This window comes from Triturus cristatus, chromosome 2_1 (assembly GCF_964204655.1).
Source record: "Triturus cristatus chromosome 2_1, aTriCri1.1, whole genome shotgun sequence".
NCBI lineage: Eukaryota > Metazoa > Chordata > Amphibia > Caudata > Salamandridae > Triturus > Triturus cristatus.
Genome location: NC_140581.1, coordinates 161,412,384 through 161,484,472, shown reverse-complemented (window position 1 = coordinate 161,484,472; position 72,089 = coordinate 161,412,384). Strand labels below are relative to the sequence as shown.

Below are 72,089 nucleotides of genomic sequence, written 5' to 3'. Positions count from 1 at the left end.
CCTCATTTGGAAACTCAAGAGCAGGAACATCGTTGTGGTGTCACCAGGGCTTTAAGTGGAAGTTTTTTCAATGTAATAAGCAAGCCATAGTTGCTGCTTAGTTATGTTATGCAATTGACATACATTGACAGAGCCAGTATTCCAGACTTGTTGTGTTGTAAGTATCATGTTACTTGTTGTATCACATATCTGGGTGCAATGGCAGAAACAGAAACATGCAAGTCGGGTAGCACAACATGCTGCACACAGATTTTTTGCTAACTTTTTGAGCCACGCCCTTAATTACAGAGGCCACGCACCTTTGTGAGACCCCCCAGTTTTTTCTTCCCACTTAAAGCCCTGGGTTCATACATTGCTCGTTAGCAATGTGACATGGCTAAAGGGCCAATTTCATATGTACAGATATTGTATTTCCGAAAACATGCCCTCTGGTACTAACTTGTTGCACATCCAATTCAGTTCATTTGGGACTTTTCTATGTGTATCTGACTACTATGCCACAACTTCATGATGTGTGTTGTGCTTTTTGTACTTACCTCCTGTGGTTTGTGAGGGTTGACAGAGTTTCCATGCATGTGTTGTGTTGAGCCAAGTCTTTCTGCTTTGAGGCAATGAGACTTGCACATTGGCTTTTTGTGGTCGTTTTCTTGTGTTCGGCTTTGCTGTTAAATGTGATTTCATTAATAACACTGTGAATTGTGTTACCTCTCGATGATATTAGCTGTGTGTGCACTGCCTAAAACATATGGGGGTTTCCAGAGTTGGCTACCAAGTGCGGGATGTGGGGATCATTTGGCTCCATGCTGTTTGTGAAGGGAGACAGAGGGTCTTGTGGGAGTTGTGGTCTTGCTGTCAGGTCTCAACAGCCCCTCCCTAATAAGATGGCTAGCTACCTGTTAGGAGGCACTCTTGACGGTGTTAGCTACCACATGACTGTGGGGTGGGGAGGGTGAGCCATGCTGTTTGTGAAGGAGGCCAGGGTGCATGAGCTGACCAACTACCTGTGGGGTATAGCTGAGTAAGGAAATGCTGTCCTTGTGATCCCTTCATTTTGCAAGCGTGCATTCCACATGAGTTAGATGTGGGCGGGCGATTGGAGTTCTCTTGTTGTGCACAACATTGCATTGCAGTGTGATGTGATCAGTTTGTTAGTACTTACCAGCCTACAGTCTCCCCTTGAATCCTGTGAGGCTCTCTGGATGTATTATGGCAGGCACCTTCACCTCCCATTCAGTGAAGGTTAGTGGTGGAATGGGAAGGCCGCCACCAGTTTTGTGAGCCGCCGCGTGGTGCCTCTGGGCCCGAAGCTTGAGCCGGCCCTTGGGGTCGAGCCACCACCTCCTGATGTCACGCACAGTGCGTAGAGTGGTCCCTGCGGCATTGACTTTGCTGTGGATCCTTGCCCACATCTGATTCTTGCGCGCAAGTGGGGTGTGTTTGACCAGGTTCCCAAACAAATGTGGTTCTCCCCTGATTGTCTCGTCTTCCATCACTTTCCAATCTGTCGGTGGATTTGGGCATTTTCTTGGGGCGCATGGTGCAAATGGGTGAGGGGCGCAAGGTGCAAGGTGGTGGTGGAGATATGTGAGGTGTGTGAGGTGTGTGGGTGAGAGTGTTGTTGTGTGGAGATAGGCGGCTGTGATGTTGTGCTGTGTGAGTCGATGGTGTCCTGTCTCTCTGTCTCGGCTTGTGGTGTGCAAAGGATGTTGATTACGGAAGGGGTTGGTTTTATAGTGTGGTATGTGGGTGTGTCCACTTGTTTGGTGACCTCCAGATGTCTCTTCCATGCTGCGCATGTCTTTCCTTACCAAGAGCAAGTTGGGGTGTATTATTGTGGTGTGTGTGTGTTGTGATTGAGGGCAGCAGGGAGTACAGGCACACTTCAGGCATTGTTGTGGGGTTGGTTCCGTGCTCGGTCCACCAGCTCCACATTCTCATCGTAATTAGCCGTGCGGTCATAACGCAGCAGGAGTGGCCTTTCCAGGCTGTTGAACAGCTTTCCCCGACCACCGCGGTCGGATTTGCAGCTTATCCGACCATGTTGGATGGTATTTTGTGACACCTGGCCTCAGTGGTCTGATTTGGCATACACTGCATCGTCATTTGACCGACGGACATGCCGTGGGGCATGTGGGAGGATTTTTTCCGACACCATGGCGGACGGAAGCCTTTTCCGTCCGGCATCGTAAAGGGCCCCTTATTGCCTATTGCTAGAAATTACCTGAAGTGCAGTTGGATCATTACAGGCTCTTCCAGCTTCAGCAGCAAATGCCTATCTCTCCTGATACTCCAGCCCCAGTATCCTTGAATCTTCAAATCTTCAGTTGCCTTCTTTCATGGAATCTAGAGTACCAGAAAAGCAAAGAAAGACAACAACATTCTGTTTTTTGGATTAACTGGTAATGATTGAGCGTGCAAAACACACTTACTGCCCTTGGGAGGGCTCTTCCTTCCGTCGCTTCTCATAATGCTTCCAAATAGAGCAGCATTATGTGGTCAGGAGAGAGAGTCTCTGCAGAGTCCTGCAAAGAAAAGCATAAATGTGAAGTAAGCTAATTGAAATTGCTTTCAGTGCATTGAGTAGTAACAGTGCTTCTATTGACTATATAGTTGATGACTAGCCTTTAAAGGTAGAAAACCTACATCACAGTGAAGGTTTTGAAGTTACAAGGAATGACAAGAATTCCTGACTATAGAACCTCAACACTCTGAAGTTTCAGTACCCACACAAGGTATTTAGAAGGGAAAGGGGGGCGATGTTTAACGTGGGAAAGGCAAATTCAGGGTTGCCAGATAATCCTTATCTACCTCTCTTTCCAGGGGTTCCTACTCATCAACCTTCATCATACTGGTTAGCAGGAAAGAGAGAAAGAAGCAGCAATCCCATTCATTGAATCATATGCATATTCTAACACTGTTGTTTAATTCCATGCAGCACACCAGATACTTTGTCACCTAAACGGCCAGAAGCCTTTGCTGACACAGGGAATGGTCACGCATGACATGACCAGGCCAGCAAGAGCCATCACAGAGGAAGTCTTCATTTTGTATCTCTAATCTTCTTCTCCAAACCCGCCCCCCCCCCCAAAGTGGGTTGACAGATTCCTAAGTTTCCTCTAGGTATTTGGTCCAGTTAATCCAGGGGTGGAGTTCGGAGCTAAACTCAGTGGCATTATCACAACTCCACGAGATAGCACACCATAAGGTTAGCGCTTTGAATCCTGACAATGTTGTCCAAACAGCTCTGTGTGAGGTTAATTTGCTTTAGTTTACAGTTTCACCCATCTGAGTGCTCTAGCCCTGAATGAGGTGTGAAAACTGTCCCGAGAGCAGAAACAAAGAGCAGAGTGTGGGGAGATGTTACTATTCCTGTGTCAGAGTGACTATTAGGGCAGAAGAGGTGTCCCCTGTCACAGTCAAATATTAGCTGACCCTTGGGCAGGCCCCTTTCTTTGTTCCCCCAGTCAGGCAGGCTCCATTTCCAATGAGGTGGGAGCAGTCTCAGGGCCTGTTGAACTGACCCCAGCGGAGGGGTTTCTAATTTACCTTTCTAGAGATCGGGGTGGGCACACGTGCTCTGCCCAAGGGTTTTACAATCTTGGATTTAGAAAGAGAGAGGCACTGCAGGATTGTTTGCAGTAGGACACATAGAAGTCCGGCAAAAGTGGGTAGGATTACACCTGGGAATGTTTATCGTCTTGCTAAGGAAGGGTCCACAAGTTACTCCCATACACAGATTAGTGCCAGGAATTTAAATAGCAAACACAAGGAGATGATGGACGGAGCACTTAAATAGGACAGGACTTGGTGTCCCCTTCAGAACACTCTGGACATGTGGAAAAAGATAAAAATGGATGGCACCTGCTGTTTGAGACCTGTGAGGGGACCTGAAGGGCTGCACCTGTGTCCTCTTATACACAGGACAAAGAAGCTGGCTTATAGTGTCAGCCACCTGACCTCCAGTTACGCTATGGGGACACACCAATCAGCCAGAAGCCTTTTCCTGAAAGAGCCCAACTGGCCAATTTAAATATGACCATCCCTGGATTTTGCTGGTGGCTTCTGCTGTAGAGAGTCTTGATTCCCCCATCCAAGTGTTGGTCCTGAGGTCTTGGTGCCCTTGACTGTTTCAAAATGTACTCGTCCTAAAATCCTGAAAAATCTGGGACTTGGAAACTATGTGTCTCCAAAGACCTCTGGGGGATTGGAACAAACGTGCCAAGTGGATCCAATCAAGGTGCATTGTCACTGGGCTGAAGATACAGGTTTTGTTTGCTTAGAACTTTTTTGCAGTGGTAAATCTGTTTCAGCGAAACCTCACGGAGAAGGTATCCAGCTTTAATGATCCTGCACCCTTGCCCCGTCAGAAGAATCCGAGCTCCCAAAAAGTGACTAATGCAGCAAAAGTGTCTGGCCGGCAACAGGACTTACCTGGGCATGCATTTTGAATGTTCCTACTCACAGATTTTCCCACCTAAATCAATGATTTCACCGGGACCTCGTCCAACGCCTATCTGACATCAAGGAGCCCTTCTCAGACACAGCCTCCTAAAGGACTTTGATATCCATTTTCATTACTATGGGCCTAATTACGACTTTTGGCTAAGCAGTGGTGTGGCGGTGCCCACCACTATGCCTCTGCTCCCATGAAGGTCACTGCCACCATACCCGCCAAATTACAACCACTTTTGTGGTCTGGTGGGCAGGCAGCATGGTGGTCTCACTGCAGTGCCTCTTTCAAAAGCGGTGGTGCCTTTGAAAGAGGCACCACAATGGGAATGCCACACAGATTTCTGCATGGCATGTCCATGCCGTGCAGCAACCTGGGTGAATGCACACAGTTGTGCCCCCCTGTTTGCATCCCCAGGCTGAGGGGGCACAGGGTTCCCTGTAGAGCCCTCTATCTTTCAGCACCACCAGCCTTTTCATTAAGGAAAGACCTCCATGAAACCGCTGGCTGTCTTGAAACTTGTAATATGCATGACGGTGCTGCAGAGGCACCACCTGCATATTACAGAGCCCCTTACCACTGCCCAACCATTAGAGAACGGCGGTTCCTGGGCAGGGCTGGAGGTCCAGTTATGGTCCACTCACTCAATTTGTAACTGGGCTGTCAGACCATGGGTGAAGGGGTGGATGGACCACCACTGCTGTGCAACCATGGGTCTAGTGGTCTTCGGACTGCCAGACTCAAAATGTTGGCCCTAAGTTTGAAGTTAAAATCTTCGACTGGGTTAAAACTGGTTGATGTATCCAAAGCTAACTCAATAACAGTTGGCTTCTATACACTCCTGGGTCCCGGTCTAATGGAACCAGCTGACCATTTTGGAGCGTATAGCTTGTTGGTGCTATTTCTATTTAAAACTTTAAAAATGAACATCTCCATTCCCTTGTTGGATTTTTGCTGTTTTGGTGTCATTTTGTTCACTAAATGATTCCGTTTTTACAAATTGGAATAACATTTTTATTTTGTTGTCTTTTAAATGTTTTAACTGTTTTGGTGCTTCTAAATACTTTACTATGTTAAGCCTTTCCACTCTGTGCCATACCTTCCAGGGTTTGAGCGGAGGTTTAAATTACTATAATCTTTATTGGACCTAACAAGATAGTGACAATTTTACTAATGGTTGACTCCCATCCATTCCAACAATAATCCACTCTCTCACATTAATTAGTAGCAAGAACTGGGTTGTGACACGTTGAGTTAGTAAGTTTCATTGTGCGAATAAGTTTGCAAAGTCTTCCACTGTCAGAAACTTAGGGGCAGATTTACAACAAAGTAACGCAGCATGGTGCAGCAAGTCATTTTGCTGCACCGTTCTGCGTTAGTTTGGAAAGCACAGAGATGCGACATATTTACAAGAATATGTTGCATCTCTGTGCTTCCCCTGCGCTGGCGCACAAACTGCAGCCATGCGCCGGCGCTGGCACCCTTGCACTATGGTGCAAGGATGCCTGCGTCGTGGGGAGTTTGTTTTTGTGCAGGAAGGAACACCTTCCTGCACAAAAACAATCACAATAGGCTAGGAGATATGAAAACATTTCTCCTCATTGCGCCTCGCTACGCCACATCTAGGGTGGCGTAGCATTCACATGCATCTCCAGATTTACGATTTCTCGTAAATCTGGAGATGTGTCTTGTTTCATGGGTGTTGCGTGGAAACACCCACAGCAACACCCATGGAACGCCCCTTCAACGCACAGTGCTGCGTGTGAAGGGGCCATATTTACGAGGAGAGGAAAAGTCACGCAGGGTGGCTTTTCCTCTCCTTGTAAATATGGAGGAGCCCCCTGCGCCACCAGTATGTCACGAAAAGTGACGTAGTGGTGGCGCAGGGGGCTTGTAAATCTGCCCCTTAATGTATAATTGTGGGTAAAATCTGTGTTTTTTTTAATGACATAAGATGAGGGCAAGTTATTAGGCGTATCACTCACCTTGATACTTCCACAACAGTAGCTGCTTTAGAGCGTATCACTCACCTTGATACTTCCCCAACAGTAGCTGCTTTAGATGTGAACAACTTATCGGTGTTTATTTGGCTAGTGACTATGGGATAGGAGTTACTGATAGTGGGTGAGGCAAGAAGGACAGTTTAGTGAGCTCTCTCATAGGAGTTTTCTTTCGACCTAGCTGATTTATATTTGCCGAAATTGATTTTTGGCAGTGGTAATGTCCTGCGATAATGGCTAACATTGTATTTTTCTCTGTCCATGATCAACTCCTTGTTTTTATAATTTGACTTCTTAATATCTGCAATTTAGTTTAACAAAATGAACGAAACGAAATCCAGTGTTAGATGGACCATCTGGTGAAAGAGGTCACACTACATTGCAAAACCTTGGCACACATTTTCAAGTAAAGCAACACATGTTTTCTATGTATTGGATGGCCACTTTAAGGGCTGTGGTTTATGTTAAGGGCATGGTTTGTAACTTCCCCATACATTTCTTGAATGATGGGAAGAGCCTTGTCACAATGTTTTGGTAGGTCTAGCCTACTATACAGCTTTTAGCTGTCTGACAGGTGAAAGCTTATAACTAGCTTTAGCCCCACCCATTGCTTACCATCGGTTGCCTTTGTTGTCAATCTTATTTGCCTGTCTTTTATGTGATGGCCTTTCTTTTCCATTATGTGTTTGACACTCATTTATTTCTGATTGTCCCTCCCCAAAGCATAGCCGCTTTACTATTCTTTGAATTGGATGACTTAAATCCTTCCATCCCTCCATCCAGCTCCTCTACTGCTTTTCCACGACTCATTGGCTTTATTTGTTTTTTGGTTCTCTCCTAGCTTTCCCCTAGCACAGCCTCAAGAATCTCAATTGGTCCCTTGAATCGCACACTGATCCCCCATTGACTCCTCAGTTGCCCTGACCTCACGGTTCTTTAAAAAATAATGTATATATATAAATATATATATATATATATATATATATATATATATATATATATTTGTTGAAAGACTAATAGAAAATTGCTTTTGAGCATATGATCTAGCACGCGCGTTAATATATCTTGCACTGGAACACAATGGGAAATGATTTCAGAATCTTGGCTTTCTCAATACAAAAATATTAATGATATGATTTTATAAAGCAAGGGCTGCTGGACATGCATTTTAAGTTTAGCAACAGGCACTTTCATATCTTTTTCATCAAAATGTATTTATGTAGGGTTTAGATACTGTCTCTAAGTCTCAAGGAGTTTCTTTAATTCTTTATATTTACAAGGGTATAACCTGTAAATTAGTAGTACAAATTAATGTATTTTTTAAAATCATATTTGTTGATACAAAAATCTTTTATTATTTTTAAACTTTAATATTTTGCATATGAATGAAAAAAATAGGAATTCTTGCTCAACAGCAAACATAAATTTGACCTCATCTTGCAGATAAAAAAAGGACATCTACTGTTCCCATGTTAACCCCTTCAGTGCCCCGCCCTTTCCCCCTCCTGTGCCGGGCGTTTTATTAGCGGGCGGGGTTCATGAAGAGATAATCTCGTCATGGGCACAGCGCAACCGTGCTCCATGACGAGACTATCTCGTCATGGGCATAGAAGAGGTTAATGAGAAGCACAGCCTTGGTGTGCAGACAGGGCAACAGAAATGAGTGTGCACATCAGTAGTCCAGTTGAGATGCAGAGAAGTGATGTATATTGTTCAAGATTATATTAAGCATCTAATCATTTGAAGAAATGAGAAATTGTGTAAGTTTTTTAATGTGATCAAGCAAAGTGCCATTGGCATAATTGGTACCAAGATCAACAGTTTTCAAGATGACTAAAGGAGACTGACCCACCCTTTATCAAATTAAACAAACACCTGGACATTTTTAAATCAAAGGTATTTCAAAGGGGTGCTATTGTGCTGTTGTCAGCTCATGCTGTTGACTTGAACTACCTTTTAGTTCCCTACCTTAATTTACCTACCTTTTTTAGGTCTCGCCTAGGCAGCGCTTGCACTGTCTCGTTGAGACATGCAGTATACAATATAGCGTGGAAGCTTTGTGGAAGCTCTGTCCACTCTCCGCCCATCATTTTCCTTGGCTTGTGTCTTAACTTCTGCCTTCCGATTGGTTGTAGGCTTGTTAGTCCCTCCTTATGATGGACATGTCTTCATTTGTGTCCTTCCACGGCTACTGGCTCCTTTACTGCACAGACTACTTTCTACCCGTGCCTCCACCCCCTTCCTCCTGCAGTCTGATGCCTTCTTGCGCCCCCCTATTGCATTGCCAATGCTTGTTTTATTTGTCTCTCCCTACCCCATCTGAGATCGCTGTTTATTTATTTATGATTAATACAGCCCACGCCAAAGCTTGAACCCTGTTCTCCAGCTCCAAAGTCGGCAGCGTTATATGTTGAGCCACCTCCTCCCTTCGATTGTCTGCACCGTTTGTTTCAGTTGGTTTCAGATGCTACACTTGACCGTGTTTTTTTATTTTATCTGTCTCGCCCCTCCACGTGTGTTGTGGGTTTTTTATGTGTCTCTCCCCACCCCCCTCTGAGATCACTGTTTATTTATTTATGATTAGATGATACAGCCCAGCTGAGGCTCGAACCCTGCTCTCCAGCTCCAAAGTCGTCAGCTTTGTATGTTAAGCCAGCTCCTCGCTTCAAGACCAGCCCCTTAAAGGGGTTTATCTTTGTTTCCCTCACTGAGTCACCCTCCCACCATGTACCCACCCTTAACCCCTTCCTCCTCTCGCTTTCTCCCCTTATTTGTCTTAACTCGGCATGGTGAGTTCCCGATAAATGAATTCTGTGTTTGTTTGCTGGCCTGCTCGGTGGTGCCTGTTTGATTTTTTGCTCTGGTTTCGTCAAGATTGCTTTACGGTTAGATGGACCAAAGCTTTCAGTAAAGCATTCAAAGGCTGTTAGGATGTTGTCATGTTGTAGTTTGCTATCCTCCCACCGTTTTTTGACTCTGCCAAGAGTTTTACTGGATCACGTGTGTTACATTTTATCCTCCTATGGCTCTATGTAGCGTTTGTACATAAATCAGCAATTGGGTGAGTGAGCGCTGTTCCATGCGCGACAAAGTGTGAACACTTGGGGTTGATGATCGCTGTGATTTTGTATTCCGATCCTAAAGTCTTTTATCAGATGATAAAGTGGTAAAGACGAAAAAGTATAGTCTATGACCAGCAGAATTATTTTTATCTCATTTGTTGGAGTACTTTTGCTTGTTAGTTCCTTAACAATCGTTACGGTTTTAATCGAGGTGTAGGTCGCAAGGCCTCCCTTAAAGTGACCGAAATTTGAGTTTCTAGTTGCTGGGAGGTAATATGTTTTGAAGCCTAGCAGGTGAAGTGGATCTGCCAGCCACGTTTCTTAGAGCAGAAGTCAAATTGTTGAAGGTACATCAGCAGAGCGCAGTCCGCAGTCCGCAGTTTTAGTTCCAAGGCTGTTAATGTTCCAGGAGCTAAATTTTAGGTTAGGAATATTTGTTTCCTGTTCTAGTCCCTGTCAGAGGGGCTCCCTTTTTGTGTTAATGGTTTTTGCTATCCAGGACAAATCCTGTAGTGTGTCAGGTTCTCCTTGGCCCTGGATGTCCCGATTGATGAAACAATTTCTCTGCAAAGTCTCTGCTGAGGTACTACATGTCCCCTTAAGCACGGAGATGACGGGCCCAGAACTTCTCCTTCTGCTTGCTCTGCTATTTTTGAGCTCTCGATGGGGGATGAGTAGTGGATCAGGATACCAGACTGCTTGGTGGAGATGCAGTCGGATACCCAGGTTTCAAGTTGGTGCTTTTCCTTGAGAATTTTCTCCACTATTTCTCCAGTTGCCCAAACTGTCTTGGTTGCTTCTTGCTCCAAGAGATGTTTGAAAGTTTCAAATTCTACTGATTCCAGGTCTTGTGAGCCAATCCCTGCCAGACTGCTAATAGCGGATAGTATTCGCAAAATGTTGCCTCGATTTAGGGTGTCTCCTCGTCCTTTGGATTTATACTCTGGGATAAACAAAACTGCCTTGGACATCTCCATTCGGAGCTTATTTAGGAGGGGTTCGGTGCATATGGATTTCTTGTTTTCCCCTGCGCTTGAGGCTGTCACATTTTGCTGTCCTGCCCTTTCTATGGTTTCCGGGCTTTGCTCTGGAACCGTACACTTTCCGAAGTTGAATGTCCATCTTTTCCGAGTGGTATTCCAGCGCCTTGGTTGAGAGCTGCATGGTATTTAAGAGGGAGGCCCATATTTTGTTTTCTCCTGTTGCTGTGTCCTCCTGGCTCCCCTTCGAGCACTTCCTGAGCCTTGAGGGGTAGCTTCGCCTTGGCCCTCGGCAGAGTATGTAGTGACCACGTTTTCCCGTTCTTCTGTCGTGAGGAAAGATGTGTTAGTGACTACGTAGTTCCGGGGGGTCAGGTTGGTTCCGGAGATCTTCATGTTTGCTCCCTATCATTACTACTCTATCCCCCGGGGGGGCAGGTTCTAGCTGTGGTCCGAGAGGTGATCGGTTTGGTGACTGATCAATTGCGGTGGTGGTGGCGGTGGCAATTTTAGCGCTGGAGTCATGGCTGGGGGAGAGTGATAGAAAGGGAGAGAGGCTGCCTGATGGGTGGGTGGGCGGGAGCGGCAAACAATCCAAGTTGTAATAGCACCTAAATCAGTCCGCTCAGGATCAGGTTCCGCTTCGCTCAAGCTCCAGCTCCAGTCCGGGGAGCGAGTGAGCCAAAAGCGGTGGTTGCTGAGTTAACCCTGCGCAGGCCCAGGCAGCACAGGGTCAAGCGCCACTCATGCTCCGGGAGGGTGTGAACCAGAGGGGTGAAGGCAGCTTTATTAGCCCTGCTGAAGCACCGGAGCAGGTGAGCGATAGTGGCTGGGCGACTGAGTTAACCCGCACAAGCACAGGCACAGGCTCAGCTCAAGCACGAGCCCCAGTTCAATCCTCCCGAGCTCCGAGCCCTGTGCTTCATGGCTTCACGGCTCAGGCTCTGACTTCACGGCTCCTCCTCTTCCTCCATGCAGAGACAGTGGGAACTCATGGAGAACTGCAAATCCAAGCACCTAAGACAGCGATGTGACTGGGGTGAGAACCCCCCTTCTGCAGCTTCATGCAGGTTAATGCTAATTAGCTCAGAGTGGTTTCAGCCAGAGAAAGTATAACTTTTTTAAAGTTTATTTTGCTGTATATTTATCAAACATTCAACTTCTCAATTGAATCGGACTTTTAAGAAATATTAAAAACATTGGTTGCGCCATCTATGTAGTTTATTCCTAACCAAAGATACAGAATTAGCTCATTAATGTACTTCAGCTTTTTCTTCATAGAACCTGTGCTATAACCTATTGTTGTTGTTGGTGCATCTTCCTTATTACTGTTCTGTCCCTTGCTGCTCAGCCATGAGTGATGTCACTTGGAATGTTGAGTGTGTGGGACTGGAGGAGTTGGCAGTTGGAAGAGATGGGCTGAGCAGCAGGGAGGCTGCTCCTGGTGGGGCTTATATAGGGGCTTTACAGGAGTTCTACATGGGCTTTATATAAACATTACATGGACTTTGTGACTTAACCAATAAACCTATAACTTGTTCTACGTGACCTGTCTACGAGACATCTTTCATTATTACACCCAGCTATGTCCCTAACATTAAAAATAGCTTATGGGGCTAGCTAGCCACTATAGGAAAATTAAAACATTACACTCTTCTATGGTTTACTATATATTTTTAATGTATTTATTTATTTAGTGTTTTATAGAGTGCAAACGTGACCTGTTAGAGTATCAGAGCGCTTTGCAAGGCTAAACAAGTTGTTTACAAGATTCAGAACAGACGATCATGAGAACGTTTTTCCGTGAAAAACAGGTTATTGCAATGAGGAGGAATAGGCAATCATGGGTGCACTTAAGGGAGTTACCAGAACGTTAGTGGGAGCAGAGGCAGACGGCACTGCACCAGCCTCTGCCCTTTAAAGTGACAATGAAGTAAGAATGAAGAAAAAGGAGACAGCAACAACCATGATACAAGACATTGTGTAGGCTACATCAATTAAATCCAGACTAGCATAAACTGGTAGAGCAAAAGAAATCCTCAGCACACGTCTACGGTGTAACCAGCCTGACAAAGGACATTTTGATGTGACGCAAGACTTAAAAATAAAGAAAGGAAACAAGCACTTAGAATACTGTGTTGAAATTTGTGCATACATTGGGCAGTTAAAAGGTTTGTTACACCCTAGATGTGTGCTGAGGATTTCTTTTGCGTATTCTATTGGCCTTATCCTCCAATATTATTGTTTCTTGAACCAATATATGTGTTACCTCTCCTGAGTGGCACCAATTCTCCTAGTAGTATACCACTGATCATTGAAATATACACGGGTAGAGTTCAAAAAGAGAGTATATTGCTGGACCGCTGAGCTTTATATGCGCTTAGAGTTTATGAAAGGAATTTGCCCATCAGGAAAGTCTTTGCTTCCTTTTTGAATCTTGACAAGGAAGGTATTCTTCTGACGTTACGTGGCAGCGAGTTCCAGATTCTGGGTGCGGCCCCAGAGAAAGCTCTGTCGTATGCTTTCTTCTTCAGGAAGAGGGGTGGTTTTAGAACAAAAACCCTGGCAGACCTGGAGTGACTGTCTACTCCGGAAACCACGATTTTCTGGGGGAGATACGATGCAGAATTAGAGTGTAACGCTTTGTGTGTGATACAGGACAGTTTGAGTTGTTTTCTGGCTTCGTACGGAAGCCAGTTCAGCACCTTGAGGTGCGGAGAGATGTGGTCGAATTGTTTTGAACTGTCAAGAGTCTTGCTGCTGTGTTGGGACAAGCTTTTACGGGAGCCCTTGAGATCTTGGGTAGGCCGGAGAGGGTTAAGCATCCTTAATCGATCCTAGAGATAAATTGTGCCTGTACTGCCATTTTAAGGTCCAATGTATCTAGGAATGGTTTTAGTTTTCTGAGGTAGCTCAGCTGAAACCATGTATTTTTGGCCATTGTGTTGATGTGGGCTCTTATATTCAAGTTCTTGTCCAGTGTGATTCAAAGCAATTTGGCTTACTCCACTATATTCGGGGTGCAGTTCAGCGCGGTGATCGATTTGAACCGTTCAAGTATGTCAGAGGAACTTTTAGGAGGGGATATTAGTAAGAATTCAGTTTTTCGCACATTCAGTTTGAGCTAGCTGTTAGCAAGCCATTGTACAGTTAGCTTTAGAGCCTCGTTCATTGTTTTGATCTCTTTAAGGGATGAGATTTTGATGTAGATCTGTGTGTCATCTGCATACATGTAGAAAGAGATGTTTGCGAAACGCAGTATTTCAGCTAACGGTTCCGGATAGAGGTTAAAAAGAGTGGGGGAGAGAGTTGAAACTTAGGGGACTCCATTCGTAATTGGAGAAGGAGTGGATAGCTTTCAATTAAGTAAGAATCTTTGGGAGCTGTTATGAAGTAAGGATTTAAACCATTCGAGGACAGTTCCCCCTAATCCTATCCTATTTTCAAGATGTTCTAGTAACTACTCATGGTTAACTGTGTCGAACGCCGATGATAGGTCCAAAAGAATTAAGAGACATGTTTTGCCTTGGTCTAGGGCTTGAAGGGTGTCATCTACTATATGGAGAATAGTAGTTTCAGTGCTGTGATCTGGCCTGAAAACAGATTGGCATACGGCTAGCATGTTGAATTTGGCGATGTGTTGGCTAAGTTGTTGTTACACACATTTCTGGAGAACCTTTGCTGGAAGAGGAATAGTGCATATAGGTCTGAAAGTGTGCGGTTCAACAGGATTCAGAATGGGTTCTTTTAATTTAAGATGTGGATGACTTGACCAGCTTTTAGAAAGTCAGGTATGGACCCTTGAGTTAGAGAAGTGTTGATTATTGTAGTTCAGATGGGTATGATAAATTGGTTGGTTGTGGACAATCAGTTGGAGGGGAGCTTGTTGTTGAAGTGGTTGTTTGGTTTTATAGATGCTAGAATTTTCGAGATGATATTGTCATCGTATGGGTCGAAGATAGACCAGTGAGCTTGGTTTTTGGGTGCTGCCTGGTGGATGTGAGTGGAGACGTTGGTTTGTGTCACCAGAGGAAGAGAACGGGCACTAGCGGCGGAATTCAGCTCGTTTCCCAGGGAGTTCAGTCAGTCAGTCAAAATTACTTTATTCGGTTCATAACAAAAACCATAAAAGTATAAATACACCATGGACCATACATTATAAATAACAGTTAAAATAAGCATATGTGAAAACAATATACATAGCACCTGATACAGATTCATGAATTAATAATTTTTTATACTATAACCACATGATTTTCTTCCTTAATCTCATTGAGACTGACAGAAAATTGGCTATGTTAAATATCTCCCAGGTAGAGCCCAACAACTGGAGATACAATAGAGCAGGTTTGACTTGCCTGAATCCTTTGTTTTTAATAAGGGGGATGATAAACTTTTTGCGAATAGGGGACAGATATTTACAGAAAAAGATAAAATGCGCAGTATCTTTGATGGAGAAACCGTCGCAAGGACAAATCTCCAAATCCCTCTCCTTCAACCACCCCGGAGAATCAGTAAGCAGCAAATGAAATTTATTTAATCTGAACCTGGTCAATAAAAAGCGGTGATTCATGTTATTGACGATGACCAGGTATGGTTCAATGTTGTTGGAAGTGGTTAATAGCTGATGAGCCCTTACTGTAGGTTTAAGCAGCTCTTTTTCTTCCCTTTCTGAAATTACCCGCTGCTTATAATTATCCTTCACCCATTGCGCATCCCCCTTAGTTAAATTGTTTGGATGGTCAAATAGTTCTGGGCGGCCTATTTCTCTGGTTAAGTTCTTAACATAGTTCAACCAGGGAATAGCTTTACCATGCTCAAGCGATGTACAATCCTTAAAAATCTCACAATTCAACTCCAGTTCGGGGTTCAATCAAATAGATATCCATTTTAATAATGGGGCTAAGGCTATGCGGTCCGCTAAGTAGTCTATCCCGCATTTCTGATGAACAATATAACCGGGGGTTGACTGAGGAAGAAATAAGATAGATTTTAAAAACGTATCCTCAACCACCTGTTGCTCCTTAACATTTTTAATTCCCCACAAATCAGCACCATACCTTGCTATAGAAATACATTTAGCAACATAAATGTTCAACATAGCCTGCATAGGCTTCACCACCAGTTTGCGTGCAAAATCCAAAACGGCTAAGGTAGACCTAGCAAAGGCATTACGTTTGGCTGCTAATTGAGGGGCCCAGGTAGACTTGTCATCGAAAATAACCCCCAGGTAAGGAAATCTGGTGACCCGAGATAGAACATGCCCTTCACAATGCATAGTCTTAACTCTTTTAGGTTTCCTGCCCACAATCATGACATGCGATTTGGAGAAATTCATGCTTAAATCAAGTGCTTTCATAAAATTACCAAAAGAATCTAAAAGGCATTGTAACCCCACTGCTGTGCGTGCTAACAGGGCGGCATCATCTGCATATAATAATGCCGGGATGGAATACTTGCCCGCCCTAGGAATGTCCTTGCACGCCCTGGTTAAGACAACGCCCAAATCATTAATATAAAGCGAAAAAAGCAGGGGGGCTAAAATACAGCCCTGCCTAACACCATTTACGATTCCGATCTTGCCCGTGCAGTTACCGAGCCGGTCGAATCTAACAGTTGCGCTGAGATCCCTATGTAGATCAGCTAGGAAATACACTATATTTTCATCGATGCCATACTTGAGGAGCAATTCCCACAGTTTCGACCGATTCACGCGGTCGAAAGCCGAGGACAGGTCCATAAAGGCTAAATAAAGCATCCCTTTTTTGGCAAAAGTGTATTTACCTATTAATAAAAGTAGGTTCAGACTTTGGTCTATAGTGCCACGGCCCTTTCTGAACCCATACTGTAAACATGAGAGAGTGTCAGTATCCTCCAGCCAAGCTGTTAGTTTACCCAAAACCACTCGCCCCAGAACTTTTACTGCTGAATCTATAAGGGAGATGGGGCGGTAACAACTAGGATCCCCCCTACAACCTTTCTTAAAAATGGGTATGATTACAGATTCGGACCAGGTGTCCGGAATACCTGCAACACATATCCTGTTAAAAACATTCATTAAAACTATGGACCAGGTCTCAAGATCTGATTTAAAAAGGTCTGCTGGGACACCATCGGGACCCGGAGCTTTATTGCTCGTCATCTTACCGATTGCCTCAGCCACCTCAACTTCAGTAATCGTTAAAGTATATGAATTTACAGAGAGAAGAGGCATAAACAACTCCCCGTTGTTAACCCCTTCATAGACTGACTTAAAATGAGAGCACCACAACTCTTCCCCGATACCACAATCTAATTGGTCATTACAGGGGTCACGAAAGAAAGGTTTATTAACCACAGACCAAAATTTAGCACTATTTCTGAGGACGTCCACGGAGGATAATTCTACCCACGCATCCTCCCGGATCTTCTTTTTTCTAGTTTCCAAGGCTTTTTTATATTCTTTTCTTAGCAAGGCCACAGTGGCCCTGTTCACTGGTTTACAGTTCAGAGCGGCCTTAAGCTTTCTATTCGCTAATGAACAATTCTTGTCAAACCACCCTAACTCAGTGTTATCCTTAGCCTTGACCGAACATCTAAGGTCAGCTGAGATCTGGGAGCAAATTGCAGAATACACCCTTAAGACCTCCTCATTCCCAGCTTCCATGTCCAGAAACGTAATCATCTCAGGTCCGACCTTTCTTTTAAGATTCGTATGAAAGTCACCTGGAATTACTTTGTTCCATCTGATCCTGCGACAATGGTCTGTGGGACGGATATCAGATTTATCAATTCTGTCCTGGACTGTAGCAGGCTTTATAAAGAGATCCGATATGCTGAGAACCATGGGGTTATGGCCACTATAGTGTGTCCCAATTGCTGTATAACCATGGATCATTTCTCCAAGTGTAGTACTGACAAAAATATAATCAATGACTGAATGTTTGCCATTCCCTTTGAAGGTGGGAATTTCCTCATCCTTCATAGGAGGGAGTAACAAACCATGGTCTGCCAAAATCAACTCAAGAAAATCTCCCTGTGCTGAGTGCTCAAAATGAGCCTCTCCTTGCTCTACCGGGCCTAGAGGGTCTGAGGACAGACATTTATCTATACAGCCATGAATATTAAAGTCACCCATGATTATTATAAAACAATGATGTCTATTGGCCTCCTTGTATTCGACCAGGAAACGGGTTAATGCGGCCAAGTGATCGGTTGTGGTAACTCTATCAAATGAATTATAAAAATTAACAATTAAGATATCATCTCCCCCTCTCTGGGAGATTCGTACTGCCAAACAGTTGTGAGATCCCATGTCTAATTGGGCCTGTGTACCAGAAATACTAACTGAGATTAAAATGGCCGGCCCACCCTTTACCCTCCCCATGATGGATGGTTCAGCTGGCACGAAAAACTCGTATACCCATCAATAGTCAGGGTATTCTCTGTGTCCCAGGTTTCTTGGAGACCTATGATGTCTCCAAACCCAATGAATTCTCTCCATGCTGGGTCATCTACTTTATTTTTCAGGCCGGCTATGTTCCAGGTTACCAGTTTTGTTAATATTGTTAGTGGGCCCGGCGGCCCATGATTGATCCCAGCAATATTGGTGTCGTTATTAACCAGTATTACTGTTTCAGGAGCAGCAACTTGGGTGTCCGGGATAATAAGTTCTTCATGTGTCCCTAGTCACTCATTTTCATCTAGGTTGGAAAAAACATCAAATCTATTGGAGACTGGGACAGCATAATCACTAAAACCCCTTCTCATGGGAGGGACATTAGACACTAATCTAGGGTGAAATGGGGGGTAAAAAAACCCTAAAGGGAGAACATTAACATACTCCTTCTGGATTCTCAATGACCCAGCCTGCCTCAATATATCGTCGACCAGCCTAGGTGATCTAAAACTTATGACGATGCAATCTCCCTCTAAACTTTTGTCTATTTTACCCACCCATAGAACCCTTCTGATCATCATAAAATGACTATCAAGATGTTGTCCCAGAACAGTTTTATTGGACAGGTAGTGGAGAGCCTTATTTTTTAAAGAAGTCCAATGTTCCTTTTTGCCACTTTCTAATTTTGGAACGTTAGCTAAAATTATTGTGTAGGGGCAAGCCTCTGCTGGTAACTGTAACGTGTCTCTCTTATGAAAATGTAATAAAGAACCAGACCTCCCCACTCTGTTCTGTGTACCCATTTCCCCTTGCTGGATTGTTCCTGGGGCTTGTGGCACTGAGGGTTGAGTACTTAGTCCAATGCCCTGATTGATAATCAAAGGTGGAGGTTGTTGGAGTGGGGTTATTATGGAGTCCAATAAGTTATTGACAGAAGCTGTAACTACACTTAGCGGGTCAGCTGCCAGGGTACTTGACCCCGTCTTTGGGGCTTTAAGATTGAGATGAGATTCAATTGTATTAATACGATCCTCTATCCGCTTCAAGGTAGCCATTAAAGGCAAAGTAAGCACTCTAAGACGCTCATCTAGAATCGTAATGAAATTTAACATAGATTTCTCACTGGTATTCTCAATATCTGGGTTAATATGGTCATTTTTTCCCTCCCCCATATCCTCTCTAACAGGATGAGGGAGACTAGCTTACGCTTGGACCAACCCAGCTGCAAAATTGCTAGGTCTTGCTAATTTTGCCTGTTTACGACTGCCCTGAGGGTTATTCTTAGCCTTTCTTTTCCCCGTGACAATTTTACCCCCACAGGTCGTCAAATCGGGTCTAGCCCTCAGCTGTCTAGTGCGTACTGCCACAGGAGAAGGGGCAAGACTATCTAAATGTAAAGAAGCGGGTAAAATCGTAAGGCTATCGTCATTACATGATCCATTGGGAATCACACGGTGGAGCACACCATCCAAAAGAGCATCGCTAGCGTTGGGATCCTCCCCGGGTATCAGGGTGATTGTCTGCCTAAGGGGATCTAAGGACAGTCTTCGTTCAACTTGCGCGATCTCCTTGACTACGGCTGATTCTGCCTGTTTTAAATAGCTATCCAAGGTCCCCATACCTGCTGCCCTTTTACTTGCTTTGGTAATCCCTTTCGACATGTTACTAAAGGGAATATAGGTATATTACCCCCTTATAACAAAATCCAAGAGTTCCCAACAGCGATTGCCACACCCCCGGTCAACCCTAACAATAACACAGCCAATAACAATCTTGCAGATGAAAGAAAATAGTCCCAGCCCAGCCTCAATCGGCCTCTGAGGGCCTAAAAGGGCCCGCCCTTTGCCCGGGCTTAGCCCGGCGCCGCCCGCGCGCGTCCCGCGACGCGGAGGGAGCTTGTCCTCTTTTAGCGCCTCCGGACGCGGATGTCTGTGTAGTTGGGGGCGGGCCCACTGCCAGAAATTCTGGGGGCTGTAGTCCGTGAGCTCCGCTCACCGCGCGCTGCAAGCGCCACCACAGCAGCAACGGCGAAGTCCGCAGGCGAGGCCACAGACGCCCGGCAACCCCGCTCCTCTGCCCACAGGTAAGGTGCACGACAACACAAAGTTAGAGATAAGGCTCCCGCTCCACCGAGGGAGCTTGTCCTCTTTTAGCGCCTCTGGACGCAGAAGTCTGTGTAGTTGGGGGCGGGCCCACTGCCAGGAATTCTGGGGGCTGTAGTCCGTGAGCTCTGCTCACCGTGCGCTGCAAGCGCCACCACAGCAGCAACGGTGAAGTCCGCAGGCGAGGCCACAGACGCCCGGCAACCCCGCTCCTCTTCCCACAGGTAAGGTGCACGACAACACAAAGTTAGAGGAGTTGATTTTGGTTTGCAAAGAAGGAGGAGAACTCCTCACAGTTTATTAAAGATTTTGTTGCTTCTTTAGCGGTTTTTGCCTGTTGGTTTGATTGTTGTTTTATCATTTCAAAGAGCTTACGAGGTCTATTCTTAGCGCTCTCCAGTTCCAATCCAAAGAATTCTTTTTTTGATTTTCGAAGGCTCTTGTTGTGTACATTTCTGGTCTTTCTGAGAAGTTTAAGCTGGGGGAGGAGGGGTGTTGTCTCCAGTTTCTTTCTGTTAACCGAAGAATTCTCCTTTCCTTGTTTAGGGCCCCATTGAACCAGGGATTTTTTAGTTTAAGCGGAGCTAGAGAGTCAATTAAATCAGACATTGTTGAGTTGCAGTGCTCTGTAAGATCGCTAACATTAGATAGCGTGGAGAGAGAGGGGAGATTCTTCTCGCATTGGGCTGCCACCTTCTCATAGTCTAGGCTTTTAGTGTCCCTGAGCCAAATGTTCGGTTTCACTACTTTCACTGATCTTTCCTTATGTACACCCGGTATTAGGAAAGTAATAGCGTGGTGGTCTGACCAGTCGCAAGGCGCAGTTGAGGTTAGCCTGACCACCATTTCTTTTGAGATGATCCAGTCCAGCGTGGAGCCTTTCAAGTGAGTTGGTAGAGTGAAGACTTGGGAGTCCAGGCACTATAACTTTAGGGGTCAAAACGCATACACTTAGGCCTGGGCAGCCATACCCCGGTACATAGAGTTTGGAACACACCAGTATCTGTACAAATAAATGGGGGGTGACAATGTGAAAGGAGGAATTTAAACATATACCATAGAATTCACAGGCAGGAAAAACTTTGTTTTACATTACTTGAGGAGAAAAGTCTATCTTAAGGGTCTGTTTGAGGAAAATGTAAAAATTGTCAACTAATGGGTCCTTAAGGCACTGGTCCTTTCACAGGACTGTGACTCCCTACTAGCACCACACGTCTTGGTACCCCACTGGGTTTCCAAATTTGAAAAGTTTTAGCTAAATATTTTGGTCATGATTATTAATCGAAGCATAATACATTAAATCGACTTACTTCAAATTTGTTATTCAGAAATGTATTATCTCAATAAATTGTTATGCTTGTACTGAAGTGTCCCTTAGTGCATTCAGTACCCATTCCCCAATGCATTTTGAACCTCAAGCGATCCTTCATCATGGGGTGTCCTGTAAACGAAGAAAAGCAAAGCAATTCTTTTTTTTTACACATTCATGTAACCATAAATATGATTTGATCCATCTATTTCATCCTAGTGTTATAGTAATGCAATTATGTACTGACTGAGCACACTGTTATTACATCTCACGATCTTAGATAATAATGCAAAAGTTACTGAAATTAAATAGTTCATAAATGAATCCTCATCAGCACTATAAATCGTGGCTATGTTGAAACACAAAACATTTTGGTAATATCACCATTCATATGTATTGTTCATTTTTGAGTCCTACTGTGATTACCATCCACTGGTAGTAACAAACATGACAAACTTGATTAGCATACACTGGTAGCAACAAACCCAGTGGGGTACCAAGAGGAGTGGTGCTCGTAGGGGGGCATAGTCCTGTGATAGGACCAGTGTTTTATGGACTTTTCAATCTGCACCTAAGATCTGAAGGCGACACCCTATAAGCACACCTTTACAGGTACAAATCTGTTTAACAGTAAAACAAGCAGAGGAGTGAGCTGATACATTATTCAAAACAACTAATGGGTCCTGCCATCATTACCTGGTGGGCTTGCTGTCAGTTTTTGTCTGACCAAGAGACTGGTTCTGCCTCTCCAATAAACCTGACCACCTTGTGGTTAGCTCTACATAGGATAGACTAGCTTCTGCTGGGCAAGCTATGCCTTTACCCAGCCAGTCATTTGATTGTTGGCACGCCAACCTAGAAATGATTCTGTAAGTCACTTTGGCACATTTCAGCTGGGTAAACCAAAAACTAATCTATGGTTCAGCGAGGATTATGTGGGGGCTTTTTGTAGTTCAAACTTTTTTATTCTCTAGAGCAATACCTAGCATCTAAGAATCTGGTTTAGAGTGAGATAGTAATGTAAAAAAAAGTCATATTTTTGGGAAAAAGTGCTACATATCGACGAACATCTGGTAGCAGAATTTCTCCCATTATAATATCCCTAGAATGAAGCAAATTCCCTACCACTGCTCTCTCCCAATAAGGTTGATTGAACTTTCTCAAACTGTGAAAGACATAAGATAACACAACATAGAACTGGAGTCATTTTCTCCGCTCCTCACACAGACAGAGCTTTTGCAGTGTTTCATGAGGTGTGCAAGACTCCTATTCTCTTCAGTTTATGTCACATTCCCTTTTTGACGAGGGTAGCTTTTAAAGATAAACCAGTAAGTTGGTTGGTGATGCCTGCTTGCCAACATGGATCTTCCAACTCACAGTTTTTCTTCAGTGTCATGGAATTCCTGACCTGTAGACATTGATATGCTTTCTATTTTTAATGCATTCTTTTCTGTAAAACTCAGAAAGCATTCTGACCTTTTCAAATGTGTATGTGGGTTTATATCTTTATTTAAGTTTACTTTATTCACTGTGGGTGCCTTTAATCAACTGCTTTATTCCACAGAAGCATCATAACATTTGGTAAGCATGTTTAGAGTGTGTTCATTCATTCTCACGCCGTTCAGAAAAGAAGTGGGTTTTATAAGCTAGCTATCCTGCATTGCTTGGACTTGAGGCATTCAAATGGCCTCTTGGACTTGTTTATTTTATTAGAATATAAATACAGCCAAGGCACTGACCGTGTATGACTTACTTCATTGCTTATCCTAAGTGGAAAAGCAGCTGTTGGAGTGTTTTTGTATTTTTTTAAACCTGAACACTATCAAAGCCTTGACTGTGCTTAGCTGTCTTGTCTATGCAAACAGTTTGCTCATGTTTGAAAATAAAAGACACATGGAAATATGCATGATGAGAGACAGTGCAGAAAGCAACCCAGTATAAAGCAAGATAGGGTTGTGTTGTGGCACAATGCCAGCCCACTCTACAGACAGTTGTCGGGCTCACAACTGAGCTAAACTAATTAGAGCCCAGAGCAAGCTCTCTAGCACCTGAATGCCAGGAGTATACCTTTATGGACTGGAGTATAGCAGCTAGAAGACTAAACAGAACATTGTACATAGCTCTTTAGATTGCGACAGCTCTTATAAAGACAGATTGCCTTACATAAATGCGTTGCCTTTGAAATATTAACAGTCTTGGTATTATAATACTACTGATAAGTGCTACATATTTGTATAATGAAGGTTTGTTCCTTATTGAAGCTTTATTTATTAGTCTGCAGGGTTGTTTCTCATGGGAGTGTATTATGTTCCTCAGTGTTATTGAATCCTATGAGATTGCCATTTAGAGACCATCTCACAGTAACACTCCAGAAAAGAATGACATGCCTTGCAATTATTCTGCTCAGTCTGCATAGCCATGTCAGTGGCCCCTATTGCCACTCCAGATGAATATGTGTTCAGCATTCACTCATTACCTTTGACCATTAGGGTTTTAACACAATCCATCACCATCCTAAAGAAAAATGTGTGCATCAATAGTCCTTACCCTAGTTTGAGAACTCTGTGGTATCTATTTTGACTGCAGTTGCCCTGTTCACAACTTACATATTTATGCATCTTGGTGAAGTGGGTGAACACCACTGGACAGGGGATGCCTCTTTCTCAGCAAGGTGGCTAAGGGTGAGTCAATCTGGATGTTTCTCACCTCGCTATTGCAAAGCTGAAGGCAAGTGTATTGCATATGAGTAGCATATGTAAAATATCTGTTCAATAAGGTTTAAATTCTAGCATGTAACTCCATCTATAAAATTAACTTAAGCAATATTGTAATACAGAATGCTCACATGAGCAATTCTTAAAAAGTGCCTAGGAACAGATTTGGAAGGAATAAATAATAGAGCATCAAGAATGCAATGTAAATTTATATGTGTTGTTTAAATACAAACACAATTTTCAAAAGAAATACATGAAAAATAACAATATAAAGTCACATGCTCTCCATGAATTTCAGATAGTTTCAGGAGCTTCTGGATATGGCACAGAGATATTTTTCGGATGCAGTTTAGGAGTATTTGACTGTCTGCAAAGTATAATTAGTATGGTTTTGAAGCATGTTACATAAATATTTGATTCACTCATGAGAATCCATTGTTTTTTAGGTCTCGCCTATGCTGCGTAGTGGACCTTTTGTAATCGATTTGCTTTTTCGACGAAAAACATGCACGTGCTACATTGCTTTCAATAGCAATGCGTGCACGTTTGGCGATTCCCTTGTGTACAGGCGCGCAGGGTTGAGCGCAAGGTTCACGCGCTTGTGTTCTTTTCTTAAAGAGAGCCTTCATCTCAGCAATTTCAAGTAATATTTTTCTCACCCTCGCAGCTCGCTGCCACTCAGCGGCCCTTCTTTTTCCAATATTCCAGCTATAATATTTCTCCACAGAGTTTGCACAGAATGGTTCGGCATCTTCACTTTTTCAGTTAATAATGGGATCTTCTTCAATACTGTTGTTAAAAGTTGTTGACTGTTGTCTATATATTCAATGCTGATGCAGTAATTTTTTTAATCAGTGATTTCTTTCGTTTTTACGATGGTACTGTTCAGAGAACCAAAACTTGTGTTACAATTGCTTGGAACCGTCATCTCTGGTTCAGTTTTCACTTTAGTTACTGTTGCAAGCGCAGGATGTGGAACCAAGGTGCAGGCAGAGGACTCAGTTGGAGCAGCAGGCCGTTTACATGTTGACCCAGAGTGCAACACTTTGTTTACAGGAATCAACATGGTCTGCACCCCTGAAGTAGCTTTCAATAGCAATGCGTGCACGTTTGTCGATTCCCTTGTGGGAGCGAGCTTTGGATGGTGCCCCTGCTCGCTCCCGCAAGGGAAATGCTCTGAGTCCTCTCGGCTGCACTCCCCCCCACCCCTCCACCCTCAGCGTGTACAGGCGCGCAGGGTTGAGTGCAAGGTGCACGCGCTTGTGATCTTTTGTTAAAGAGAGCCTTCATCGCAGCAATTTCAAGTAATATTTTTCTCACCCTCGCAGCTCGCTGCCACTCAGCGGCCCTTCTTTTTCCAATATTCCAGCTATAATATTTCTCCACAGACTTTGCACAGAATGGTTCGGCATCTTCACTTTTTTCAGTTAATAATGGGATCTTCTTCACTACTGTTGTTAAAAGTTGTTGACTGTTGTCTATATATTCAATGCTGATGCAGTAATTCTTTAAATCAGTGATTTCTTTCGTTTTTACGATGGTACTGTTCAGAGAACCAAAACTTGTGTTACAATTGCTTGGAACCGTCATCTCTGGTTCAGTTTTCACTTTAGTTACTGTTGCAAGCGCAGGATGTGGAACCAAGGTGCAGGTAGAGGACTCAGTTCTAGCAGCAGGCCGTTTACATGTTGACCCAGAGTGCAACACTTTGTTTACAGGAATCAACATGGTCTGCACCCCTGAAGTAGCAGTGGTCCCACCCAGCTGCTTCATCTGGCTGGTGGGGATGATCAGAACAGACTTATGTGGAATTGACAGATTTGACTGGCTCTTCAACAACCCTGGAGTGGATGTTCTGCTGCTCACAATGGGGGCTGCTGATACAAATGAGGAGGCACGCACAGCAGCAGCCATGCAGGGATTACTAGTTGCTGATACCCCACTCTGGACCTCGTTTACTAATACGGGGTGGTGCTCTCCAGATGCCTTCAATGCGAAAGTCACTGCAGATGATGAGCTGGAGTCTGCTGCGTCTACCTTGTGTGGTGCAAATCCATTAGCCGCCGTTGAAGTGGCTGCAGTAATAACACCACCTGTGAGCCTGAGCATAGTGGTCCCAGCTCTAGAGAGCACTTGTGGAGCTACTGTTGATGTCAGGGACCTTTCTGATAGTTTTGTAAGTGCTGTCTGCCCACCGGCATCCTGTGCAAGTATAGTAGTCTTTTGACGGAAACTACTTTTAATGAGGACTGTGGAGGCGTAGTTGATGTCCCAGGTCCCATAACACCCTGAACTACTGCATTCTGGGTCCCTTGCCTTGCAGAGCTCGGAGCTGATGACTGACCAACCAAAAACGTGCCCTGTGGAGTCTGCTTGAGGATGTAAGATGTGTATGAGAGATGCTGTGACAAACCACTGTTGGTGCTTTGGTCACTGGCATTGTTTGTGGTTCGCAGTAAGGCCCCCGGGGTAGGATTCTTGATATTGTTTGTGATGTAGAGTTTGGTACCAGGAGGTAGATTTGCCAGGTTAGAGAGATTTGTGGCTGGTAGCTGCAATGTCGCCATTACTGAACACTCTGATGCAGCTATCTGAGCCCCAGATGATAAAGCAGGAACCTTTGAAACGGTCTGAACAGGCTGGGCCACAATATTACTGCCTCCTTCTCCGCTGCTCACAAGTGCTTTTACAACTCCCTGGGCTACAACAGGCTTCTGTCCAGTGACTTTACCAAATGACAACACAGACTTTGCCACCAATATCTGTCCACCACTTATGGCCATGGCTGGTTTCATTGAAGACTGGATAGCAGAGTTGAGGGGAACACCAATCACCTAGTTTGGTGTACTCGACACCTCACTGGCGTTCACAAGAGGCTTTTGTGGCGACACAGAAATAACATGGCTGCCTTTCACAGTGACATATTGCTGGAGTGCTGGCTGGGGGGATGCACTAGCAACCACGGACTGATAATGAGGCTCTCCGGACTCCTGTTTGATAAGCACCTTTGTGAATGTTCCAAGTCCTTCTGTGACAGACTTTGCACTCTGCAACTTGGTATGGCTTCCGATGGGACCGAGGGGGGCATTGTAGCAAAAAGGGAGTCCTTCTGCCTGATAGACGATCTCAGGAAGCTGCTAACATGGATCTTTGGGCCTGGTGAAGCGGATCCGCGACCAGCCAGAGCAACTCCGAGGTGCTTACTTGTTGGACTTCCTGAAACAATATTGCAGCTCATGGTGATGGGTTGGAAGGACTTTACCGGAGATTCTGAAGCACTGGGGTTCTGACCCTGAGGTATTATTTTACAGCTTGCAGTAATGGGTTGGAAAGCAAAATTGCCATGTGACCCAAATTTGATTTTTGGCGGTGCTGCTTTGGTGGATGAATGCTCCAAAACAGATTGTAGAGAATGAAAAGTGGTGGGAGGCTGTTCGTCTCTACTTCTGATGAAGAAACCTTTCGTCACTGGTACACTCGTAATGGTGAATGTAAAAGTGAATGTGTGTGAGGAAGCTAGTGCTCATGTAAAGCGCTCCAATACCTCCGGGTCGATTTGGAGCTATATAAAAACTCCCACACAAAAAAAAGAAGCCACAGTGCCTCTCTTGGAAAGGCGCTTTAGGAATCCAGGCATCAAACGCGTGAAATGTGCGTATAAGTACCCCGTTCAAATAATTACTTTTTTGGGGGAACACAGTTCGTAACTTAAACATCAGTTTGCTTGAATAGTGTAAAAGATTTGTTTTTGAGAAAGGAATACTTGTTTCCACCCTGTTTTAATTATCTTTAGATATGTAAGGTTTTGTGTAGTTCTGCAGACAACCATTTCTCTTGCTCCATCAGTTGGAGATAATAACAACATCTCGGCAAAATTGTCACCACTTTTATTCCTCAATTCAGTAATAAACAGGTGAAATACAGGACGCTAACTGTTGTGAAGCGCCAGGGGCTGGATTTGTAACCATTTGTAAGATTTTAGGCGATATTTTATGTGGTTGAGCTAGAACCACAACTTTTAATGACATTTGCAAATTATGCAGCATTGTGTGTATATTTTACAAGCGTGGCAAGCCCATTATAAAGATGCAAGCATTGGCATAGCCAATAGGTTTCGCCTTTGGGACCTTATAAGTGTTTAGTTATGCAGCACAATATCCTTGGTGCAACAACATTAACTGCTGCATGGCTAAGCACTTATAAGGTCCCAAAGGCGAGACCTATTGGCTATGCCAATGCTTGTCTAATCTTCATGATACTCCTTTTGATGATTTTGAGGGCTGGGCCCTTTTTGGGCTTCTTATGGAAGGCCTTGTGCTAGCTTTAGTCTTCTTTTTAAGGGGGGGTTGCTTGCTTTAGTATTTCAAACCTAGCAACAAAGCACCAGTCAACAGGGAAGCAGCAGACAGGGAATGGAGACAGGCAAGTGGTATCTGGGCCCTAGGAAGAGGGACAAGCACGGTAGGGAATTGGTGCTTGGGACAAAGTAATGAGGCAACTGTAGGATGGGGAAGTGAAAGTAGGTTACATGACAGTAATGCATCTGGGTAAATCACAGGATGAATTCACTCTGCTGCCAGTGAACAAACACATGTTTTATACTGTTCACTCAACAGAGTGGGTTTCAGGCATAGATGCTTATCAGTTTCATGTCATGAGTGGTCCCTTCAGCCAAACTGTTGTTTTAGTCACCTGCACAATATACCTTAAGCATGGTTGTTTTAATTTATAACATGCTAAGCAGTGTTTTTAGTGGGAAAGGTCCTATCTCTACTGGGCCTTCCTTTCTGTCCTTGACAGTACTCACCAAGCAAGAGAAATCTGGAAGCCTAAAACAAATAAATTCTTAGTGACAGGTTGGGAGGCTGTACCTGTTGTGGGGTTCTAGGGAAGGAAGGAGTGGGATCACTAGGAGGAGGTTGATGAAAAGTAGGAGAATGCGGGCCAGGATGTGGACCACCAGGAGGGCTAGGGTGATGAGAGCCATAGAGACCAGGACAAGTAGAACCAGGCCCAACGCCCTAATCTACAAGGACCATAGTTACCCGTGCCAGAGGAGAACAGTAGCAAATAGACAATGAGGAACAGGACAAGGAAAAACTGGAGTAGGGGTACTGGGACCAGGGTGAGAAGGATCTGGAGGGCCACGAGATTGTGGACAGGGGGATGTGGACCTAGTGGATAACGTCTTGAAGGAAGAGAAGGACTAGGGTAGAAGGAATCAAAAGCCCTGGACCATGTGATATCAATAAAGTTTTGCAAAAGTCATGACAACAGAAAACAAAAATTGCCAAAAGGCTGGCAGTTGATATCAGACCCATTGGCTTTGCAATGCTTGTTTACAGTGAAATACACCTGCACATCAAAAATTGACGCAATGATGCACTATGTGCTGAAACGTAGTACGAAATGTCAGATGTGCATTTTAGTGAATTAAGCAGAAATTCACATAATTTACCTGCAATTTCACATAATTACGTAAAAAAAATTAAGGACATTTTTCACACCTCTAATTAAGGTGTGAGACTTATCCTGTGCACTAATCAGTGACTGTAAAAATTCTGCCTCCCCAAACCTATTTTTTTCACAGATCCCGACCTCCCTTTGCCGCATGTCCTCATTGACTTCTCGTAAAATTGCCCAGTAGCCCCTGTTTCAAGCTGACAAAAACCTTCTACACCCAGGCACCCCTGTGTTCAATTCCTCGGCCTCTTCCCTATTGGAGAGCCATGTCAACAAAGTTGCAGGTGCTTTCTTTTTGATTCTTCGTGGTCTTCGAAAGCTTTCCTCACTGCTGCCCGTTTAAGCCAAATATCAAATTGTGTGCAGCGTAATTCTAAGCAGGGTAGATTATTGTAATGCTCTGCTACTCAGAGCACTACACTATCTTATTAACAGACTTTATAGAGTCCAAGCTTGACCTGCCAACTGGCATTATACAGACAATGTAGATCATTCTCAGCTCTTGCAATGAAGTAACTGGGTAAACAAACTGTCTTCAAAGAGAGCAGGACAGTAAGGATGCAAGCCAGACCTACCCCTTTTTCAAGACATCGATAGTCAAGTCCACTTGGCCTGATTTCAGGTTTTACTCGCTGATAGCTACGAGCGCAAGACTTACAGGAGTTGACTGGGGGCTCCCACTGAACCATGCCAATGAAGCCGCTGTGAATTCGGCCTACTAGGCAGGCTCACTCGATGACAAGAGAAAATCCTCCAGAAACGTTTCTGAACGTGTAGGTAAACTTTAGACGAGGCATCCCACTTAGTGTATCCGTCCAGGGCTCCATCGCAGTCCACTTCAAACTTTGACTTTGTCCATGTCAAGCGCAACCAATGTACCAATTTTGGCGCTATTAGTATGTAAGCACTAGAAAGTGTTTCTACTTTAAAAATTCATATCTCTGGTTCCCTTCATTGGATTTTTTTTTGGTGTCATTTTAATCAGAAAAATATTTCCAATTGTTAGAAAATTGGTTTGGGATTTTTAATTGTGTGTTGTGTCTTACTTATTTAATGCATTGGTGTTTTTAAATGCTTTACACACCAGTCTCCCCTAAATTAAGCCTGCTTGCTCGCAGCCAGCTACCAAGGGTTGAGCAAGGGAATCATTTATTGAGACCTTGACTGGGCCTTATATTATGTTGGCGGCCTTATTGCTAGTGGTAGGTGCATACATATCCCTACTAATAATCCACATTCCAGCACTATGGGCCCGATTATGATGTCGGGCAGACTTCCGTCTGCATGACATAGTCTAGTAAACGGGACCGACCTTTGGTTAGCGGTCCCGAAGGCCTAATTTGGATTCGACTGAACACTGTTCGGTTGCATTCCAACATTTCCCTATGGGAGCATGTGTTATGGCATAAACCAGCCATTGAACATGCTCCCAAAGGGAAATGGTAGGTGGTGTTAATAGCTGCACCCGTGGCAGGCACCTTAAGGTGCCTGCCACGTGGTGCTGGGATTAACAGGAGGGCACCATAGGTGCCCCCTGGGCCTCGAACTGGAGGCCGCGCAGACAAGGGGAAAATGCTAGGGGCCCCCATGCTCGTTGTCTGATAGGCTTTCCATGTCAGAAAGCCTGGTATGGAGAGCCTGCTGGAGACCGAGAATTGTAATCCCAAGGGCAGAAAGAACGCCCTTTGGGATTACGGGTGGCCTCTGACTGGCCGACGGGTTCCTTGAGCCCGTCGGAGGCTAGCTGGAATGACAGGCTTGTTTCAATTCAGACCGGCTGATTCATAATCAGCAGGTCCGAATTGAAACTGACGATGGTGGTCGGCTTTCTGACCATCATCGTAATAAGACCCTATGTGTATTGTCTTCAAGGCCCTTCATGGCGTGGGCTCTGTGCCTCTGCAACCGAGTCTAAAGAGATATACCCCTGGATAATTCCTCCATTCAGCATCAGCAAAACTCCTCTATTTAGCCAGATTCTGTAAGACTAGATAAGAAAGCTGTGGAACAAGTTACCAGTCACTCTTAGATAGTCTACTGATCTACTGCTCTTCAGGAAGACCTTGAAGACCAGGCTCTTTTCCAAGTGACCATGTGGTTTTCGTGTGCTTACTTTAACAGCTGCTACGTTCAGATGAAAACCATCAGCACCAGAATACCTGTAAGGTGACAGTTATGCTCTACAAATGCTAAAAATGCTATAAATAAATATAAGTAGTGCCATGATCTTACCCATAATCTGTTGCTGGTGGTGCTCATATGAACTCCTACTATTGGTTCCCTGAAAATACTATGAACACACAGAGGAAACGTGCATTTTAAGGTGAATAAGCAATCTAGTTGCCTAGAAAGCCAACATCAATGGGTTAGCGATCAAAATATCACATCTAAACTTTGTTGTTGTTACACATCATCAGTTTATTTCATAATCATAGATTCTCTGAATAATTCATCAACAACCTGACTGAAAACAAGCACCAAATAAATGCATGAATAAGGCTGGCATTATAAATATATATTTTTATATTTAATTTAAGCAAAACCCCCAGACCTAAACACCATGAATCTAGACCTTTATTTCTGTTAATAATCATTATCAAAGATTTAAGTGGTTAAACAAAGTTGGGACAGTACCTAACGAGTGCCAACCAGCTTTCTAATTCCTTGAAGATGATTTCTATTTCTGTCCATCTATCTTTTTTTACTAACGGTTTGTTAGAAATATATCTTAAAGTGAATTAGAATGACAATCTACCATGGGCATCAAACAAAAAATACATATTTCCAAACATGACATGCAGTCATTAGGTGCTGAAAACACGAAAACAGGAGGTGTTGAAATTCAAAGCCCTTTAACCAGACGCTTTCCCTTTAATACATCATGTTCTTTAGAATGCTAAAAAATGCACAAAATATAATTTATAGTTTGACTGACTAGTTTAGATTTGTCTTAATTATAGAATGTGCTTTTTAACTTACAATAATTATTAAACATGTGTGCAGCAATAGCGTGCAGTTTGTATTATATTAACACGCCATTTAAAGGTGCGGAGAACAGTGACAGCTAACTAGAATTAATTGCTAGTATAAATGCGGCTTGCTCGAAGAAATTGACCTTCTAGATAACAGAATGTGTTTTTGGTTTGTGAAATAAAGATGCCTCGGATACATTACTGCAAGTAACCTCTGATTTGTTGCTTATTTAAACAGAGTCTCATTCATAACTGACAAAGCTTCATTCATTGCCATAGAGAGCAGAACACACATATTTCAAAATGCATGTCCATATTTTGTTCTAATGACTCCCTGCTAATAATCTTTTCCTTGCAATTTACAGACTAAGGGCCTCATTTTGATGTCAGGCAGAAATGCTTCTGCCTGACACCGACTCGGTCCTGGGACGGACCGACACCCGGTCGGCGGTCCCAACCGGCCCATTACAATGCGACCGAACACTGTTTGGTCACATTGCACTTTTCTCAATGGGAGCTTGTGTTGCTGCCAGAAACCGGCTGAAACACAAGCTCCCATTGAGAAAAGGGAGGTGCAGTTCATCCCTGCACCCTGTGGCAGGCCCCTCAAGGTGCTTTCCACGGGGTGTAGGCATCAACAGGGGGGCACCATGGGTACCCCCTCGGCCTCCAAAGTTGAGTTTGACAACCTTGCGATGTCAAAAAAGCCGGCACGCAAAGGCTGCTGAAACCCGACATTGTAATCTCAAGGGCGGAAATACCCGCTCTTCAGATTACAGGCCGGATTGCGACGGGCAGACGTGCTCGCCGAGTCCATCGGAAGTCAGCCGGAATGACCAGCAGGTTTAGTTTATGACTGCCTCCATCCAAAATACCAGTTGCTTAATCAGGAGGTTAGAAATTAGGTCATTTTAAAATAAGATTTGAACTGTGGGAACAAATAAAATAAAATATCCAGTTCGGTTGATGGATGACAAGGGGGAATGCTGGGACTTATATTGGATGAAGACAAGTACAGAACAACTTTGAGTTACTGCTTTATATATACGTGCCTAGTTTAGGAGCTTCAGATTTGGATGAAGAAGATTTGAAGAAGGATCTGGATAGAGTGATTCCTTTAGCACAGCAGAGATTTGCCTGGAGAGATTCAGGTGCAGGAGAGCAGTTGACACAGGAGTGCGTAGATGAGGAGAAGGAAGGCTGATCACCTGGGACGAGGGCAGATCAGATGGAGCTGGAGAGATTTACTACAATGGGAGGCAAATCAGCTGAGATTCAGAGCAGAAACAGCAGACTGCGTTCTTTTGACTTCTATTGAAACCCAAACTTTATGCTTTGACTAAATTGGCTTTTCAAAGGCTTATTTGCTCTATGCTTTATTTTCTTTTTATTGGAAATCCTGCAATTATTAATTATTGATTTTAGCTTCATGCTAATCTCACTCTTGACTTTATTTTTTAGCTCTTCATTGGTTCTGACTGACTTCATTTGCGCCCCATTTCTTAAAATAGGGATTCTTTCCCTTATGGAATGGGCTGTATGCACATTTACAATATTATCTGCAATTACTATATTTTTCTATTGTTAATTCTGTAATCTGATTGATATTTGACTAAAGAATAAATAATTACAAAAACCTAAACTTTAATTAGAAAATAAAACCTTTTAAAACTACTTAAACCTCTCATAATTGACTGAACATTAAGAATTTTACAGTTGATGATATACATGAACTCTACATTCTGTTTCAACCCCAGTTCAGAACACAGCAGCCAAGGTCAATGCGACCTCCCAAGTATCCCTTGGCGTACTTTCTGTAGTCGTGCTACGGGAGGCTACGCGACGATGCAAAAGTGCTACGAGAGCTACGCGAGCGTGCGTAGTTGCTTGTCCCACCCGTTCGCGATGCGTTTTTCTTGCTCCCGAACGCATATTGTGTGTTCGGGACGCTGTTTGCATGCTCGGGGGATAGTATCTCACAAACTTACCCATGCAGTCGCCTATGGGCCATTTGAGATGTCATCAGTGATGTCATCAGTGATGTCACTGACCATATCATGAGTGATGTAATATGTGACGTCATCAGCAGTGCATTGCGGGGGCGCGAGTTATAGTTAGCTGAACTAACTATAACAGGGATATTTCTAGGGTTTTGTACGAGGGAAATGTCCAGCGAACTATAACACCCCTGAAACCTATGGTTTTTTCAGTGAATTTCTAAGGTTTTTTAAATGCCAATTCCTAACTATAACGTGCCTGAAACCTATGGTTTTTTCAGTGAATGTCAAAGGTTTTTTAAATGCCAATTCCTAGCTATATCAGGTCTGAAACCTATGGTTTTTTCAGTGAATTTCAAAGATTTTTTAAATGCTAATTCCTATCTATAACTTATCTCTGAAGATATCATGTTTAATGATTTTGATTGGATTTCTATATTTTTCAAATTCAGTGTGTCATTTCATTAATTACATTTTTTTTAAAATACTTTTTTATCACCATTTTTACATGATTTTTTCAATTAATTCTTTTAAAAATTAAAAAATATTATTTGAACTTAATGGGTTTTTCAAACATATTGTTTTATATTTTTCAAAATATTTTTTTAACTATATGTGCAAAACTTTATTTTATATATATTTTTTCCATGTTTTTGGATCCGCGCACCCTAAGCGCACCGTTCTCGATCCCTACGCAATAGCATCCGCGCATGGTATGCGTCGGGTACATGGTTAGTGCGCGATTTCAATGCAACCGGTACGCGACTCCCAGCCTATACGCGACACGTTCGATGTACGTAACACGACGTTTACGCACTTCCGCGATGCGTCATCTGCGTCTATGACGCGGTGGGTGCACGGATCCCGCGAAGTATTTAACATTTAAAAAAACATATTTATGTATTTCATGTGAATATTAATTGAAGACAAACTCTAAACTAGTCTTAAAACTAATATATTTTGACATCTAATCCTATATTTCTTTTTAATTCCATTTCGCGGATGCGCGCTGGGTGCGTGCTGCGTAAGCGCACGGTGCGCGGATCCCATGTGACCTGCAAAAAAAAGAGATTTGATTGGTTCATTACACTTCCTGTTCTAACTACTGAACGACCCCACCCATTTCAATCATTCTTCTTTGAGCTTCTTTGGAGAACCACCTCTTTGGAGAGAAGAAGATTTTTAAGACTAAGTTTACACTTAGCTCTAACTTTTTTCAACCAAAAATGGCTTCAGGGCAGCAGGCATCACCTGCATCACCTCATACTTCTGAGGATGAATTTTTGCCGGAGTTACCACGCAAAGAACGTTTCTCTTCAGTGGTATGGAAATGTTTTACTTTTCCCGAGGGGCAGAATAAAACCAATGCCACCTTGGTCACATGCAAGATTTGCAAAAGAGTCATATCGAGAGGGGATCCTAACAAGAAATACTCTTGCGGCACGGCAAGTATGATGAAGCACATGAGGACCCTTCATCCAAACAATCTTGCAAAAGAAGAGTGCCGACGGATGAGAAACGCTCCTGCTCCTGCGCCATCCACCTCATCACAGCCGAGCACATCAAGAGTGCATCCATCAGACCAAACCTTGGACATCCGTCCTCAATTTAAATTTTTAAAAGTGCTCTGCACTAAGTGCAATAAGACTTTGTGCTATGGCGAGCAGTCGATCGATCTGATCTGCCGCCGCCAAGAAAGTCATATTTTTTTTTTTTTTTTTCTGAAAAACCAAAAAAATCACAAAATTGTTAGAAAAACCAAAAAAATATATAAAAGAAGAAAGAAGAGAAAAAAAGGTCTTGGAAGAACTAACTTTCCTGGTTTAAAAAAAGAGCTAACTTTCTTTGTTAATGTGTGAAAGTTTAGATGAATGTATGTGTAGTACGTAATTGACTGAATGAATGCATTAGTAGCGTATGGTGAATGTATAATGCAGAACTATAAGGAAGTGCTGCAGCATCACACAGTAACCTCTTTAACTGCAGTGTGCTGTAGTACTTCCGAAGCACAGGGATGCAACATATGTACATAAATATGTTGCAAATCTATGCTTCTGTCTGCACGGCTGCTTAAACTGCAGCCATGTGGTGACACAGGCACCCTTGCACCATAGTGCAACGATATCTGTGTCATGTGCTGTTTGTTTTTCTACAGGAAGACACACCTTCCTGCACAAAAACAATGAGAAAATGCATTTTTCTCCTTCAATGTATGCTGAACATTTCAGCATGCATTGAAGATATAAAAATGTGGAGAAATTAAAACAATTCTCTTTGTTGTGCTTTCCTACACCAATTGTAGAATGGTGCACCATTCACACACATATCGAGATTTATGATTTCTGATAAATCTAGACATGTGTCTTGTTCTATGAGTATTAAGTGCAATCATGCACAACAACACTTATAGAGCACCCTTTCAACACAAAGTGGTCTAAATGATGAGGTTGTATTTACATGGAGTATAAAAAGTGCACAGAGTGCCTTTTCCTCTCTTTGTAAATATAAAAGAGTATCTTGCACAATAACTATGTTACAAAAAGTGACATATTTCCGTTTTTAAATTTCCTTGCGAATGATAAAAGTAAGCACAGAGTTTTGTCTGCAAAGATGTTCAAAGAAGAATGATTGAAATGATTGCGGTCCTTCAACAGCTAAAAACATGAAATATTACGAACCCCTCAAATCTCTTTTTTTGCAGGTCACATGATATCTGATTATGGTCAGATTTCAAAACTACATAAACAGAGTAGCTTCTTGCAGGCCTCTTCATTCTGCATATTGAGACTTAGTTAAACTTACCTTCACAGTAATAAGAATAAAAAATGGTATTCATTTTTTTCTGTTTTTCATTCAAATATAAATTGTTAAAAATTGCTTATTTTAAAATTTGGATCTGTGAAAGAAAAAAAAAATTATAACATATAATAATACATTTTTTACAACACAACATAATTTCCGCAAAGTAATTTGTTTGCCTTTTTTGCTGTTCTCAGAATATATTGAATTTCACTAGAAATAGTGATTTCAATGGTACTCATCACTTAACAGCGGGCGAAAAAAAACAATCAGAAAGATTGTTAAAAAAAAAAACAACATTCTATTCTCAGTAAAATACCAGAAAATACAAATCATACATATATGAAATGCTTACAGATTACAACATTTTATAACTTTAACTTATAAAAACTGTAATTGTTGCCGCATTAAAATAATCACCGAATAAATGACCACCAAAAAGTCCATAATTCAAAAATATACCTTTCCTTGAGGCCAAATAGTATTTTTGCACTTCTTCTTTATGTAAATTGTCCAATGGTAGTCCTATTAAATTATAATAATAAATTCCTCAGAGAGTGAATTATCTTCCTAAAACTTTGGCTTTAAAAATATTAGGTAGGGCGCAACCAAGATGGCCGCGTAGGTGCGAGGCTCCCGAGGACCTCCGCAACCTCCTACGTTTATCCTGTCTTCATCCTGCCTCGGTTGAGGGGACTGTGTCGGTGAGCCTGAGCCGAGGTGGTACCCGTTCCCCGTTCTCGAATCGGACTTCGGGTACCGGAGTGAGCACCGATTGAAGTTTGCGGCCTACTTCTCGCCGGACCCCGGATTTGCTCTGGGGGGTGACCCAGTGGCAAAGTGAACAACAACGGCGGGCTGGGCCTGGCGAGTCGCGTACCCCGCACTTTCGCTTTCACTTTCGCACCCCCTTGCCGTCTCTGCAAATGAGATCGCGGAGCTCTTTGTGTTGGTGTGGCCTCGCTGGGAGACCCTGCCTGCCTGCCGGCTGTGACCCACCCCGCCGACCTGGAGCTCGTGGCCTTGATTGCCTGCCCTCTACGGCGTAGCTAGTGCGGGTGTGAGACCCGTGGCGATGGCCACGAAACAAGATGGAGATCGGTCGAAGACCAAGTCGACCCGCCGTACATCAGGCCAACATCATGGACCGCTATACCCTCCAGAAGGGATCTCCCGGCGGACCACACAAGTCCTCTGAGGGCCCCCCTGATACCCCGGATTTGCCCACGGATCTGACTCTGCAAGACGTCATGGGCGCCATTGCTGAGATGAAGGCCTCGGTGGGCCAGCGGTTCGACACCTTGGCGCATAAGATCGACGCAATCCTCGTGGATGTCTGCCTGGTGAGGGCTGATCTCTCCAAGACCAATGACCGGGTTGATTCTTTGGCCCAAACCGCGTCGGGCCTCACGACTGAGGTGGCGGCCCTCCAATCGGAGGTGCACCGACTTCGTCAGGCGAGTGCGCTTATGGATCGGCGCCTGGAGGACTCCGAGAGTCGGGCCCGGAGGAATAACATCCGCATCATCGGAGTACCCGAGGGACGGGAGGAGGCGGCGGCGGATCTTTTTGTAGAGGACCTGATCGCTACCCATCTCCAGCCTCGGGGACTGAGTAAATTCTTTGCCGTGGAGAGGGCCCACAGAGTTCCCGGGGGAAGGTCGAAGGTCGGAGCCCCTCCGCGGCCTCTCATTGCCCAGATTTTTAACCTTCGGGACAGAAGGCCCATAATTCGAATTGTGTTCCTTTGTATAGGAATAAAGCCCGTTCCGAATCTCTAATACCACGGATTCTGCCTCTTATTTTACTAAGCTATTCTTATTAATTTTCCGCATCAAATTAAGTACCGGTAATTACATTATTTACCACATATATGGCGCCCGAACAGGGACACTTTCTCATCTCACGCGCCGGAGGTGCGTTGCAGGCCCGGTCTCCTGCCACAGCTGGACGGACAACAACGCGTACCCACAGGATTTCCTGTATCTCCCTCCTGCCGAGCGGGGGTAACTGAGGCTGCGATCAACACCCAGACGAGGCGGTGAGAAGTGCGAAGTATCCCGACCAGAGCCTAGCTGAGAGAGCAAGATCCGAGGTATACAGAGGCCCACCAAGTTCCGAAGTTCCGAAGTATCGAGTCGAGTCCAGTCCGGTCCAAGTCCAGTTCAGTTCAGTTCCGAGGCCTTCCGTTCCGAGCTACCCGGTGAGTACCATTGCCGGGGAGGCGTTCTGACGTGCACATAGGTTGTGCCGGTCAAGACGGGTTTGGGTACACAAATCCGGTCTGCACTGTTTCAGCAGTGTATCTGTACTGTTTAGCAGTATATCTAGTATGTCTAGTATATAATTCAGAATTACCTAGTTAGTGCCGAGTATTATGCTTAGTGACTAGTTCCCTAAAATGGCCATCATTGTTGTTCATTAAATGTTAAATGTTTTAAATACGTTCTGCATATTGTGGTGTGAATGACTGTTCATTATTGTGTTTTGTTGTATTAAACGTGTTCAAAATTAGGTATCAGATCAGTTCTCAATATGCCGCTCTTTTCAAAATTAAGACAGATCAAAACTAGAAAAGGGGTACTCGAAGAAGCTGTTCCCATTCCTCCTAGGGACACTCCAGGGTACTTCATGTATCATAAACATGGCCTAGACGCCATATTATTTCTTAATTTATGGGTAGACTACACCAAGGAATTACCAGAAAGTCAGAGGTGGCCCGCAGCTGGGACCTGGGATGCAGATTGCATCATGAAAGTAGAGGAAGAATTATGGAAAAAGAAAGCTAGACAATCACAGAAAGATGCCATTGAATTATGGCGTAAAGAATCATATAGACGTACAGAAAAAGCACTCAGACAGGAAGAGAAAAGTAAGGAGAATTCAAATAAAGTCCGAGAAAATCTATTAATTGAAGAAGGTACCCGAGCAAAATCAGAACAAGTAGACAGACAAAGAAATGCCCTTATGAATGGTATGTATCCTCTTCTGGCCGAAGGGTTACCTAAGGCTACTCTGGAGATACCCAAAGACTTGCCACCTCCATTGTTTCCGATAAAAGCACATCCCAAAGGGCATCCCAGAACCGCAGAAGATGTTTTCCTTTCCTCTTATTTAGACGACGCAGCTCCCGAGTATGCTAATACTGCACCACATAGACCGCCTGCCGAGGGGGTTCAACGCCAAGACCCTCCGTCTGTACCTCCGCAACAACAAACTCCGACACAAGTTCCGGCAAGCACATCTGTTTCTACAGCTGTACCCACACCTATGGTTGCTATATCACGTTCAACGAATCCTTTCCCATCCAGCACCCCAGGCGGTGCTACAGGAGGTACAACAAACATTTTTTCCACGCCACCCAGAGTAAATAAACTTTCCTTTCAAGAATTAGCCCACCAACGTACGCCCAAACTAGTAACTCCCGACATGCTTAAGGAACTTCTAGTAGATTGTAGATATGACCCTGTGCCCGGCAAAGAGGACGAAATGCTGCTGGCATCATTACGTATCCGACGAGCTGCAATATATTTAGGGAGGCTACCAGGAATGACTACACATTTAGAAAATATATATCACTTTGTCCAGTCAGGGCGAGATTCTGAAAGTATTAATAGAGCCATGGAGTACCAGAAAGTGGAGATACAGGGGGAACTGTTACGTTTCCTCATAAATTGTGTGATCAGAAATCAAGACCGACCAGGGGTAAATCCGGAAGAAATGCGAATTCTTACCACATGGAGTCGGAATATATCAGAGGGGAGACATGATAAACTACTAAGTATAGTAGCTATGTGCCGAAAGATCCGCAAAGAAGTAGAACGAATACACGAAGAGAGATTAGCGGTAGACCAGCCTGAACAAAACGAGGAGGAGGAAGAATTGGAACTGCCCACAGGACAGTTAGAAACCATGGCCTATGTAGGTAGAGGAAGATCTTGTAATAATACTAGATGCTTTACTGATCCGATACGTCCGATACGTCCAGATAATAACAGAAATTTCCCAAACCCTATAATAAATATAAGGTCCCCCGAACATTCGTTCCAAGCCGCTGACAAATTACTCCGAGAACGAAGGGGTTATCATATACTAGATTCTATGGACGAACAAGAATTAGCCAGGTCAGCCGTTCACTGGGTTGACAGTCCCGGAAAATATAGTGATGATACACTAGCGCACACGTTTTTGAACCTCACCCCAGATGAACAGCGTTTAGCTGGTATCTACATGATTCAACAACTCCTTATATTATATAAAAGCCAACACTCCGATCCTGGTCCCTTACCTGATATATTGACTGAATTACTCACGAATAAATGGAGAGGTTCAGGTACTGAGTTAATTAGAGAAATACTAGAATCCAGAAAGCAGTACATTCTTTTTGTATGTCCCGAACATGTCTCACTGCCCATCAAGGAAAGAACGACGTATTATATGGATAGACAGAATCCCTTACGCGAAGTCCACCCGATAAAAGGTGATGACAATCAGTTTAAACGTGTGTTTGTATACACACCCATATCTAAAATGGAACTATTAGAAATGAAGAAAGTGGTACCCAGTCATGACAAAGACCCAGCGGGTTTCCACCGTGAAATTAAAGACATGTTGCTCATGGGAGAGTATACCTATCCCGACATTATGAAAATATTAAAGGTATTAATGCCTGCGGGCATTTACGAAAAACTCAAAGAAAAGGATTGGGAGGTGGGAGACCAAAAGATAGATTGGACAGCATTAGAAAACGAAGAAACAGCTCGAGGTCCAGGTTTAGGGCTTGGGGAAAAGACCAAAATACTACCAGGTTTATTAGTACAGGTACTGCCACGTTTATTAACTACGAAAAAGGAAGACTGGGGTGCAATCTCAGCCTGTAAACAAAAGCAAGATGAAGACACTAGTGATTTCTATGCCCGATTCGAAAAATGTTTTGGTATAAATAGTGGAATAAAAGCAAGTAGCGAATCGTATCCACATCTGTTTGTGACAAAATTAGTTGAAAATTCCTTGCCCCAAGTTAAGAATAGAGTATTGAAATTCGAGAGTACCTGGCAAGGTAACACTCCGTCACAAATGTTACAAATGCTACAGTACCATCACAATAGAATTAGAGAGGAACAAGAACATGAACAAAGACGCATGAAAGACACGAAAATGAAAATGCTAGTTTCCCAGACAGTTCCAGCTGACGGTCATAAAAAGGGTATGACACAGTCCAGTGTTTCAGCAGGTTCTGTAAAAGGGACATGCAACTATTGTAAACAGCCAGGTCATTATGTACACGATTGTCCAGTTTTAAAACATAATATCGCCATAGGTAATACAAAAGAAAGACCACGGCCACTTAGACAGGATCAGAACCAACAAGGAGCCCCGCAGCATGCACAGTCCATGCCAGCTCCGCAACAGTCTATGCCAGCTCCACCACCGCAGCCTATTGCTGCCACACCAACAACGACACGACAGATGTACCAGACCGCACAGTATGACTACCCTGATTATCAACGATACTCATGAAACAGCCTAGAGAGGGAAGTTGGCTTACCCCTTATCGAGGTCCCTGTAGATCAAGAAGGACCTTATGTACACAGTGAACTATTAGGCCAAGATAGAAAATTTTTACTTGATACAGGGGCAAGCCGAACAACCATAAAACGTAGTGAAGTTCCAGGGGCACCCCTCTCAGGCTCACAGAATATTTCCCTTGGTTTTTCAGGAAAACCCATCATTAACGAAGTATCACAGCCTCTTCCACTTACGATTGGTCCCTTGACACGAACTACAGATTTATTGCTTACTAAATCATGTCCAGAAAACCTGTTAGGTATAAAAACATTGAAAGCTCTAGGAGCTATAATATGTTGTTCTCCGGAAGGAGTAAGATTGTTTTTACGTGATTTCAAAGGGCACTATGTGTCCCGAGACATGGATCACCGACTGCAGACTTTACCCACACATTTATGGGCACAAGGCCCTACAGATGTTGGTTGCATGAACATTACACCATATCGAGTCACACTAAAGACAGGAGTGGTACTACCACGAATGCGACAATACAAGTTACCCCCAGATGCTGTAGTGGCTTTACTGCAAATCATTGACGAGCTTATTACCCAAGGAGTGGTTGTGGAAACCGACTCCAATGTATGTAATTCCCCGATAATTCCGATTCTTAAACGAACTGATCCAAAAGCCCCGCCAGTATATCGATTGGTTATTGATCTGCGCGAATTAAATAAATGTATTGTACCACAATACCCCGTAGTCCCAGACATTTCTTCATTACTGACAGCCATTGATTCCGAAGCAACATTCTTTTCTGTAATTGATCTTAAGAATGCCTTTTTCAGCGTCCCAATAGATCCGGAAAGCCAATACTTGTTCGGATTTAGTTTAAATGGACGAAGCTTTAAATTCACACGCGCACCTCAAGGATTCACAGAAAGCCCCAGCATCTATAGCCAAGCACTGAAACGAGAACTTGACAGTATCCACATGCCAGTCAACACTGCCCTGCTTCAATATGTCGATGATCTGCTGATCACCGCTAGAAGCGAACCTGAATGTGAAAAAGCCTCACTGACGGTTTTACAATTTTTGGCCGAAAAGGGGCACAAGGTGTCCCCTTCTAAGCTGCAATTCTGTGTCCAGCGAGTTGTTTACCTTGGGCACTCGCTGTCCAAGGAGGGAAGGCAGCTTACGTCAGATCGCATCCAGTTAATTGCTAACATGCCAATACCCAAGACACAAAAGGAGGTACGGGCTTTTATAGGCCTCACTTCATATTGTAGGCAGTGGATCCCTCAGTATGCATTTCTAGCAAAACCACTCATTCAGTTGACAACACAGGAGGCGGCCACATCGACTGTCCTCCCTTGGACTCAGGAACATACACAAGCTTTTGAAAGCCTAAAGAAAGCTTTATGTCAAGCACCTGTTTTAGCAACACCATGTTACAATAAACATTTTACGCTCTTTGTTACAGAACGCGAAGGTACTGCTTTGTCAGTACTCACACAGGAACAAGCAGGATCACACAAACCATGTGCTTATTTTTCTAGTACATTAGATCCCGTAGCTCAGGCTCTGCCTGCGTGCCTGAAATCAGTGGCAGCGACAGCTTTAGCAATCAGACAAAGCGATGCTATAGTGTTAGGACATCCATTGACAGTACAAGTACCACACGCAGTAGAGGTTCTTGTGAACCGAACGCAAACACAACACTTGACTATAGCAAGACTTACCGGTTACGAATTGACATTGTTTCAGCCACACATAGAAATCAGACGTTGTAGTACATTGAATCCTGCCACACTTTTGCCAGTAAACGGAACAGACCCACTAGCACATGATTGTATTGAAGTTATTACTATCACGACGAAACCCAGACAAGACTTAACAGACGTCCCATTGTCAGATCCAGACCTGACGTTGTATGTAGATGGTTCATGTATGAGAACAAGTACAGGAGAGCTAGTGGCCGCGTATGCAGTTACAACAGACACTGAAGTCATTGAAACATATTGCATAAATACCTTGTCAGCTCAAGCAGCAGAGCTCATCGCTCTGACACAAGCCTGTATTCAAGCCACAAATAAGAAAGTCAACATATACACTGATTCACGTTATGCATTCGGAGTTGTACATGACTTCGGCGTGCTGTGGCGAGAGAGAGGTTATTTAACTTCTCACGGTGCCCACATTCAGCACGGACCCCTCATTCATGCCTTATTAGATGCAATACATCTACCCACTGCAATATCAATTATGAAATGTAAAGCTCATACGAAAGTTACTGATATCATTTCCCAAGGCAATGATCTAGCTGATAGAACAGCTAAACAGACTGCTCAAACTCACACATCTGACATGACAAAGACAATAGTTCTGACACCAACACATTGCATGACGGTTAAGGATCCCGCTCTTGACGTAATTGACATACAGACACATGCTACACCAGATGAAATAAAGAAATGGACTGAGTTAGGAGGGATCCAAACGGATCAAGGATGGATGACGAAGGAAAAATCTGTGTGGTTCCTTCCTGACTCTATGGTTCAAGTTATCATTAATACAATACATAGTCCAGCGCACCTAGGAGAAAAGGCTATGCTAGACAGCATTCAACACATTTGGTTCAACAAACATTTACGAGCAGCAGCTAAACAAAAAGTTCGTACCTGTATGATCTGTTGTCAGTTTAACCCAGGTAAAAGCATTCCCGTGGAACAGGGTGGATTTCAGCCTCCTGATCACCCTTTTGAAGTCCTCCAGATGGATTATATCCAGATGGAACGATGTCGAGGATTCAAATATGTTCTCGTAGTTGTCTGTGCTCTTTCCCGTTGGACAGAAGCATACCCGGTTTCAGATTACACTGCCCCGACTACTGCCAAACAGTTAGTTCGAGAATTCTTCCCACGGTACGGTTTACCACGTGTTGTCTACTCAGATAACGGCCAGCCGTTCTCATCCGAACTAATGAAACACGTTTCACTTTTGTTAGGCTATCAATGGAGATTTCACTGTGTCCGACACCCCGAGGCAGCAGGTCTCGTGGAACGACATAATCAAACTCTGAAAATTAGATTGTCCAAAATATGTAGAGAGAAAGGTGTCGATTGGGTAATAGCCTTACCAGTTGCACTCTTTTACATGAGAATGGTAGCGCACTCTCGAACAGGGCTATCCCCTTATGAGGTGATCTTTGGCAGACCACCAAATATGTGGGGGACGCCTATACCACGCAAAATAACTGATGTTGACTGTAATATGCTGACAGATTACCTGGCTTCCTTGATGTCTGCACTACAATCTTGTCGTTCACAGGTAGCTGCAGCCTTTCCCGACAACACCGAGGTGAAACCCCATGACGTAGTTCCCGGGGACCTGGTGTTAGTGCGGAATTTTGACCGGAAGACTCAGCTGGATCCTAGGTGGAAATCGCCTCAACTTGTACTACTCACCACGAGGACAGCCGTGAAGATCGAAGGTCGCAAAGGATGGTTACATTCAAGTCATATCAAGAAATTTCATGGACTACCGTCTGATGTAAACGTTACACCTCGCGTGTCTTCACCGATTGACTCAAAGCTTCCTTTGGTTGAACAAAGCGATAAGGAACTATACAAACTAAAATTACGGTCTAATAAGTCAGACAATTTGATTGTTTAAGTCCTCTCCAAGGTGAATCGGTCGAATTTGTCTCTGACATGTATCCCCTAGACCTGACTAGAGAAAGAAACCGAAAGATGCAGTTGAAAAGGCATGCGTACTGTAAATCACTGCGTAGTCATTGCACAGTGACGTTATTAATTTTGTTTTTCTTAAGTCTTTTAATAATCACTGCAAGTATATTGTTGCACATATATTATCCTATTTCTAAACATGTTTACAATGTTACTGCTGAACATTCTTTTAGTGAATTACCCCCGCATGAGTTGTCCTATAGATTTGCGCTGCGCAATAACACTTTTATTAGTATGTTACATCATTCCCATCAGACTAGCAATGCTACAAATTGTTGGATATGTGGCCGACTCCCTCCCTATCAGAACTATAAGGGAGTTTTGCCCCTCTTTCCCTATCCGTTCACACACAATGGCTCCTGTGGAGCATGGTTTAGTTTGATCAATTCCCTAGATTCGGATTCCGCAGCTTATCAAGACAACTGGGTATGGGGAAACCTGAACTTAGTTTTGCTTAAAGTCTGCTACCCTAACAAGGAGGGACTTCCCAAAAGAACAGGAACTGATCTAGAAAATGAAGTATACGGATTAGGTAATTTTACACTTAACCTCATGATCCTGAACGTTGAATCTGAAGCTACACCAATCTTGTCCGCCATGTCCGTATTCCCAGTAAAAGGGGAACTATGTATAAGAAAGAATGGCTCCATACACATGGGCCATAGTAAATGCACCACTGTGATAAAATTCAGTGATCAAGGCAAGTCTACATTTAGAGCTTCTCGTCATTCCTACTTTATATGTGGCCAGACCGCATATATACGCCTACCTCTAGATTGGGATGGTACCTGTTACATAGCATTCCTCCTACCACCTGTTTTCCTAGCTCCTCCTGATTATCATAGAAATACTCATTTAGTACACAATAGACAGCAGAGAGATCTCCCAATCGTCGATTACACTGCATGGGAAAAATACACAGATTTCAATAAAGGTTTCTTCCCCTATATAGGTACAGTCACTAATAGTAAGTTGATACGTAGATTAACCAGAACCCTTGAAGCAGTAGTGAACGAAACTATTTCCGCCTTAGGCAATTTAACAGAAGAGCAGTCTGCTATGCGGATTGTTGTGCTTCAAAATCGTCTTGTCCTTGACGTCATCCTGGCCGATAGGGGCGGAGCTTGTAAGGTCATCGGATCAAGTTGTTGCATTTTCATACCAGAAAATTTGCCGTCAGTATATAAAGCCATAACCCGCCTTCATAAGATTGTAAGCCAGATACACCAGAGTCCAGGCACCTGGACTTGGTCCGGTTGGTTCTGGGGCGTGTTGTCAGCCTGGGGATGGAGAATGCTCTCCTTCCTAGGTATTGGCTTTCTCATACTATTCAGTTGCTGTTTATGTCTACAATGTGGGCCAGCGATTTGTGGTTTGTGTGCCACCTCGTGTATCCCACATCCAAGTTTTCATTCGAGATCCCGGAAGAAGAAAGAAGAACAAATGATGTTATATGAACAGATCGATGGATTGATGAAGATTGATATCTCCTAAGGGCCAGTAGGGGACAAGGAGGGAATGTGGAAATATGGATTTTTATGGTCGGTTATGTCCCCTATCTTGGACCCCAACGGTTTCATGTATAAGTCACAAGTACATGTATGTTCCCTCCAGTTCCAGTTATGAAGACGCAAATACATGTGCGTCCACCGTCAACATGTCCTCTTTCAGATCCGCCATGAATGGGCCGGATATTCTATTCCTAAGTATGAAAGGCCACCGACTTTATATGGTTCATTTATCCCATTTTACAGTCCAGGCGAGTAGGCCCTGATTCTGCCACCAAGCCTTTTCCTGCCTTCTGCCTCTGAAAGCTCCAGTCTGAGCCTGCATCTGTGACCATGAACTTTGTCTTACTCCCTGCGCGGCTAACGGTGCCTGATCCAGCCCGTAGCCTGCCAGAAAACTGTATTTCACCTTCAAGATTATCTCCTCCGCCCCTCATCCGATGCATTCCTGTCTAGTAGTTTAGGTAAACATTCCTCCAGCTACCGCGCAAAGGGCCAGGCCTCGCTGCCCTCATGCAAGTAATTCATAGCCCTGTTACCATGGAATATTCCTACCCCCTCGCATCTAGTGTAGACACTTAGACGCTTGTACACGCACTAACAGTCAGTATAGTCAGTATAGAATAAGATTCTATCCTAAGAGACCTCTCTTTTTGGATAACACAGTTCTTTAAACATAGGATATTAGATATGATTTGGGATTAGGTTGACATAACCCCAGACTTCTGTCTCCACATGTAGAGCTAAATGTCAAGTCCCTCTCTCCCCCTAGTTGCACGTCAAATCACACGTCATGCTGCTGCGAGCGCATCTCTGCCAAATATTTTTGCTGACATTGCGAAATTCTTTCATGGAACCACCCATTTGTGACATCATACCTAATGACGTTCTTTAGTTACGCCTAGTTACACCCATTTTAGTTACGCATGTATGTCTTTATCTCTGTTATCAACTGTTACGCCTCCTGCATCTGTTTCACTGTAATGCCTCTTCTATAAAAATGATTACCTGTCAATAATGTATTGTCCCTTCCTTCCTGAACTTTCGTGGTGATGGAATAGAAGGCCCATAATTCGAATTGTGTTCCTTTGTATAGGAATAAAGCCCGTTCCGAATCTCTAATACCACGGATTCTGCCTCTTATTTTACTGAGCTATTCTTATTAATTTTCCGCATCAAATTAAGTACCGGTAATTAAATTATTTACCACAGAAGACCAAGTCGACCCGCCGTACATCAGGCCAACATCATGGACCGCTATACCCTCCAGAAGGGATCTCCCGGCGGACCACACAAGTCCTCTGAGGGCCCCCCTGATACCCCGGATTTGCCCACGGATCTGACTCTGCAAGACGTCATGGGCGCCATTGCTGAGATGAAGGCCTCGGTGGGCCAGCGGTTCGACACCTTGGCGCATAAGATCGACGCGGTCCTCGTGGATGTCTGCCTGGTGAGGGCTGATCTCTCCAAGACCAATGACCGGGTTGATTCTTTGGCCCAAACCGCGTCGGGCCTCACGACTGAGGTGGCGGCCCTCCAATCGGAGGTGCACCGACTTCGTCAGGCGAGTGCGCTTATGGATCGGCGCCTGGAGGACTCCGAGAGTCGGGCCCGGAGGAATAACATCCGCATCATCGGAGTACCCGAGGGACGGGAGGAGGCGGCGGCGGATCTTTTTGTAGAGGACCTGATCGCTACCCATCTCCAGCCTCGGGGACTGAGTAAATTCTTTGCCGTGGAGAGGGCCCACAGAGTTCCCGGGGGAAGGTCGAAGGTCGGAGCCCCTCCGCGGCCTCTCATTGCCCAGATTTTTAACTTTCGGGACAGGGACACGATCTTGCAAGCCTCCAGACTGCAAGGGCCGATTAAGCTGGAAAATATGGAGGTGAACTTTTATCCTGATTTTACCCAAGCGGTCCAGAAGCAGAGACTGAGTTTCCTGGGCGTAAAGCGCCGGCTTCGGGACATGAACTTAAAATACGCCATGCTCTTCCCGGCCAAGCTGCGGGTAGAGGTGGATGGTCGCACGCACTTTTTTGATCGTCCCGAAGCGGCAGGGGACTGGCTGGACACTCTGTCTGGGGGTAGTGATCGAGATGGTGGGGGGGGCGGCGGGAGGAGACGGCCCACTGGATCGGGACTGAGGGGTTGATCTTGGGCCTCACTCTGGACGACTATGATGCCACTTTCGACCAAGCTTCTGTTTTTGTTCTTTCCCCTCCCTTGGAGGTTGTGTGGGGTCTAGAAGGGGTACTCTTTCCTCCTCTAGGGGGTCTAGCTAGTTTCATATAGGGGCGACAGGCACACTGCAAGTTGGGGGGGCTGTCTGGGCTCATGCAGGGGTGCAGGGAGGGGGGAGTTTTGTTGGGGCGGGTGGGTTGGGGTGGGGTGTTGTTCGTTTACACCACAAGGCAAAAGTATTGTTGTGTTATTTCTAAAGTGCTCTCTGGGGGACGAGTGATGGCTTCTGTTTATGATGGGGGGTAGGGGACTGAGTCTGTTGTCCTGGAATGTTAATGGATTGGGGGACAGGATAAAACGAGGTGTGGTCCTGCAGTTCTTGAAGCGAATTTCGCCCGATATAGTTTTTCTGCAGGAGACACACCTCATTGGCAACTCCTTTTGTGCTATGAATCGACGGGGCTACCGCCTTGTGGCCCATTCGGGCTTAACGTCTGGTTCAAGGGGTGTGGGCATTATGGTTAAGAACTCACTCCCGTTGGAGATTGATGAGGTGCTCCATGACGACAGGGGACGTTACACGGTTTTGGTGGGTAGAATGGAGGACAGAGTGGTCGTTTTCGTGTCTGTCTATGTCCCGCCGGGGCTGCAGACGACCACCTTTGCGGATCTGGGGCGCCTCCTCCTTGGCCTTCCGGAGGGGATCCTAGTGGTGGGGGGGGGATTTTAATGCTGTGGTTTCCGGAACTGTGGATCGTCACCCCCCTAGGGATCTCCCCTGTGCCCAGGCGTGGTTGTCTGGCCTCTTGGATACCTTGGGGCTGGTGGATTGTTGGCGTTTAAAACATCCCACGCAGCTACAGTACACCTTCCATTCAGGGGCTCATGGTAGTCTCTCACGGCTAGATTATGTCCTGGTTCCAGCGGCGCATGTGGGGAGGATAGGGGAGGTGCGCCATTTGGCACGGGGTATTTCGGACCACTCCCCGCTCTTGTTGCACTTTGATATTCTTCCGAGGGGAGAGGGTAGGGTGGTCCCGATTAATCCCTGGTACCTGCGTGACCCCACCATTCGCGCAGAGCTGGTTAAATCCCTTAAGCGCTACTTTGACGAGAATGTGGGGTCTGTGTCATCGGCGGTCTCACTGTGGGAGGCGTTCAAGACGGTACTCCGGGGAGAGGCCCTGTCCCTTATTTCCCATTCCCGGAGGCGCGAGCGGGAGGAGGTGACCCGTGTTGAAGCTGAGATAACCGAGTTGGAGGGTGATCTAGAATGTGGGGTGACGGATGACAAATTACATGTTCTCCGACTCAAGCAAGCGGCCTATAAGGCCCTCGTCACGGAGGCGGCCAGGGGCCTCAGTAGAGAGCAACAGGGGAGACTGTATGAGGGGTGACTGTATGATTGCCCATACAGACGCTTAAGGCTGCTCCTGAGCGGTCGTTTTTACTGGAAACGCTATTTTAGACTTTTTAACAAATAAGCCTTCAATTGTGTGTAGTATTTCCCCTTGTGTCCGCCCCCCCCCCTCGAGTTATTTCTTGCACACCTAGGGGTAGATAATTATTGTTAGGACACGCCAGCAGCTTTAAATCATTTTTCCCCGCTTCCCAGGTGTTGCTTGGCCGTTTTTCGAGGCTAAGTCACCGGGTCCTGGGTTGTTGGTTTTGGCGGCCATCTTGGGTTGGGCGCTATTGAACGAGCGCTCTACTCGCTCTATTTAAGGAAGGGCTCTTCACCAAATCGGGAGATTGCCCATACAGACGCTTAAGGCTGCTCCTGAGCGGTCGTTTTTACTGGAAACGCTATTTTAGACTTTTTAACAAATAAGCCTTCAATTGTGTGTAGTATTTCCCCTTGTGTCCGCCCCCCCCCCCTCGAGTTATTTCTTGCACACCTAGGGGTCGATAATTATTGTTAGGACACGCCAGCAGCTTTAAATCATTTTTCCCCGCTTCCCAGGTGTTGCTTGGCCGTTTTTCGAGGCTAAGTCACCGGGTCCCGGGTTGTTGGTTTTGGCGGCCATCTTGGGTTGGGCGCTATTGAACGAGCGCTCTACTCGCTCTATTTAAACGGCCAGTCATGCCTCCGCGCAGCGGACGCGGACAGCGGATGCGCCGGACCTGCGCCGGAGGTTCGCCAGAGGTGAGCCCATCTTTGCCCATCCGTGACCATCCGGGGCCTGGGGCCAGAACCCCTGGCCAGATTGTGGTTTACTCAAGGGCCGATCTATTACAACTTAATTTGGGCAAGTCCCTTCCGGAGCCGGCTACCCTACACCGGCTGGGCTGCGAGGGTCTGCTTATGTCACCTAGAGGCGCCAGAGGGCGCCAGCGCACGCCCAACATACATACCCTGAGCTACGGTCTACTGAATACTCGCTCTCTGCAGAGCCATAGGTTAGAGGTTTTTACACTCCTGGAAGACGGGGAGTTAGATGTCCTCGCGCTTACTGAAACATGGCTGGAGGACTGCTCAGCGCCCGACTTGGTGGCGGCCCTCCCAGATAACTATTTGGCTATTCATTTTAACAGGGAGGGAGCTAAGAGAGGAGGAGGAGTAGCCCTTCTTTATAAATCATGCCTCCGTGCCAATAGGTTCCTCTGCGAAACCCTTGGAGGAGCTGAGGTTATGGGGGTTAAGCTCAGGAGGGGAGCAGTCTGTGTGGTGTGCCTGGTGGTTTATCGGCCACCTTGGGCATCGCCTGACTTCCCTATCCTCTTTGTAAGATTGGTCCAGGACCTGTGTACAAGATACGATAAACTGGTGATCGTTGGAGACTTCAATTATCACTGGGAAAAGTCCCCTAAAGAAGGACAAGCATTACAGATCGAGGAGGCGATCTCCTCCTTAGGTCTCATCCAACAGGTTAAGGGACCAACACATGAGAAAGGTCATGTGCTCGACCTAGTCTGGACCACCATGCCAGCTCAGGGTATCACGGAAATTCTTCCTTGTGCTTGGTCTGATCATTTTTTAATTAAGGGTAGACTCACATTGAGGGGCCCCCTGTCCAAACCTGAGGAGGGCTGGAAAACGGCCCGCAAATGGAGAAACCTTGATGAGGAAAAACTGGTCCACCTCTTAGAACATCATCCCTCAGACATAGAGCAGGATGCCAACATTGATGCTCTATGCAGACATCTTCAGCATAAACTGGGGAGTGCCATTGATGTGGTGGCACCTCTCCGCAGGTTGAAGAAGGTGGCGAGAGGAGCCGGGGCGCCTTGGTATAATGATTCCCTTAGAGAGATGAAACGCGGGGTGAGGAAGAAAGAACGGGCATGGCGTAAAAAGTATGACGCTATCTCCAAACAAGAATATACCTCATCCTTAGCCCAGTACAAACTAGCCATACAATCAAGGAAGGCTGCTTTCTTTGAGGAAAGAATAACTACTGCTAGAAATCCGCAAAAAGAAATCTTCCGGGTCCTGGCGGAGCTCAGGGTGAACAAGGAGCAAAGTCCTGAGTTCACCCAGGAGGAGTGTCAGAGGTTCCAGGATTTCTTCGTAAAGAAGATATCCGACATCTTGGATGAAATTGCAGAAACTGCACCCCTCGAATGTCCGCACATACCGGACCTCACTGGCCCGCTAAACATTCCACCTCTAGCTGAGCTATCCCTTATTTCCAAACAGGAATTACTTAAAATCACAGGCCGAGTCAAATCAGGCTCCTTGGTGGACCCCTGCCCGCCTGACATATTCAAGATGGCAATGCCAGGAATAGAGGAGGAGGTTCTGCACCTATTGAACACCTCTCTCCGGACAGGACAGATCCCTTCAGCTTTTAAAGAGGCTCGCCTGATCCCTTTATTGAAGAAACCTGGAGCAGACACAAAATGTCTGAAAAATTTTCGGCCCATCTCCCAGTTGCCTTTCTTGGCCAAGGTAATTGAGCAGCATGTGTTAGCTCTATTATCGGGCCATCTAGAGAGTAACAACCTGTTGGAGACCAATCAGGCAGGGTTCCGTGCTAATCACAGCACGGAACTAGTTATGCTATCCATTTTGGATGAGCTAAGGATGCGAGCTGATGTAAAAACACCGAGCGCCCTGGTACTATTGGATCTCTCCGCGGCGTTTGACACCGTGTGCCATAAACAGCTTCTGTCGCGGTTGAGATCCTTTGGCGTCGTGGGTACAGCACATGCATGGCTCTCTTCATTTCTGCAGGGTAGGACACAACGAGTACAGCTGGGGGATCTACTTTCTACCCCTGCTCCGATCACCTGCGGGGTCCCCCAGGGATCTGCCTTGTCTCCACTACTTTTCAACATCTACCTGCAACCACTAATTGCTCTCCTGAATAGGATGGACTGCCTAGTGTACAACTATGCCGATGACACCCAGATAATCATCCGGCTGGATGATGGTCCAGGAGCTCCCACCAGGCTACAGGACATATTGAAAACCACAGTCAATTGGATGTCCGAGAACTCCTTAAAAGTCAACCCGGATAAAACGGAAGTATTACCCATTTCCATCTCGGGTAACCCTTGGAGTGATAAATTTTGGCCAATGGAGCTGGGTGTACCCCCAAAGCCGGCAGTTGCAGTCAAAAGCCTAGGCCTATATGTGGATAATAAATTATCCATGGAAAAACAAGTTACCACCGTAGTAGGCACCAGTATAGGCTTGTTAAGACAACTTAGGAAGATCGCGGCCTTACTCTCATTCTCTACCTTGAGACACGTGGTCTCAGCCACAATTTTGGCTAGGCTGGACTACGGGAACTCCCTTTATTTAGGTTTGCCACAGCGGCTGCTGGACAAACTACAGGGAGTCATGAACGATGCAGCTAGGTTGATATTTAAAAAACCCAGAAATGCCCATGCCTCTCCCCAGATGCAGGAGTTACACTGGCTACCAGTTCGCCAGAGAATTGTCTTCAAAGGGATGTGCATTGCTCACAAGGCTTTGCATGGTAAAACACCAAAATACCTAAAATCCCGACTATCCCCTTACATACCGGGTAGGACTTTGCGTTCGTCGGACGCCACTCTTCTGTCTCAGCCCCGCTTTAAATTGACCACGGTGGGGGGCCGTGCTTTCTCCAACACAATCCCAGCCCTATGGAACAAATTGGATCCAGAGCTCAGGAAGGAGAGTAATTTACTTTCCTTCAGAAAAAAATTAAAAACCGTACTATTCAAACAAGCATGGAGCAGACCTTAGGTGTACAGCTGGTTTCAAGTGAATATAACATCTATCACGTAAATATGGTCAGACAGCGCTTAGAGACCCCTGTGGTTATAACGCGCCATACAAATTAAATAAATAAATAAATAAATAGATGTGGGTGATAAGGCTGGTAAATTGATTGCGAGGCTGGACAAAAAGGAGAGAGCGAGTCGAGTTGTCCCGTTGATTGAGAAACAGAATGGTGTGTGTGTCACTGAACCAGAAGAGATTGTCTCCTGCTTTGCAGACTATCTCCTGGGGTGTATTCCCCGGTGTCCTCCCGCCCTGAAGAGGATTCCCATGCCCTGCTCAGGGATATCACGCTGCCTTCCCTTTCGGAGGAGGACAGAGTGTCGTTGGACGCCGCTCCACCTTCCGAAGAAATTGCCCTCCCCATACGTTCGGTCGCTTCCGGCAAGGCCATGGGTCCTAATGGTCTTCCCATCGAGTTGTATAAACTGCGACCGGATACGCTGGCGCCGCATCTCCGTGCTATGTTCCTCGCGGCCCACTCGGCGGGTTCCCTCCCTCTAGACCAGCGTCTAGCTACTATCGTGGTTATCCATAAGGAGGGGAGGCCACGGGACCGGGTCACATCCTATCGGCCTATTTCGCTATTGAATGCGGAGCCCAAAATTCTCGCCAAGGTGTTGGCCAATCGGTTGGTCGGCGTAGTGTGTGACTTGATTCACCAGGATCAGTCCGGCTTTATCCCTCATCGCAACACAGCGCTCAACCTGCGGCGTTTGCATGGGGTGCTCGCACGTGTCCCGTTCATACGGGAGCCGGCCATTTTGGCGTCCTTGGACGCCACTATGGCGTTTGACACACTTGAATGGCCATATATTTGGGCGACGCTCGCGAAGTTTGGGTTTGGCCCAGGATTCATCGGTTGGGTAAAATTGTTGTACTCTGGCCCGCTGGCGCAGGTGGTTGTGAACGGTAGAGTGTCGGCTCCGTTCGAGCTGGGCAGGGGCACGCGGCAGGGCTGCCCGTTATCGCCGCTCCTTTTCGCGCTCGCCTTGGAGCCCCTGGCGGAGTGGCTGCGGTGGCATCCTTCTATCCGTGGTCTCCAATGGACCCCCGAGTATGAGGACCGCGTATCTCTATACGCTTATGATATTCTCCTGTACCTGGCTTCCCCACGTAAATCACTGATAGTACTGGTTGATGTATTGCATTCATTTGGCCGTAACTCCGGCCTTGTCATCAACTGGGCTAAATCGTGCGTGTATGTCCTCTCTGGGGAGGATCCTATCCTTCCGCGGGGCTGTCCCATCCAGATCGCCCCGCGGGGATTTAGGTACCTGGGTGTCTTCATTACCCTGGACGCAGAGGCCCGATATAGTCAGAACTTGCTTCCCCCCCTCCAGCGCCTGAAGGAGGATGTCGCGCGTTGGAGGCGCTTGCCGCTCTCGCCGCTCGGCCGGGCGGCATTGTTTAAGATGATGTCGCTGCCGCGTTTCCTGTACGCTCTGCAGAACACAATGGACGTCGTCCCGGCGCGCTACTTTCGCGAGGTGGAGAGTTTGCAGCGCCGACTGTTCTGGGAAGGTAGACCGCGTATCGCCCTGGCGAAGCTGACGCTCCCGTGGTATGACGGGGGGATTGCCCTCCCGGATATCAAACGGTATTATTGGGCCTCCCAGCTGGCTGCGATTAATCACGGCCTGTACGGGCCCGCTCTAAACCCGGCCTTTGAAATGGATAAGATGTTACTGCCGGGTGGTGATTATAACCGAGCGCTTTACTCCAGCTCGCTTGACGCACGTCTGACGGGCCCTACGCGTGTCATGGTACGAGTGTGGCACGCGGCTAATGTGGCGATGGGGTGGAAAGATCGTTTGACCCGGGCGTCGCCACTATACGCATCTGAGCGGTTGGGCTCCCTGTGGACCTCGAAGGGCTTTGAGAAGTGGGACATGATAGGTATCAGCAGGGTGGGTGATCTCTGGACAAGGGGGGGATTCAAAACGTTCGAGATGCTGCAGACAGAATTCCAGTTGCAGGACAGGGAGTACTTTCGGTATATGCAGATCCGTCATGCGCTATGCTCCGTATTCCCGGAGTATTCCCCTCTGGAGGATAGAGTGCTAGATGGACATGTACCGGACAGCACGATTTCATTAATCTATAAAAAACTTATCAATGACCGCTCGGGACTGCTGACTAACCTTCGTGAGGCATGGGTTGCTGATGGATTGGAGCTGGATGACGAGGACTGGGTATCTGCGGTGGCCTCCCCGAAAGAGGTGGCCATACCGGCCCGCCTTCGCTTCGTCCAGCTCAAGATACTCCATAGGGTCTATGTTACGGGGCCAAGGCTACTGCGTATGGGCTATGCTGTGGACGGGTTGTGTAAGCGTGGGTGTGGCTCTTTGGGGACCTTTCTCCATATTTTGTGGGAATGCCCGGAGGTGGAGCGATTCTGGCGTGGTGTGCATGAGGTCCTGCGGGTGGTTACGCGTGTGTCGCTGCTGCCCGAAGCGAGGAGATGCCTTCTGAATGTGTGGGAGCCAACCGACTACTCGGTGCCGCAGACGTGGTGGGTGACTCTGGGATATATGGTGGCCAAACGCGACATTGCTCAACTGTGGGGTTCCCAGAGCTCGCCGACTGTCTCGGCATGGAAGGATAACATGGATTGGTGCATGTTTCGGGAAAAGGTGGTGTATGTTGCGAGAGGTAAGCCTGGGACATGGGTGAAAGTATGGGGCCCCTGGAACGCCTACCGCGGGGGAATCTGTACCCCGCCCTTATTGCCCGATCGGTCACCGGCCCCGTCCCCTAAGCCAGTTTATCTCCCCGGTTCCCCGGTCCACCCAGTCCCCGTCCTGACCTTTTCCCCCCCTTGATACTCCTATGGATTGGTAGGGTCCCCCCTCTAGGGGAGCACATGCTGCTGTTTCCGATTGTGGGTTGCCTTGTGGATTTTTTTTTTTTTTTGTTGTTGTTGTTTAAAATTTATATTAAAATGAAACCGCTATGTGGGGTCCGAATGGTGTGGCTACCACCGCTTCTAACTCCTGTGCATTTCCCTTTGCCGCGGCATGTGCGCTATTGTTTGTATCACATTCTCCTCTTGCTTGCTAGCGGCCGGCCTGAAGGTTGTAGGCCCTTCTTTGTATATTTTTTGAATTTTGTAATAAACGGTTTAAAAAAAAAAATATATATTAGGTAGGAATTTTGTAATTCCCTAGGCAAACGTTGTTTGAAAACCAACTGGGCATCATTACAAAGTGTCCAGCCTTTGTCATATTTTAGATAGGCAGTGTAATGTCCAGATGTGGTGGAAGGACCATCATGGAAAGTTATTGCAATTGCTACAAAAGTCCTTCCTGATATTGATACTTGTGTTGCTACAAACTGCTTTATTAAAGTATCCAATTTTCTTCCATCAGCTGTACAACGTTGCATCATTAAAATTATGTATTTTCCATATTTTGTTAAGAATAATGTGGATAACATTTCTGATTTACATTGGCTACACTCCATGTTTTGAATTGCACCTTTCACTAATTTATTGAAAGACACTGATATACAGTCTGGTAATGTTAAATACAGAAATCTCTCAGGGTCTACATTGGTGCTACATGTATACGTGCAATTTGCACAATAATGTTCCCATTTGTAAGAAAGGCCAAAAATATTTTCTATTTCTACACCTTCATTTTCAAAAATTGAAAGCATATACATTAAAAATTCCTGAGCATCTTGTTGGATATTTTGTGTAAATTGTGTAGAACCAGAACACACATCCAAAAGATTACGAACATCTGAAACAGATTGTATTTTACTTCTATCTGTTGTCAATTTTTCATAAACAGAATGCAACAGAGAACAAAATCTTTTTTCCCGATTCTGCATAATTTGTGCTTGCAAACGTTCCAGATATAAAACAACATTGACCACTACATTAGCATAGCAGTTGACACCAGAACTATTTTCAAACTGATAACCAACTATCTCTTCAACAGTGTCCAATTTCTTTTTACCTGCAATCGAAACATTATCTTGTTCTTTTCCCTTCTTGACATCTTCAGTACAGATATTCTCTAACCTTCTTTTTCGACCAACCACACGCTTTTCAAATACAGGATATTGACCTAAATTTGGAGCATACACCCTTCTTAACCTATTATACTCTTTTACACAGTTTGCATCTGCAGTTACCTTTGTCTCATCAAAATCAATCAAAAACAAACCAGATAATGGTCTGACTCGCGACATAGCAATATATGCCATACCCTCTTGAAATACAGTAGATCCAATGTTCACCATTGCACTGTCTACAATTAATCCTTGAGATTTATGAATAGTCACTGCATATGCCAGAGAAAATGGAAATTGTTTCCTACGGACATATACATCTTTAACAAGCAAACAACGAACTGAACAACGACCAATTTCTTTAACTTCATCAATCTGATCAAATTTAATTTTTAAAAATTCAATTCCTTCTTTTTTCTGATAATTCACAAAATGCACCACTTTACCCATTGCACCATTAACTAAACCTTTCTCTACATCCAAATCACGCCTTAAAATTACCCGACAGTTTACACACACATACAGTGTCTTTTCCAAACCAGCAGTTTTAGATATTTTTTTTTCTAAGCAATCTAGTTTTGATCTCAACTTACCCGTCAAAATAATAGTGATTCCTTCATGTAGTATTTTATCGATGGCTTCCATTTTAACAATTTCTTCATTTTCCAATTTTAATAATTCTTCGCTGAATATTGAACACTCACGCAGTATCGGCATTAAACAAATCACTGCCTTATTTTTAGCAATTTCCACGTACACTTTTGCAGCAACTGCATTTTCATTTGGAAAGACATTGCAAAGTAATCAACTCTCCAAAGCTTCTTTCCCTTTTTTTGAAAGAATTCCAATTCTTATATCTTGAAGAATACTTCCATATTCAGCATCATTTGCCTGTTGCATATTTGTTGTCAGTTCTTTGTATTCAAAATTACTCCAACACTGCCAAGAGACTTTCTGGTATCTTCATGGGCAAGTGTTTTAAATACCGGTTGTCCTTTTACCGGTGTCAGTTGCAGTAGATCTCCAAAAACTATGACATGTTTTCCTCCAAATAACACTTCATACTCTGTTTTAAGAATTTGCTGCATTCTTAAATGCACAAAGGCAAGCATCAAGTTTGAAACTATGCTCACCTCATCAATAATGAGAAGTTTCATTTTCTTCAGCACTCTGGAAACTTCACAACAAGCTTCTCCAGATAGCTTGTGGTATTCCAATGTGTTCTCATGCTCTACTGGCAGCATTAGTTAACAATGTAAAATAATTCCTTTAATGTTATGTGCTGCCAACCCAGTTGGAGCAGTGACAACACAAGACAAATGTGACTCAGTTGTTTTTTGCAGATAACTTGTAATTACTTTAATTAAGAAACTTTTTCCTGTTCCAGCTTGACCACTCCCATACATTCGGATAGGTTGAAATGATGTACATGAGCACACTCTCTTTTCATGAAGTAATCCATGGTCAATCTGCTCTGTCACTTGCTGATATATTTGTTTCTGTTCAACATTAAGTTGCTCTTTCAAGTTTCCTAACTGTATTGCATCTTCTTGTGCTTGATACATTGCTGTTTCCACCTCATTCATTGCAATCGCTGCTTCATTTTCAACAATTGGTTGTCCTAGTGGATCTTGACTCAGTTCAGCAGAACTTTGACTGTCTTGAGAACTGACTCTAGCAATCTCAGCTCCAATGGTAGCTTCTTGATCAATTTCATCATTCAACATTTTCACATAATTTGCGAAAGCACTGCATTGTATGCTATCTTTACAAGCATTAAATGAATCTTCATAGCTGGGAAAATCTCCAAGTAATTCCAATTCAGAACGCCATGGTTTGAACATTTGCAAAAGTGCTAAATAGTAAAATTCCCTTTTGCCAGCAGTGTCGCAACTCAGTTTTCTGTGATTAATTAAATTTCCTTTCCTTTGTTTCACCAGACATCCTTCAGAACCAATCACTCCATATTTTCCATCGTTGATGCTCTCTGTAATATTCTGTTTAAAAGTGTAGTTTTGCAGCACTTCATAGAGACACATGTTCTCAAGATGATGACTTCTCTTTGGCTAGTATGTGTCCAACATATTGGTTTTCAAAATATCTGTACTTTCAGGGTCATTTTCTGCTAAATATTCAATTTCTTGAACAGATTTCAGTACCCGATTTCGCATTCCTGCAAGAACTAGACTCACCCAAATGATTCTTCTACTTTTGGAATATAGACTTGCAGATGATAACCGATCTGAACATTCATATGCTCCAATTTCACGATGCGATAACATCTTCAAACTGAAACTGTATAATTTCTTACTTAGAGTCTTCTCGTGAGAAATCTCTTCCCACATTTCTTTCAATTCAGTCTTTTCTGATTTAGTAATGTAAGACGTTACATATCGAGCAACAGCAATGGAATTGTCCGCAACATACTGAATATCCATGTTAGCGTTCCACATGGATAAAATAACTGGATTGTAGTCATTTATGTATTTTGATTCGTCGCTTCTTCTTAAGTTGTAGGTGTTTTTCGGAGACTTTCTTGTGATGGTATGTCGTACAGCTGACATAAAACTGTTCACTCTTCCTTTGGCTAATACAGGACGTGGAAATCCAAAACGACATCTGGTATAGAACTTATCCTTTGACTTGTACTTTCGTCGACAGTATTTTCCACACCTATGGCTTTGAAATCGTAAGACTTGTTGTTTTAAGTTTTTCTCTTCTCTGCTATTTGGAAGAGGACATGTAGCATAATCTTCAATGAAAGACAAAACAGTTTCATCTGAATATGCAAATTTGGGGGCGTCCTTGACCCATAACAACATATGTATGTGAGGAGCACCTCTTGCTTGATACTCCTGTCTCCAAAAGAAATCCACAACTTCTCCAAGAGGAGGATTCTTTTTATTGCATATGAAAAACATGATAGCTTCAAATCTATGATTGAAATATCTGCATAGATTGACAGGATCCAAAGAGCACAATTCTCCAGGTGTCTTGTATTCAATATTTTTTATATTGGAATTTGCCTCTCGAAGAAATTCAAGTAAATCATCCCAAGCATACTCAGCACAGCTTAGTGTAACAAACCATGTAGGAGTTCCCAACTTCCGTAGCATGCATTTCAGTTCTCCATGTCGACGGTACCAATATTCATTAGTCCCACGCTGACATGCCATCAGATTAATCAACTGAGATTCTAAATGATCATCTCTCTGATGCACTTTATTCATAAAATCCTTTGCAGTTACATTTTGAAGATGCATTCCAGTTTTTAAAATGTGATTTACTGCATATGAAAGTCCAGACAAGTCACTTTCAAACAGAAGATGAAACATATAAGCGATACATTGTCGAAATCTTGGATCTTCTGCTTATAATCTTGTTGTCCGATATTCAGATGCAGGAATCTGCACAGGACGTTCATCATATCGTCCACCTTTCCTGTTGGAAACAACTGCGAGAAACAACGAGCTTCCAAGCTCTCTTCCCATACACTCATGGGACTTCCTGTTTCTTTTTTCATTTGAAACAACTCAATTGTATTCCCCATCACCTCTTTGGAATGAAGTGGATGTACACTGTAATGTTCATAGATCTCTTCACATCTGGACATGCCCACTTTTTCAATTTGTCCACTTAATGTTTCACTATCTTCTGCTAAATCTATTTCTACTTCTCCAACAAACACATTTCTATAGTACTCATTATTTTTTAACAGATACAATGATGCCTTTTGCACTTTTCTAACATCCACTAATTCTTGCCAGATTTTCTTATTCTTAGTAGGAACACCATTAACTAGAATGACTAGTGGCTCATTTTCTGCATGATCTACACCAATAGTTTCAACATTTTTCCTTAAATCTAATGGTAAATACACAACTTTTCCTTTCAATCCTCTTTGCAACTCTGATGGAGGTAATTTACTTGTTTTGGGCTCCATACGAACAATAGCCTGAAACGGGTGAACACATTGTATCAGAATAGACTCATACGTATTTAAATCAATTAGCTCTGGAGGAATAGCAACCAACTCTAGATTATTATGACCAGCTCTAGCAGGCATTTTATTCCCATCTAATTTATTATAACAATATTTGCAAATATGCTGCTCACATCCCAAATCAAAACAATCCTCTACCAACAAATAAGTTGCAAATTCCATCCACTTATCATTATCTTCTATTTCACTTTTTAAATACAGATTGACACCCCTAGTCGGATTTTTATAGTGATTTCGCCGACAACAAATACAAGAAACATTTGGTCTTTCACCTGAAATTACCTTAAACTTTGTGATTTCATCCTCAAATTTTTCTGTAATTACAGGTTCTACATTTTCTTCAACATTTTGTTCTACTAATGTGTCAGTTTCTTCACTCTCTTGCTGAGGCCCAAAGTAACAAAACTCAATATCCTCACAGACCTGCTTCAATCTGAAACTGATCCACGTAAAAGAGCACTGTTCAACTCACTTAACTTTAGTGCTGGACTTTTTGCACAAAACAACCTTCTCACTAACTTCCGCATTTGAGTAGGATGTACTGCCAGAATTCTGAAATAGTGAAAAACACTTTCACAAACTTTCCTAGAAAGACAAGCCAGAGAATGACCTTGCAAACCAGTATGTTTTCTCACTCTGCAAGGGTCTAGTCCTTGCAACAGCTTAATCTTTTGTTTTACACTTTTTTTAGAATAGACTCGTAAAAAACTACATGATTTTTCAATAGATTCCTGTCGTACACTACAAACACTACTGCAATCCCAAGTGTACACAGGGTTTTAGCACATCTCCCTAAAACGTCATCAGCTATCACTTCTTCTGCATTTCTTTCAACCATTTTCTCTTTCTCCATTGGACAACCATCACTAACCTCATAACCTCTACCACTGGTGTCAACTGCATACAATAATTTTTTCACTTAGTGAATAACTCTCTTCATTAAAAAAGGCTCTGAACTATAACTGTGTTTCCATTCTCCCAAAAAAACATCACAATTTGTTTTTTATTGATAACTCTTTTCCTCCTACTTTTGGCCTTCATTACATATATTGGTTTATCTAGTGATCGAATTCTGTTTAACAGTAAAATAAACAGTTTCCTTTTTACTTCAAAAGCCTTTTCCACAATGCTTTCAATATGCTTCTTCTTTTTATAAAGTAAAGCTCTCTTTTTATATTTCTTCACATCTTTCAGCAAATTATGCACTACTCTCTTGTAAAATATTTTTTTGCGTAATTCCTTATACTGATTTTGTCTTCTTTTACCGTACTTTATCTCCTTTGACTGAATATTTGCTTTTTTACTTTTCCTCTTACTTTGATTTCTTTTCTTACTTTTCTGAAGTTGCAGCATTCTCTACATTCTGTTTGCTCCTACAAACATTTTTAATAAATTGCTTCGAGATCTTACCAGAATTTTTTTTCCTTTTAGCCACATTATCTTGTTCATTCAATACTTGTGGTTGATGTTTCTTCAAATAATCCTCCTGTCTCTGTTCTTTTCTTTTTCTTTCTGGCATAATTTCTCGATTTTAACGTTGAAAAACAGTATCTGCAAAAGATAATCACAAATAAATGTCTATTAATAACTTTCAATTTTACAGTATTCCATTACTGTACAAACACATTTTATATAAAAACAGACTAAGAAACTATAGCCCTGAACCACAAGTGTGACGATGATTAAAACACTACATACATAGTGCATACTATTTTGAAGCAGTTCATGCCCTAAAGCCTACCTCACTAAAAGACTACAAGCTAAGTGACTGAATGATTACACTACTAAAAGGAGACACACTGGGTGAGTACCAGGGTGTTTGCTAGAAGTATATGAAAACTAACTGGGGAATTGAAGGTGCGAAAGACAACTGTGTAGCTGATTAGAGAACTGAATGCATACTGGATAGGCATTTAAAGCAGTCCATGTGCTAAGGCCCGGCTCACTGCATGAGTACTTGGGTACTGACTGAATGATTAGACTACAGCAAGGAGACTGCCTGGATGAATTTATAAATGGTAGGCTTTTCGCACAGGGAATGGATTAGTACTTGGTACTGAATGGGTCACTAGAGTGCAAAGGGAGTGACAGGATGTTTGCTGGACTATATGGATACTGACTAGGGAATTGAAAGTGTAAAAGACAAGTCTGTAGGTGGTTAGAAAACTGCATGCATAGTGCATAGGGGTTTGAAGCAGTCCATGTGCTAAGGCCTGGCTCAGTGCATGAATACTTAGACAGTGACTGAATCATTAGAGTACTGTAAAGAGAGTGTCTTAGTGAATTTATTAGTGTTTGTGTTTTGGCACAGTGAATGGATTACTACATTGTGCTGAATGGGTCACTAGAAGACTGCAAAGGGACTGACAGGGTGTTTCCTAGAAGTGTATGGATACTGACTAGGGAATTGAATGTGTGAAAACAACTGTGTAGGTGGTTAGAGAACTACATGCATACTGCATAGACATTTGAAGCAGTCTATTTGGTAATGAATGGTTCACAACATAAGTACTTAGAAACTGACTAAATCATCAGACTACTTCTAGGACAGTGCCTGGGTAAAATTTTAAAATTTTCAGATCTGGTGCAGTGAAGACAATACTACATGGTACTGCACTTTAGTGTCAAATCATGACTCATTTTATCAATGCATAAGCAAACACTGGCTTCTAATGCTACTAAAACTTCACAGCATGACAGGTTTTATAACAGTTATCTTTCAGCAAATACACGATGTTACCAAACGCTTCTCTCACAGTGGTTCCCAAATGCACACAGACTCACAGTGTGATTCTAGACAAGCAGCACTATCCCTAGGAGTTTACCAAAACTCATTCACTACACTGGAAGTGGTAAGGGAACTGCACACAATCTACATATTTCACGACTACACTTTACTGTCAATACCTAACTCATTTAATGAAAGCATAAGCCATAACTGTCTTCTAATGCTACTAAAACTTCACAACATGACATGTTTTAAAACAGTTATCTGTCAGCAAATACACAATGTTACCAAACGCTTCTCTCACAGTGGTTCTCAAATGTACACAGACTCACAGTGTGATTCTAGACAAGCACCACTATCCCTAGGAGTCTACCAAAACTCATTCACTACAGTGGAAGAGGAAAGGGAACTGCACACAATCTACATATTTCACGACTGCACTTTAGTGTCAATGCCTGACGCATTTAGTCAACACATAAGCAAAGACTGGCTTCTAATTCTACTAAAACTTGAGAACATGACATGTTTTAAAACAGTTATCTGTCAGCAAATACACGATGTTACCAAACGCTTCTCTCACAGTGGTTCCCAAATGTACACAGACTCACAGTGTGATTCTAGACAAGCACCACTATCCCTAGGAGTTTACCAAAACTCATTCACTACACTGGAAGTGGTAAGGGAACTGCACACAATCTACATATTTCACGACTACACTTTACTGTCAATACCTAACTCTTTTAATGGAAGCATAGGCCATAACTGTCTTCTAATGCTACTAAAACTTGAGAATATGACATGTTTTAAAACTGTTATCTGTCAGCAAATACACGATGTTACCAAACGCTTCTCTCACAGTGGTTCCCAAATGTACACAGACTCACAGTGTGATTCTAGACAGCATCACTATCCCTAGGAGTTTACCAAAACTCATTCACTACAGTGGAAGAGGTAAGGGAACTGCACACAATCTACTTATTTCACGACTGCACTTTAGTATCAATGCCTGACTCATTTAATCAACACATAAGCAAAGACTGGCTTCTAATGCTATTAAAACTTGACAACATGACATGTTTTAAAACAGTTATCTGTCAGCAAATACACAATGTTACCAAACGCTTCTCTCACAGTGGTTCCTAAATGCACACAGACTCACAGTATGATTCTAGACAAGCACCACTATCCCTAGGAGCTTACCAAAACTCATTCACTATACTGGAAGTGATAAGGGAACTGCACACAATCTACATATTTCACGACTTCACTTTACTGTCAATACCTAACTCATTTAATGAAAGCATAAGCCAGAACTGTCTTCTAATGCTACTAAAACTTCACAACATGACATGTTTTAAAACAGTCATCTATCAGCAAATACACGATGTTACCAAACTCTTCTCCCACAGTGGTTCCCAAATGTACACAGACTCACAGTGTGATTCTAGACAAGCACCACTATCCCTAGGAGTTTATCAAAACTCATTCACTACAGTGGAAGAGGTAAGGGAACTGCACACAATCTACATATTTCACGACTACAATTTAGTGTCAATGCCTGACTCATTTAATCAATGCATAAGCAATGACTGGCTTCTAATGCTACTAAAACTTGACAACATGACAGGATTTAAAATAGTTATCTGTCAGCAAATAAACAATATTACCATCTGCTCTCTCACATTGGTTCCCAAATGCACACAGGCTCTCTGTGTGATTCTAGACAAACAACACTATCCCTTGCACTATGCCAAAACACATTTCTTCATCTACAAGGAATACTACATTTTACTGCAGAAACATAACTCATTTCACAAATTCATAAACAATGACTGGTTTCTAATTCTACCAAAATATAAAAACTGCATAGTTATCTGTCTACAAACACATGCAAAAAACAAACCCTTATCACAAAATGGTTTCTACATGCACACACACTGTCAATAAGATTGTAGAGAAAAAAAGTACTCCCTACACTTTAGCAGAAGAAATACATTAGTCTGATTAATCTAAAGATAGTCTACATACATCCCCTCACAATTAAATAACTCACCTTTCAAGATGTTTTGTAGATTAAGAAGTATATCAGTCACACACCAGATATCAGTCACACACCAGATTTTCTTATACAGAATCTCTGCACTGTGCACCTGTCAGCAGAACCAAAGAATGGCAAAGTTTCCCTCTCATTTTCCACACATATACATGTAAACATCAAATCACATTCCTTGCCACATAAATTCAAAAGCAAACACACATTTCTATTGGTAAAACATTTCAACCCTTTCCAAATGACATAAACTTCAATCCTTCCTCCAATCTGCCTTCTGCCCGTTACCATAGAAACAGGTCATGGAACACTGTACTGAGCACACAGGTCACAAGTTCAGCACACACAATGTTGCTAATCAAAACAGCAAGTGTGCTTGACTTCTCAACATATCAGCTTATCATATATAATGTTCCTTTCACGCACTTTTTGTTAACCAATAAGAATCATGTGTTTAAAAAACAGAAACATGCACCCTACCTTTCAGTGTAGAAGGTTGTTAAACAACCAATGATTTCTTGTCTTTTTTCAAAATTGCATCTTAGCCACCGTTTTAGAAACATCTTACTTTCCAAACTGCCATTTCATTTACAGAGACCATCTGAGTGCATCCAGACCTCCTTACAAGATGCTTACAGTGTGGATTGTGGGACACAGCTACATTTTCTGGAGCCAAAGGTATGCAGAAAGCAAAGACGTTCACAAAGACCTAGGTTTGCCAAATGTAGACATTAAATGGATTGGACAGAGAGGGTTAAAGTGGCCCCAATTGATGCCATTGGTGAAATCCTTCATGCAAATCCAACACCCTGACCTCATAATAGTGCACTGTGGGGGCAATGACCTAGGCACTTTGACTGGGGTAGGTCTGGAAATGCTTATGAAGGACACCTTTGCACAACTGATTTCACTTTTCCCTAAAACTGCCTTTGTGTACTCTAACATATGCCAAAGGCAGAAATGGAACTGGTCCGATCATTTTTGTCCACAGATTGAGAAAGCTAGGAAACATGTGAATAAATCTGTTTCTGCTTTTCTCCGAGACTACAGAATGGGGTCCATTTACAATAACAATCTGCGCTTTCATATGCAAGAGATGTATAGGAGAGATGGAGTACACTTTACTGATGAAGGAAACAGAGTCTTCCTCAACAACTTTAGACTCTGTATAGGTACTTACTTATAAGTACAAAAAACTCTCAATGAACACAACAGCTCTTTTTAGAGCCACTCAAGAACAAAACACTTAAGCTTAATCTTTATCTCCCAACAATTTCATTTTTTTTCCCTTGGATCCGCGAACCCACCCCGAGAGGATCCGTGCATCCAACGCGATAGGATGCACGCACCAAGGTTTTTTAAATGCTAATTCCTAACTATAATGTGCCTGAAACCTATGGTTTTTTCAGTGAATTTCAAAAGTTTTTTAAATGCTAATTTCTAACTATGCCTACAGAGATAGGACATGTGAAGAAAGAAGAAATAACGCACAGAAAGAAAAAAAAGAAATGCAGAAAGAAGCAACAGAAGTCCTCAAAGACGAAGAAAAGTGCCGGAAGAAGGATAACGTGCAGAAAGAACAAACAGAAGAGCAGAAAGAAGCCTTGTTGCAAAATCATCCTGTACCCTCAACTTTTTCAGACGGATACTGGTGGTCACTGAAACATAAACTGCAAAAGGCGCACCACAATCTCAAATTTAAATCAAAATTAGTCCATGTACATCCAATTTTTCTTTTCCAAAATGATCTTCTTTATTTTTCATATATTAAAATGACATTTAAGAACAGCCAGAGCAGCCGACGCGTTTCGTCCTCTTGGGACTTCTTCAGGGCTGCAAAGTATATATATAAAACAATGTATAAATACAATGAATACCCACGTACAGTATATACAGAACAAACAACATTATCATAAATCTTAAACAAATACACAAAAGTACTAATAAGGAGGAAGACAGAGGACAACAGAGGACAATATTAACTAAACATGTGAAGACATAAACGAATTAAAAACAAGATTATAAGTCAGTTAATCCTTGCTACTGATTTATGTTCAATAGCTATCGATATCAGTGAGTAATCAACTCTTTGGCATGTTTCTGGGTGAATAGAAATTTCAAAACTACACAATTGCGTGGTGCGACTGGTTTTTAGCCAAATAATTGCATAGACCATCGTTAGTTGGGTCAGAAGGGATGAAAATTAACTATCAACATGCTCAATATGGTGTCACCGGAAGTAGAAAGGGAAAGAGGGCGGTCCAAATAATTGTATAGACCATCGTTAGTTGGGTCAGAAGGAGTGAAAATTAACTATCAACAGGCTCAATATGGTGTCACCGAAAGTAGAAAAGGAAAGAGGGCGGTCCAAAGATGTACCCACCGTAAAAAGTAATGCGTCTGTTTATATAATTCTTTCTTTAGAATTCTGTGATGTCATTCAGAGTCACTGGAAAAAGTCAAAAATGGAGGGGCATTACTCAGCGTAATGTTCTAATATTTGTAGATTACAAAGTGTCAAAGGTACATCTTATGTTAATAATAACCTAAGTAGTTAAACAGGAAGTGGAGTACAAAGCTTAACAAAGGGGTCATGTACAAGAGTCGATAGCGCAAATAAATGAACGTGTGAAATCTGATTCCAATATCACAAGTAAGCCCCTAAAGGACATATTCAACTGAACCAATGTACATAGGGGCTAGAAGAGAGCAATGAAAAACCCATAGGAGTATATGTACTTACATACATAGTGAATATGTTGAATAGTATAGCGATCTGATGTCAACAGGTAGTGAGTGAACGTCCCGTTTTTTAAAAGATGGAGTGTCCAGTCAAGTTAAAATCCAATGATAAGGTAGGATTCCGAATCTTTAGAATGCCTAAGGTAAGAACACAATGAACTAATGATTCAGAGCAATGGTTACGATTTCAACGAATTAAACTAACCCACACATTGCATTCTGTATAGGTAAATCCAGGATGAAAATAAAATAAAGAGAATCTGGACGAAAGGGTTTTAAGGGGGACCAAATATGAACAAATCGAATATTGCGAGCAGCCTATCTAAAATTGTGTAAGCCTTACTTTAGGTGATCAAGAAGTATTTGATATCAACCGTTATATACTTTTAAAAATAATAATTAAAGGAATATCCCAGTACCAAACAGAAAAGGGGCCTAATCCATGTCATAAATCTGCAGGGAGTTATTACTAAGGTGCCATCGGTCCTTAAAAGCGAGCTCAATAAAAGTTTTTGAGTTTGCCAACAATAGTAATCAGTTAGAATATCCCAACGTACTCAAAAACAACAGTATCAAAAGCTTCCAAAGCACCTACCCGATTCCGCATCCTTCAAATCCTCGACAGTAATCCTCAGGTTTTCCGTAGCACACGAGACTCCTGCTCGTGTGTTTATATAGTAATTGACCCCAAGTAAACTCTGAACACCTGGGTCCCAGCCTCGTAACCGGGATTTGCGTCACAGTATAATAACTATAAGTAACATGTAAACATGGTGGCCATCTTGGAAGGGTAAAAATTAACCGGCCTGCTGATGTCGAGAGCATTTAATATAACAGACGATATTGCAATTGCTGATATAATGTAAAGGCGTACGACGGACATATCCATTGCCGTACATCCAGTTGCATAATAACCCAAAACATGTTAATACAGAGTAATAAACACTCCGTATCGGCTTAGAAGCGAGCAAATCAGCCGCCATTTTGGAACGGGCGAGTTCTAAGAGTCTCAACCCCCTATGTAAACTGATCCTTAAAAAAAAACTCGCCTATTACGTACACGTGAAAGACGGAGAAGCGAACAAATAAGCCGCCATTATGGAACGGGCGAGTTCTAAGAATCTCGACTTGCCATGTAAGCTAATCTTTAAATAAAAATCTC

General features: G+C 43.6%; 1 pseudogene; it reads right to left on the bottom strand.

The window, feature by feature from the left end:
• Positions 1-17,631: 17,631 nt before the first annotated feature.
• LOC146863895 (YEATS domain-containing protein 2 pseudogene) lies at positions 17,632-52,196 on the bottom strand (annotated as a pseudogene).
• Between the last annotated feature and the right edge of the window lie 19,893 nt (positions 52,197-72,089).